The sequence below is a fragment of the Microchirus variegatus genome, assembly GCF_963457635.1.
Source record: "Microchirus variegatus genome assembly, chromosome: 16".
NCBI classification, from domain to species: Eukaryota; Metazoa; Chordata; class Actinopteri; order Pleuronectiformes; family Soleidae; genus Microchirus; species Microchirus variegatus.
Genome location: NC_139817.1, coordinates 18,546,630 through 18,606,261, shown reverse-complemented (window position 1 = coordinate 18,606,261; position 59,632 = coordinate 18,546,630). Strand labels below are relative to the sequence as shown.

Sequence of the window (59,632 nt, the reverse complement as noted above, 5' to 3'; positions counted from 1 at the left end):
CGGCTCACAGTGGAACACTCCTTGGAACATACAAAAGAGGGGGTGGAAATGAGGAAATAAGGGTAGACAAGGGTAGATAATGGTAGATAAGGGTAGATAATGGTAGATAATGGTAGACAAGGGTAGATAATGGTAGATAAGGGTAGACAATGGTAGATAATGGTAGACAAGGGTAGATAATGGTAGATAAGGGTAGATAATGGTAGATAAGGGTAGATAATGGTAAGTAATGGTAGATAAGGGTAGATAATGGTAGATAAGGGTAGACAATGGTAGATAATGGTAGACAAGGGTAGATAATGGTAGATAAGGGTAGATAATGGTAGATAAGGGTAGATAATGGTAAGTAATGGTAGATAAGGGTAGATAATGGTCAATAAGGATATACAGTATATGGGAAGCTAAGTGTAGATGATGGAAGATAATGGTTGTGAACACTGAGCTGAACATGTTTTTTCCATTTCTTCCTCTCAGGATACGACAGAGGGACGTGAGTGGATCCTATGCTCTGTGTTTACTGCATGAAGGACAAGTCATGCATTATCGCATCGACAAAGACAGCGGTGGAAAACTCTCTATCCCAGATGGAAAGAAGTTTGACACCCTGTGGCAGGTGAACACCGTGATTTTCATCTTTCCTTTTATATATGTATGTATATGAAATGTGTGTGACTCTCAGCACCAGTGTGAAATGGTGTGAAACTCCTAGCAGCAGTCTGATGCACTGATGACTGATGTTTGTGGTGATTTATAATTCTTTCATTTCTAGGATAAAGTTAGCTTTTTCAGTCCACTGCTATTATTGGTTCATTCTGTCATTCTGTATTATATACTTGTTCACACGCACAGTGTCACATACAGGCCCGGCATATGTACTACAGTGTCGTTTGCGTGTATGAAGTCATCTCTTGAAACAATGTTGACTGAAAACTTTTTAAGAAAAGTTTAGAGAAACTTCAGTTTCAGAAATTGAAACTGGGAGTACAAATTGTTAGCAATACCAGTCGATAACTATGACGATATATTTGGTGCCAAAGTCACGAGCACATTTAACTGCAGATTTGGTATGTGCACACTAAAGTCACAAATGTGTAACCGTAAATGTGCAGTTGTACATCTTTTTTTTTACACCTTGTTAAAGCGGAACTAGACCGGAAGTTCCAATTAACGCTGTTTTTTAGTGTGTATCTGCGTCATTACCTTGTTTACGAAGCCCTGAAGGTTCTAAACAAACAGTTCAGCCACTGCTGAGAACGCTGTGTTTTATTGTAATCTCGGGCTCTGCGAGATCTCTGAAAATCCCGTTATAGTTACGTAAACACCGGTTCTCCAGAACAGCAGATCGTCCTGCTCCGGGCACATCCGGTTGCGTACATTGAACCGCAGAAGAAGAATAACGTCCGTTGTGGAGGTGTTTCACGAGCGACAGTGTCTTCTGACTCTGGGTCTGACTCCGGGTCAAAGTCATAAAAGGAGCTATTTTTAAATATTGTTAAAACAATGTTTTGATAATTAGTAGCAGTGCATCCACCGTTCCAGAGGGGGGAGCTGTGCCTCTGAGAGCGGCTGGCCAATCACAACACAGTCTGTCTTCTCAGGCGAGATTTATGTCTGAAATAGCGCGGCTGACAAGTGCTTCAAAAAGTTAATATATGTAAGTAGACCTCCATAACTAACATACAGACAACAGGACCACTCTATGTGAGCTTTAACACAAAATAGGGGCTACGGGTTCACAAATCCTTGTTAAGGGTTAGGGTTAGGGTAAGCCCCTATTTTGTGTTAACAAGGTTTAAAAAAAAAACATGTACAACTTCAAATTTACAGTTACACTTTTGTGACTTTAGTGTGCGCATGTGAAATCTGCAGTCAAATGTGATTGTGACTTTTGCACCAAATATACCTTCATAGATAACTCTTATTCTACACGTTTGTGCACACAAACAGTGTCACGACATGTTCACGGATAACAATGGAACAGTTCTATGTGTATGGCTGATTTACTGTGAAACAAATATGACAGAAGTGATGTTAACTGTAAAAGCAGCAGCCATTTTATAATTCTATTTTGGGATTCCGCTGATCTATTCATTCTATTCTATTACATAAACCCAGACCCTGTCCTGCCTGGGTCCAGACCGCGGCCTATTACGCAGACATTCGCAACCAGTGACCTTAAACACATTTCCTCGAATTGGATGTGTATCAGCTCCAAACAGCCGTTCCAAAACCAGTGTATTTATTGTTACCATGTGAAGTTCCAAACTTGAGAGCCCTGGTTAAACTCTGACAAACAGCAGCAATGACATGATGACAATGTTCATAACAAGAATGTGGTCAGACTTCATTTTAGTGTTGACGTTGATCCATTAGTATTGGTGTGTGATGTATATGATGTATACTTTTCCTGTATCACAGCTGGTGGAGCACTACTCATATAAACCTGACGGCCTTCTGCGAGTGCTAACAGACCCTTGTCCAAGACCCGATGGAGAAACAGGTAAAGGCTACTGTATTGTCACAGCAATGCAAAGGATGCTGCATACAAATGTGTAGGACAATATTCTAATCTACATTTGCCGTATGCTGTACTCATACTCATACTCATACTCAAACTGACAGGGCGACCACTGCTCCCACCAGATCATCCTGGACGAGCCTCTGCCTTTGTAAGTTCTCTCTCTCCCTCAGTCTCGTCTCATTTCTGTCTCTGTCTCTGGTGTCATTTATGAATTTGCATATTCTCATGGTCTAGTGCACTGGTGCAAAAACAGGAAGTTGTGTTATATGTTTAGTAAAAAGAAATAGTTCAGTACAGTATGTACTGAAAGATGTCACATCAGCATCACACAGCAATGCAGGAAACAATACAATTTCACAAAAACACTGACTATTTATATGAGAAAGAAATTTCGTTTTGACCTATGAGTGAACTGTTTTGGGAGCGATATGAGCGTGTGCAGGTCAACCATGGTCAGAGGTGGAAAAAGTACTAAAATATTGTACTCAAGTAAAAGTACCAATACTTTGATGAAATATTACTCAAGTAGAAGTAAAAGTAGTCATCTGAAAATGTACTTTAAGTAAAAGTTACTTAGTTACTTTGCGTGGGGTGTGAGGGTAGTAGAAATATGAAAAGGGGTCAGAAATAAATGCTATACTAATACTAATAAACTATTTTGGACACAGGAAATTACGTCACTTTTTGCCACGCCCTCTATGTTCACGCGTCAGTGCTGGTGCTAATCACATCATCATTCGTCTGGTTCTGGTGTATATTTTCCCCCTGTAGGTCTTCATTGTGCTGAATTTTTATTTTTACTCAGTAACGGATAGGATTTATAAAGTAGCCAAACCAATGGATAAAAACTGTAACTGAAAATGCAAGTTTTCAGAATTTTTAAGGTTTATACCCACATTTATTAACAGTAGTATTAATTGTCCCTGTTTATATTTGTTGTTTTCTACAGTTTTCTTTTTTCTTTCTCTTTTATCCTGTGATTTTCACATTTATCCTATTAAATATTATTATTAAAAAAAAATAAAAAAATAATAAAAGGGTTAGGGTTAAAAAATACGACAATGGAATGTCAAATGAACAAATGTCTTGAATTTGTTTGAGGGAGAACATCCATGTGTCAGCCTGTTCTCCAGCATTAGTGCGATATCATGCTGGTGTGACTTAGTCAGTACTTCATACAACCACACTTCAAAACACCTAAAATATAATAAAATATAATAAAACGTGGATATAGTAGTTTTACAATTATACACTGAAAATACAAACAGCAGATTTTTTTTTACTTCATAACAGTTAGTCCAGCTTTAACATCAGCAGCTCGCGCACATGCACAAACTAGGCGTGTGTGTTTGTCTTCAGTAAAATAAAAAGGAACATGTCATGTCCTGAGTGAACGCTATGTCTCTGCTTCCTGTAGTTTACAGTTGAATTAGTCACTGAGTGTTCTCAGAGATAACGACACAAGCTATTCTCATTTCTACTGTAATTATCGACTGAACATCCTCAGATCGCATTATGATAACCTCTCTGACATTTTGGTTTCTAGCACAATGCGGCAGGTGGATTTCTCTCCAGACTCAAAACTGTTCCCATACCTGGGCGAAAAAAGGTGCACTAACATACCTCCTACCCCCTCATGAAGCTGTTGTTGTATCACAGCACTGTTTAACCGACCTCCACCTGACTTTGCTTCCATGTGGATTGCTGCTCACTAACTCAACTCAGTCTACCCTAACCTCCTGTTCTGTTTTGCTCCATCACATCCCCTCTCAGTCTGACAGATCCCTGATCAACAGATCATTTCTCCACCCACACAGGCACGCACGCACACACGCACCTCCTCAGTTTACACTTTTAGTGACGTAGTTAGTTGGCTTTTGCATGATGGTAGTCTACACTCTCAGAAATAAGGCTTCCAAAAGGGTCCTTCTACAAGGGCTGAGGTTCTACCTGGAACCATTTGCTTCTGAAAAACCCTTTCCCGAAGAAAGGGTTTTTCAAGGGTTCTTGATAACACTAATGGTTCCAGTAAGAACCATTTTCATCCAGAGAACCATTTTAAACCCCTTTCCTGAATAAAGGGTTTTAAAAGGGTTCTTGGTGGAACCTTTATAAAATGTTTTTGCTGACATAGTCAAACTATCTCTGAAACCAGTTACCAAGAGACTAAAACTGCAATTAGAGCTTTTATTTTGGTACATCCGGTTACCGGCAGTGTGAATTTGCATATTAGCTAAACAGTTTCAAACAAAACATTTATATTTATATTTAGCATTTAGATTTCTATAAGCATTTAGATTTTTATTTAGCATTTATATTTTAATTTATATTTAGCATTTAGATTTAAATTTATATTTAGCATTTAGATTTAACATTTAACATTTAACATTTAACATTTAGATTTAATATTTAATATTTAATATTTAACATTTAGATTTTGATTTTGTATTCAGATTAAACATTGAAATTATATTTTCACAAGAGGAGTAAATATCACAAAATTCACAAATATTGCCGTAAATCTGGTCAAAACTAACATTAAAAAATTCTCATGTTTTTTTGCTAAATGTGGCAAAAAGTTGCTGTTTATTTTAGCATGCGCAACTTTACAATCAGCGCCTCATAGTTTCCAACCGTTTATGATGTGTTTGCTCTTGAAATATGTCTTACACTGAAGGACACTGCTGAATGAAGCTGGACATACAAACACACTGGGTGGCCACCGATATGACTTCTGCATGAAACCTTTGACTTCACCTTATTCTGCCAAAGGTGGAGCTTCCGCCTCTCACACTTTCCACATTTCTTTCGAGTTTTCCTGCACCTTTTATAAATGCTTTGTATATTTCCCATTTGGCACGTTAATGGTCCATGCTCAAGCTTCAGAAGAGTTCTTGGATGTGGACATTTTTAAAGCAGGGGTGTGGGACATAATATTGTATGTTGTCACACTGTGGTCAGAGGAAGATTTGGACAGTAAACCATTGAATTGAATTGTTCCATACCCCTTCTTTAAATGCATGTGACTGATGTTAACCTTTTTATTTATTATTTTCCTCTAAAACCTTTGTATGGCTTATCATACAATATGCTGTTTTGTTGGCACTATGTATTAGAGTGATATGATGAATGAAAACATATTCCAACACTAATGAACTCACGTGAATATTAAACATTATCTCACTTATTTGAATCAAGCATTGGTTGATCACTCTAATACAGGATTCCTTGCTACTTGTGTATTTTATTGTTACTGGAAAACTATTTCTCTTGATACAGTTTTTATTTCAGCAGTGCACGTTATATAAATGTGCTGTATGTGCTTTCACTGTGACAGAGCCATGGATCTGGATCTCGACACAGCACCACAGACAATCTCAATACGTATGAAATCAGGACGGCCAATTATCAAGTCGACAGCAAAGGTAAGTTATTTACAATATAGAGGTGGAAGTACATCTTAAAGATAGATTTATTTATTACCATTTATACTGTGCATGTAACTTACTAAGTTTTCTGCAGAATGTGTCTCAGACCACCTTTATTTATGGTCTGTATTTATAAAGTCTGCCTTGATGACCACTCAAAGCGGCTTCACACTATAGTTTTGCCATTCACCCATTCACTCACACATTCATACAGTGCATCTATAGGCAGCTCATATTTATTACCCTCATTGGTAAGACTTTATAATAAGTCTATTATTAAGCATTAGTTAAGCATTAAAGCGGACCAAGACCGGAAGTTCCGATTAACGCTGCTTTTTAGTGTGTATCTGCGTCATTACCTTGTTTAAGAAGCCCTGAAGGTTCTAAACAGTTCAGCCACTGCTGAGAACGCTGTGTTTTATTGTAATCTCGGGCTCAGCGAGATCTCTGAAAAAACCCGGTCCGGTTACATAAACACCGGTTCTCCTGAACAGCAGATCCTCCTGGTCCGGGCACTAGTCCGGGCACATCCGGTTGCGTACATTGAACCACAGAAGAAGAATAACGTCCGTTGTGGAGGTGTTTCACGAGCGACAGTGTCTTCTGACTCTGGGTCTGACTCCGGGTCGAAGGTCGTAAAAGGGTCTGCGGGGGGGAGCTTTAATAAACATTTATCATTATCATTTATAATACATGAATACTGCTGTATCACCTCTGTGTGTCCAGCAGTCGCTCAGTACATGCCAACACTTCAGCACGAGTTAAACATTTATAACTGTACTTATTATAAAGTGTAACCCAATGGGGTTTAGTGTCAAGGACACATCAGCATGTAAAGAATCAGAGCCAGGAATTAAGCCCATAAACTGAGTTTGTACAACACAGAGAAGTAGTGAGACATCTCCATCTGTACTTTACGATAATATTGTGTATATATATATTATATACTGTATTTTCAGAGCTAATACTTGTTACTTGTGTTTGTGTGTTTACTTGTAAAGCATAATTGATCATTTTGACCAGTTTACACATACTGCCTCTGTTAGTTGTTGTATTATCTACCGCTGGTGATAATAATTTTAGTCTCTTGGTAACTGGTTTGACTATGTCAGCAATTACAAAACTGACTGGTTGCAAATTATTTAAATAAATCATTTGTTCCTAAATGGAAATGGGCATTTCTAGCAACAATGTCAAATTAATCATCCGTATAATATGTATTATTTATGGTGGCCCTGTGGTGCAAAACACAAACGCAAATCACAAAACACAAACGCTAATCAAAAAAACCAAACGCAAATCAAAAAACACAAACGCAAATCAAACACACAAAAACATTAACTCAAAACGGAAACACAAATCACACAACACAAACACAAAAGCAGAAAACACGAAAAACATTAACTCACAACGCATACACAAAAGCAGAAAACACGAAAACATTAACTCACAACGCAAACACAAAAGCAGAAAACACGAAAACATTAACTCACAACACAAACACAACAGCAGAAAACATTAACTCACTTTAGCGCACTTGGTAGAGCTGCCGTTCCATGTAGAAGTGCACACTACAGCTCAAGTTCGAATCCCACCCTGAGCAAAAAACACAAACACAAAAGTATTTAACACAACAACATTGTCTCACAACGGAAACGCAAACAAAAAAAAGGACAACACAACGGAAATGCATGTTAAAACGGAAACGCAACTCAAAGAACAACAATGAAAAACGTAGTTTCCCAGTGTTGTCGCTCATTGCACAGTCCGTGTTATTAACCTATGGATGTTAAATGTGTTAATGTTTTCGTGTTTTCTGCTTTTGTGTTTGTGTTGTGTGATTTGTGTTTCAGTTTTGAGTTAATGTTTTTGTGTTTTTGATTTGCGTTTGTGCTTTTGATTTGTGTTGTGTTTTGTGATTTGCGTTTGTGTTTTGCACCTCAGGGCCACCGTAATTATTCGTAGAATAGTCAAATACTGTATTCTAAAATCCAGCGCATGAGTGCTAGCGACAGTAACGCAGGGTTCACAGCGTGATGAGCTGACAGGAGCAACTAATGAGATACATTCAAAGACCCTGGGAAATGTAATAGCTTCTTTAGGAGCTACAGCATGTTGAGATTAAAGGAACAGTTTCAAAATGCATTGAAGAAACCTCATAAATGCAAACACATTTCTCCTTCAGAGGCGATGCCGATGGACACACAAGAATATCTGAGTCCGTACGATGACCCAGATGAACTGCGGAGCCCAACGGTGGATCGCAGTCACCTTTACCTCGAGGATGGAGAGCTGGGCTCAGGGAACTTTGGTACAGTCATGAAGGGCGTCTACAAGATGAGAAAGTAAATCACAGACATCAATTCAATTTTATTCAATTTTATTTGTATTGCGCCAAATCACAACATGCATTATCTCAATGTTCTTCACTACCACAGTTTTTTTTATTCTGGTCAATATCATTTATCCACATAAATCATAATACATGTGCAGTATCACTACAAACCAGGTTCCTCCCTGTGTATTAGGACAGAAAAACCCGTTGCAGTGAAAATCCTAAAGAATGATGATAACAACCTGGCAGTGCGTGAGGAGATGCTGCGAGAGGCCAACGTCATGCAGCAGCTGGACAATCCTTACATTGTCCGAATGATTGGCACCTGTGAAGCTGAGAACCTGATGCTGGTGATGGAGCTGGCTGAGCTTGGACCTCTCCATAAATTCCTGCAGAGAAACAAGTATGTGCTTTAAACTCTACATGCTGGTCTGGTTATTCTGGAGAACAAGAGGCGTGTCATTATTATACTTTCCAATCACTCGTCAAAATTCCTGAAATTTGTGTGGCCCTGTCCACACAGCGGCCCTGTTTTGTTTTTTGTTTTTTTGTTTATCATTTTCATAAAAACATTTGATCATCCACAGGCAAACTACCATTAAGAACATCACAGAGCTGGTGCACCAGGTGTCCATGGGAATGAAATACCTGGAAGAGCATAACTTTGTCCACAGGGACCTGGCTGCCAGGAACGTGCTGCTGGTCACGCAGCACTACGCCAAAATCAGTGACTTTGGCCTCTCCAAAGCTGTGGCTGAAGAGCAGAACTACTACAAGGTAAGTACTGACTGAAAGAAACAAGCTGAGATAACTACAGGTCTTGTGTGTTTAACAGACCAGGCTGAAGTCCAATACACTCTTTAACTCAACATTTTCAATCTGTTAAAGCATGAAGGCTGATAGAGGTCAGCATAAAATAAAAGGATAAGCATAAGGATATAAATAATCCACAAAAATACCCTAACCTTAACCCATTCAATCTCAAACGTTGCATTGTAAATTGTTATGTGGAGGGTTATTATCAATTCATAAGTAATTTTTTTCAAGGCAATATTTTTTTTTAAATTAATGAATTAATTACATAAGTAATAAATGTATCACCTTTTTTTCTATAGATATACAGAGCCCTGAATAATATAATAATAAAATAATAATAAATTTTTTGATGAAATCAATGATGATAATAAAGTGGACCTAGACCGGAAGTTCCAATTAACGCTGTTTTTAAGTGTGTATCTGTCATTACCTCGTTTACAAAGCCCTGAAGGTTCTAAACAAACAGTTCAGCCACTGCTGAGAACGATGTGTTTTATTTAGGGCTGTCAAAAGAAACATTTTTAATCAGATTATTCACAGGGTAGCTGTGGATTAATCACGATTAATCACGATTAATTACCATTCGTAAATATGCCAAAAAAAAATCAAATTTTCTCTTTATATTGTTGTAGGAACTGAGAGAATGTATGTGAAAATATAAATGTAAAGAACAATAAAATACTGTAAAAACCGTAAAAAAAAAAACACATTATAAGACAATATAAATAAATAGAAAAAATAAAATGCTGTAAATAACTTAAAAAAAAACTATACATTGCACTGTAAATAACTCACATTATAAACAAAATATAAAGTATAGAAGTTAAATAGTTTTCTTGTGGTACTAAACCCACAGCAGGAAACTCCTCATCAGCACCTTTGAAGCACTGCTTCTACTGGTTATCGTTAGCGTTAGCGTCAGCTAGCATACTGACGCTAATGTTAGCTGCTGTCTGTGTCCCCGTTAGTTAGACAGTGACTGTTAATGTTATGATTATATCATTATCTGCACCAGCAGCGCCACTTACAACTGTGTTACATTGAACCGCAGAAGAAGAATAACGTCGGTTGTGGAGGTGTTTCACGAGCGACAGTGTCTTCTGACTCTGGGTCTGACTCCGGGTCAAAGTCGTAAAAGGGACTGTGGTGGGGAGTCGTGAAGAAGCTCTTTTTAAACATTGTTAAAACAATGTTTTGATAATGAGGAGCAGTGCATCCACCGTTCCAGACGGGGGAGCTGTGCTTCTGAGAGCTGATGTGCTAATGTTGTCACTTCCGGGTATTGGCCAATCACAAGACAGTTGGGAAGGCTCTACGCTGGCTGGCCAATCACAACACACTCTGTCTTCTGGGTGTGAGTCTGAAACACCACAGCTGAGGAGAGTGCCAGTAAGGAGAGATTTCTATCGGCTCGTTTACAGCAACTAGGAGGTTTTTGACCATAAAAACAAGTTAATGTATGCAAGTAGACGTCCATAACTAACATATATGTGCAACAGGACCACTCTATGTGAGCTTTAAGGGTTTAGTGAGCTGCAAAAGATATTCTCACTGTTAGTGTGTGATCTCTATCATAGACTGGTGAGCTGTAGAGAGTCCTGACAGGGTTAAATCTATGGCATGTTTCTTTAGTTTTATCACTAGATACATCCATCAAAACAACTTTATGAAGTGAACTCTATGAAGGTATATTTGGTGCAAAAGTCACAAGCACATGTACCTGCAGATTTCACATGCGCAAACTAAAGTCATAAATGTGTAACCGTAAAGTTGAAGTTGTAAATTTTTTTTATACCTTGTTAACACAAATCCTTGTTACAGGTACACAAATCCTTATTACAGGTACACAAATCCTTGTTACAGGTACACAACTACAAGTCAATTGATACAAGTGCTCGAATCTGCTTCTACCAGTTTCAGATACTTTTTCTCATTGCTAGGTGGTATAAGTGGTGCAAAAGGATTTGTAACTTGTGCACGCCGAGCGAATCGATCGATTAGAAAACAAGGCTTAGAGTGGGCGGGCCTTAGGAAGCTCTCTGCTGAGTTTTGGCAACCGGCAGCACACAGACTGAACTGATATAGATACGGTTCATATGTATAAAACACATAAACAGTGGGAGAAATGGTGGGCGTGAGTCTATATATTTAATAAAATGGAATGTTCTTTTAATCTCATAAATCTGCGACTTTATTTTCTCATATATTTGACACTTTTAATGTCGTGAATCTGCCACTCCGAGCTGTCACTCAAAACTCAGCAGAGAGCTTCCTAAGGCCCGCCCACTCTAAGCCTTGTTTTCTTATCGATCGATTCGCTCAGCGTGCACAAGTTACAAATCCTTTTGCACCACTTATACCACCTAGCTATAAGAAAAAGTATCTGAAACTGGTAGAAGCAGATTCGAGCACTTGTATCAATTGACTTGTAGTTGTGTACCTGTAACAAGGATTTGTGTACCTGTAATAAGGATTTGTGTACCTGTAATAAGGATTTGTGTACCTGTAACAAGGATTTGTGTACCTGTAACAAGGATTTGTGTACCTGTAACAAGGATTTGTGTTAGGCCACGAAACTTGCACAGCAGCTTTGAGAAAACCCCCACACATCCTATATCAAAATGTGTGGATTGATCAGGAATGGTGTGAACCCTATGACTTTGTGTCTTGAGTAGGCTCAGAAAAGTCCCTCCCGGAGTGGCACAAATCTCAAAACGAATGGTTTGGTAGCATATTGGAAGTCATTTAAATGTTTGTATTGTATGTGTGTGTCTCCTTCAGGCCAAGGGTCATGGAAAGTGGCCAGTGAAATGGTACGCTCCCGAGTGCATCAATTACTTCAAATTCTCATCCAAAAGTGATGTGTGGAGCTTTGGTGTGCTCATGTGGGAAGCCTTCTCCTATGGCCAGAAGCCATACAAGGTATGAACAACTACTCACTCACTCATACACTGTTCCTTCCATCCGTCACTTCAAATGTGTTATTTTTAATGAAAATGTGTTGATCTCACACACACACACACACACACACACCAATTAATGATAGTGAATTTGTCCTCATCCTTGTCCTACAAGGTCAGATGGAGGGTTGATGAGAGCCGCTGCGTCTAACATTCAAACAAGTTTTTATGGGCTTTGTTGTGGGAGAGCGTGCTGATTACAGTCAGAAAAGCCCAAAATCCAAGGCTAAGCATTTCTCTGACATCATAAGCAAACATTCCAATCACCCTAGAATGTCATTTAACACTATAAACTCAATTGTAAACCCCCAAGTCTCTCCAGAGGTCAAGGCCTCTACCAATAGCTTGAAGTTTTTTTACTGAGAAAATCGACCACATCAGAATCCACACCTGTCTGAAAACTCCACCCCATTTCCCCACAGCTACTTTTGACAAATTCAGAGCAGTGTCCTGCACTGATCTATGGATCTACACCATAAAGCACATGAAACCATCAACAGCCCCACACGATCCTATCCCTTCACAGATCACCAAAGATGCCTTTGATGCTATTGGTCCCTTCATTAAATGTATTCTTAACTCCTGCCTTGTCACTGGCACCATTCCTATACGTTTCAAGCATGCGGTTGTCCAGCCTATGCTTAAGAAACATAATCTGGATGCAAAAAGTCCTAACAACTTCTGGCCTATCTCAAAACTGCCATTTCTCTCAAAAATTTTGGATAAGGTGATGTTGACACAGCTGCTTCCAATCTGGTTTCAAAGCCCATCACAGCACATGAGACAGCTCTGTTAAAGCGGAACTAGACCGGAAGTTCCTATTATCGCTGTTTTTTTTGGTGTGTATCTGCGTCATTACCTTGTTTATGAAGCCCTGACGGTTCGAAACAAACAGTTCAGCCATTGCTTAGAACGTTGTGTTTTATTGTAATCTCGGGGCTCAACGAGATTACTGAAAATCCCGTAATAGTTACGTAAGCAGCGGTTCTCCTAAACAACCGATCGTCCTGCTCCGGGTGGTAGTCCGGGCACATCCGGTTACGTACATTGAACCGCAGAAGAAGAATAACGTCCGTTGTGGAGGTGTTTCACGAGCAACAGTGTCTTCTGACTCTGGGTCTGACTCCGGTTTAAAGTCATAAAAGGGACTGCGGCGGGGAGTCGTGACGAAGCTATTTTTAAACACTGTTAAAACAATGTTTTGATAATGAGTAGCAGTGCATCCGCCGTTCCAGAGGGGGGCGCTGCGCTTCTGAGAAACGATGTGCTGGATAGTACTGGCCAATCACAAGACTCTGTCTTCTGGGGGTGAAAGTTCACTCTGAAATATCGCAGCAGAAAAACACTGTCAGAAAAGAGAACCGTCAGAACCAAGCAGAGCAAGCTGCATTTTAGCTTCTATGGTTCTCACCTGTGGAACAAGCTCCCTGAGGCGTGCACAAACTGTCGGCTTGTGTAAATCAGGGTTGAAAACATTATTGTTTACTGCAGCTTTCTAATATTACCATTTTTTTATGATTTTAATAATTTAAAAATAATGATTTCAAATTATATTAATTTCTGCGTGATTTGAAATTGTTATTATTATTATTTTCTAGAATTTATTTTTTAATTGATTCCCCTAGTTAACAGCATCAGGAAATTCAATAATTCATTCCATTTCTATGCAGATGACTCCCAACTGTACATTCCACTTCACACTCCAAGTCTGGCAACTCCATGCAGCCTCTTTTAGACTGTTTGGAAGAAATTAAAATCTGGATGGCTAACAACTCCCTTCAGTTAAACGATAACAAAACTGAAGTCATTTTCTCTGTCATTCCATCCCTGTCAACCTTGGTCCCTTTGCTCCCTATGTGAAATCCCATGCACGTAACCTGGGTGTCATTTTAGACTCTCATCTTAACCTGGTCAAGAAAATCTCATCTGTTGTAAAGACCAGTTTTTTATAAATTAAGAATAATCTCCAAACTCAAGTCTGCTCTATCATACAATGATCTGGAAAAAGTCATCCATGCCTTCATAACCTCCCGTCTAGACTATTGTAACTCATGGCTTCAGATGGTCCAAAATGCAGCAGCAAGGTTAACATATTACACCTGTCCTAGTCTCCTTGCACTGGCTTCCAGTCCAGTCAAGGATACAATTTAAAGCACTGCTATTGGTTTTTAAGGCTCTTCATGGCCTGGCCCCCAGCTACATAGCTGATACCATTCATCCCCATGTAGCCCCCAGATCCCTCAGATCCTCCAGCCAAGGTCTCCTTCATGTCCCAAGGTGACAGAGCCTTTTCTGTTGCTGGCCCTCAGCTGTGGAAACCAACTGCCACTTGACATCAGAAATTCCCCCTCAAAAACACTTTTCAAAACCAGGCTCAAAACGTACCTTTTTACATTGGCCTTCCCTGTGCTTTAATTGTCTTACCCTGTTATGTCTGTAATTAAGTGTTGTCTGTTATTTTCGCTTAAATCACTGTTCTGTATGTATATTTATTTACTTATCTATTCTATTTGATCCTATTTTGTTATTCTTTAGCGTATGCACTATGTACAGCACTTTGGTCAGTGAGAGCTGTGGTTCAATGTGCTCTAAAAATAAACTTTACTTACTTACTAAAAGACAGTTTTAACTAAATGTAATATTACTGTTCACAGGGAATGAAAGGAAATGATGTCATGCAGATGATTGAAAGTGGAACGCGTATGGATGCTCCACCGCACTGTCCACCAGAGATGTATGACCTCATGAGAGCCTGCTGGACCTACAAGTAAGTAAAGAGTTGTTGACAAATCATCACAGGCTGATATGTGACTGTGTTAAAGAAACACAAGCAGAAATCCACGGCGTGTTCTTTTGTTTGTGTTATAGAGCAGATGAGCGGCCTGGATTCACCACCGTTGAACCAAGACTACGAGAGTATTATTATGACATTGCACAGTGATTCTTCTTCACATGAATGATAATAAACTATGCAAAAATGTTGGTTGAAGAATAGGTCAAAATTTAATATGTACAAATAATTAGAGGCAATTTTGAAAGCATTTGTAAAATATTAAAGATCCAGTATGCAATGCTTGACCCCCCCAGACGTTGGAGTTGTCCATGTCATATAATGTATGTTTCATGTTACTCATGAGTCCAGAGGGAGAAGGGTCGTCTCCGAGTCGTTTCTCAGCCATTTCACAGCTCAATATTAATATTTTAATTAATATTATATTGTCTAATCTCTCTTTGTCTAAAACCTGATGCTTAGAACTACTGTCATTATTATGGTGAATGTGATGGAGGAATGTTCAAATGTCTCAAGTCAATAAACAACAGCCTGATAAAATCAATACTTCTGATCAGTCTTTTTTTAAATCCTCCTGATGTGTGCTGAATTTTACAAACAGAAAGAAAATGTTTGGGAAGCACAGAGAGAGAGATTTTTAAAAAATCAACTTTTATTTGGCAGTATTTTTAAACTGTACACAATGTACAAATTAGTGCCAAATTAAAATCACACAAACATCAAAACATGAAGATAAAATTACACGAGGTTATCTGCATAGACAATTTCTTTGGCTGAGACGGAACATGGAGTGTTTTTAAATCACCAGAGATCGTTAAAAGTCCAGGTCACCTGTTGTTTTATAAAAATTAAAATCAACTAAAAGTCTGGCTTTTATCAAAGTCATTCACACTGGAACTGATTCAAAACGAAGGTTTTCCTCCACCTTCCTCTTCCTGCCGACATAAACAGCCACCTTGGCCTGCCCTAAAACAAAGTTTAAAAGCTGGCTCTTTTGTGTTTGTGTTGGATAATCACAGCGAGAGCAGGAGACACAATAGAGTGGCCCACCTGGTTTATTTCTCCCTCTCTCCTCACACACACATGAAGGTGCCATGAACGTCTGCTCCCGTTACAACAAAGCTGCAAAACGCTGATGACACACGTGTGTTATGTCGAGAACAGATGTGAACCGACATACATGACAAGGACGACACATAGGCCCCCGTCCCAATTCCTCCCCTAACCCTACATTTTTCCCCTAACCCTACATTTTGCGTGTTCACATCTAGGGAGGAGCAAGGGGAAATGTGATTTTGCCCTTATAATCAACCCTCAAAATGTAGTGAGCTCTGATGCAGGCTTAAAAAGAAGTGGAAGATGGAATTTCCCATGATGCTTTGCGAATTCAGCGATCCGGCTGATATTTTTCAACAAAGATGGCGGCGGGACCGTACCTATGTTCCCCGGGTCCTATGTTCCCCGGGTCCTATGTTCCCCGGGTCCTATGTTCCCCGGGTCCTATGTTCCCCGGGTCCTATGTTCCCCGATTTGTATGTGACCGGGGAACATAGGACCCTTTCTCTAAACCTAACCCTAACCCTACCCATTTTCAAAAAAGGGTCCTATGTTCCCCTGTCACATACAAAGAGGGGAACATAGGACCTTTTTTGGAAAAACGGGGAACATAGGACCCGGGGAACATAGGTACGACCCCAGCCGATCGCTATTAGCTAGCTGCTTTCATAAATCATCACTTATTTTCTGAAATTAGTGTTCAAAGCTCAACGGTCCTTTGGATGTATATCAAACCAACATATTCCAACACAATTCGACATTGTAACGTGCTTATTTGCGAAAATATATTGCAACGAAAATGTTCCTCGGTAGATGTGGCCGCCATCGGGGTCGTACCTATGTTCCCCGGGTCCTATGTTCCCCGTTTTTCCAAAAAAGGTCCTATGTTCCCCACTTTGTATGTGACAGGGGAACATAGGACCCTTTTTTGAAAATGGGTAGGGTTAGGGTTAGGTTTAGAGAAAGGGTCCTATGTTCCCCGGTCACATACAAATCGGGGAACATAGGACCCAGGGAACATAGGACCCGGGGAACATAGGTACGGTCCCCGATCGGCTACCCCCCCGAGTGCCCCGAGAGAGCACGCCCGCCACGCAGAGCTGCATGACGGGCTAACGCTCTCGAAGCACCCGGCAAACAGCCGCCAGCCAGCTCTGCTACATCTGGGTAGTTTTGTCAGTGTTTTGGATGTGTGTACCGGCGTTCACTTGAACATGAATACCCTGGACTTGTCAGATTTCAAACACATTCACGATATAGCGTTTAAGAGGACCGAGAAAAACTGTCTCCGACGGAGAAAAACAATCCGCCGGCATTTTTCCTGAATGAAAAAAGTAGCACACTCTACCGGTAGAAATGTCAACATGTGACGTAGGTTAGCACGTTCATTACGTTCACTACGCTAATTTGCATGTAGTGATGTCCCAATACCACTTCCCTCAACGAGGGGAATTTGCGGTTGAGGGCACTCAAAACCAAGGGCAAATTTTAAGGGGGAGGTATTGGGACGGAGCCATAAATCTATTAGTTAGAGCAGTTGGTCTTATATTGTAAGCACGGCCATTCTCAAAGCCTCAAAGCCTGTCAGTGTGTTTCAAATCATCTGCCCTTGTGACCAAACATCATCATTGAAAGAAGAAGAAAGGACAGTGATGAGTGATGGTGTATTTGTCTTGTTGATTGACCTGTTTACATGTACTGTGATATCATCTGTTGTCATTGAACTTCAAGAACCCAAGCACCATCTTCTTCTAACATCCAGGCCACTGTCCTACTGTGTTTCTTGCCTGCCATTACATGCCAAGACAGTTATGAAAGCAAATGACTCCCTCTTGTGTTCATCTGCAGCCACACAACCAGCTGTTGTTTGAGGGGCCAGGAGAACAAATACAGAGTCCCTGACAGAATACAAAAACAGAGAGGATTTGGTTTTTGGATTGGTTTTTGCCTTTCAGCCGTAGCATCTTCCTGACAGTAGCGGTTTGTGAAGTGCCTGGGTAACAATGTTATGGTTCCTCCTGACTATAAATATCCTTCAGTGCAGTTCCAGAACATTTCTGAATTTACAAATTCTACCACCTGCTGTAGAGACGTGTGATCCCAAGTCTAGATTGTGCATCTGTGGAAGACATGGTGAAGTTCCTCGGCCGTCTCGAAGAAAATGTTTGTGAAATCCTGTGGTAACTCTGCACCTCAGCCTCTCCACTGTGAAGTGAAGGTTCTTTCACTTCACCGTGTAACTGAATTAGCACCAGCTGAGAGGAGACTCACAGCACTTTCGTTTTGTTCTCCCTAAGTGCGTCTCCTTTCACACCCAAGAGTGTAACAAAAGACTCTGGTGATACTACTTTTACAAACTAATGTTTGCAACACAACCAAAAAAAAAGTCTACACTGTAGTAACTTTGTGATGTCTTGGTTCTTCCGTCCTCCTTCTCCTCCAACAACTTTGTTTTGGCCGCTGTCTCGTCGATCTTGTCTGAATTTTGGACCATAACATTTCCTTTAGTCATTTTCTCCTCAGGTTCAACCTTCATCATCGCTTCACCTCGGCTTGGTCCTCGGTCACCTTTGCCAGAACTTGAAGAAATGGTTTCTTCTTTCATCGAGTCAGCTCTTCCTACACAGCATAGGAGAATCTTTTTAACCTCGGTTGTATTTTGTCTTGCTTCCTGCACCAACTGCCAATGACCTTTTATCTCTTGCATGTTGCGTGATGTCATGCAGACAGCTGTAAACACCACTAACAAACTGTAAGTTCTATTTATGGCTGTATGTGGAAGTCCACATTTATGTCATTTCAGTCAGATTTGCACTTGTGTGTTCTTTTGGATTGTCAACAAAGGCACAACATTGTCACCCTCTTAAAATAATGGCATAAAGTCATATTTAAGTTTTTTTTTGTTTTTCAGTTTTGAATTCATTTCAAAAGATTATGGATGACAACTGCTGTAAAACACCATAAACTAATAATCATTTGCAGTCTTGTGCCTTTTATGCTTTTGTACCTTGGTATTTCACAGTGAACCAGAAGCCTTCACTGACTGTCCTTCAAAGTGCCTCAGAGTTGAGGAAAGGCCATTGAACAGCTTAATTTCATGGAAATAACATCATTAAACCTATTGTGATGAACATATTGAAGCAACAGAACTTTTGTTATAATAGAAAATCTAATCTTTTTGGGGAAATGAAATAGCGATATTAGGTTTTACAACCTTCCTGCATCGATCAATATATCTTTTGATTTAGAAAACCTGTTTCTTGGCAAAGAACCAGTCCAAAAGTTACTTGTTGATCCTGCATTCTACATATTTTCTGATCTCCCATCATGATTTAGCTATTTTATATTATTTTATTAGATTATAACTTAATGACACACACTTGCTAACTTGTTCCATTTATTTAATTCCAGATTTAATTCCATGCTAGTACAAAGAGTTTTGTGACAGCTCATAGCAGATAAAGCACAGTTCCAAGTAATCAATGGCTGTGTTTCATTTAGCTTTCTCATAATACAAGGTGGCAAAAATCTAAGACGTTTCCATTCACAGAGGTGAGTTTAGGGCAGTAATGTGTGACTGGAGAGAAGTGAAGGATTACTTGTCGTATCACAAAAATACAGCCAAACTGAAATAGATGGTACTCTGGTCTTTATTTTTCACCTCATGTCTTCAAAGTGATTATGGAATTTCGTTTAACGCAACCACAAAAGCAAGGTCACCCAATATGGATCATGGCTAAAACAGTATACGCTGACCTGGAGGCCGCCGGGAGTGCTGTGAGAGTCGTGTTCTTTGACTTCTCCAGCGCTTTCAACACCATCCAACCGGCGCTGCTGCGGAGGAAGATGGAGGACGCAGGAGTGGGGACACAGCTAGCTGCATGGACCACCGACTACCTCACCAACAGGCCGCAGTATGTGAGGCTGCAGGACTGCAGGTCTGAGGTGGCCATCTGCAGCATCGGGGCGCCTCAGGGGACGGTCCTCTCACTGTTCCTCTTCTCCCTCTACACCTCGGACTACACCTACAACTCCAGCAGCTGTCACCTCCAGAAGTTCTCCGATGACTCAGCCATTGTTGGCTGTGTGTCTGGGGGGGACGAGCTGGAGTACAGGTCGGTCATCAAGGACTTTGTGGACTGGTGTGAGAGCAACTTCCTGTGCTTGAACACCGGAAAGACGAGGGAGATGGTGATCGACTTCCGGAAAAAAGGCCCCACCACACTCACCGGTGAGCAACCAGGGCTCGGACATTGAGCTGGTTGACAGCTTCAAGTACCTGGGTGTTCATCTCAATAACAAACTGAACTGGAACACTCACATCGACGCCCTGTACAAGAAGTCACCTCCACCTCCTGAGGAGACTGAGGTCCTTCGGTGTGTGCAGACCTCTACTACGGACTTTCTATGACTTGGTGGTGTCTGGGGAGCGGGCAGCACGGACAGGGACAGGAAGAAACTGAACAGGCTGGACAGGAGGGCCGGCTCTGTCCTGAGCCGCTCGCTGGTCTCGGTGGAGTAGGTGGGACAGAGGAGGACATTATCCAGACTGTTCTCCATCATGGATAACACACTCCACCCACTGCACCTGACTGTGGAGGGGCTCAGCAGCTCCTTCAGTGGTAGGCTCCGGCACCCTCAGTGTAAGATGGAGTGCTACCGAAAGTCCTTCATCCCCACTGCTGCTCGTTTTAAATGTCCACTCACTAACCTACTTACCTCTGCTTATGGTTGTAAATTTCAGTTTTTATATTCAGGATTTTTCTTCTGTACTGAGTGCACATCTCGGTTTAGTCCTTTTCTACACTATGGGCCTGATTTACTAAAGTTTTGCGCGTGCAAAAACGTGTGCAAACTGGATTGCACACGCAGATTTGCGTCGATGCTGATCTACTACCAAGGCGCAACGAGGAGTGCGTTCCTCAGACTGGCAAAATAGCACTCGCAACCCATTTAGCGTTCTTGCCTTAATGCATATGCAATATGGGGCGTTTACACGCTATTTTGCGTGTGATGGGAGGAGAAAATGTAAATATGTTATTTTAGCACGCACAAAGTGATTTATCAAACCTGAAACTGATCGCGCTGCTTATTTCTGCATCTATATTTAGCACGTTTGAAAGGCAGGTCTTAACTGGCACAGCGGTGCGCACACATGGCTGCGGTTATTTATAGTTATATTATATTTGTAAATCAGGAAATAACGCTTTTCCAGAGCATGTTCAACTACGCGTTCACAGATGACGCACATTCATTTCTTATTTGGTATATCTGAATAAATTAAATATAGATATCCAGAGGAGAAATGCGTGTTTGTACTGGTATGGGCTTACCTTGGTCTGCAGTTTGTGGTTCAAGGAGGGGTCGTAACTATGTTCCCCGGTTAAGATCGGAGGAACGGGGAACCCCACTTTACCTTAACGGGTCCAGCTCTAACCCAAGTCTACTCTCGGTGCACGGCGAAGTGCAGGTGGCACAGTGCGCAAACGTCACCAAAACATCACAGGCAGGTTACCCTAACTCTAACCCTTCCAGTTCCAGGCACATTTAAATGAAATAAATAATCACAACAATCACGATTTAATGTAACTATCTGAATCAGCTATAGATATGTCATCTATATCGATTGTCCCGTCGCCTCTGACATCAGATCAAAGGCTGTTGGCACGCGTAATGGAAACTCAGTCTGACTGAATGAACACAGATGAAACCAGGGACAGACTGGGACTAAAAAGGCGTTGTGATGATCCGCTTTATTTATTTATTTACTTATTGACAAGAAAGTCACACATCCATTAAAATTAGACCTATGTGTAATCTTGAGAGAAACAGCAGAGCGCTCCCTCGCAGCTGTCAGTGAGCTGCAGGTGAGTCAGGAGGAGAACGCAGCACCTTCTTTTTCTTTCTTTTTTGACGGCTACATCCATAGTCCATAGTTTTCTTTGTTTGACACGTCAGGTAATGATGGAGCTGTCCAAAATACCGACGCAGGATTAAAATAATAATAATATAAAAGGTCCTATGGACCCGGGGAACAAGGATATCATATCCCTCAATCCCAGTTATATGCTCATCGCAGAACGTCACCTGTACTTTCTGTTCAGTGGCTTCAAATTTCATTCTGCGCTTCCGTTGAGTCTGCTCTTTCTCCATGTGGACAACTCTTGACTAGCGCAAAATCCTCATTTAAATAGGGCGGTCTTAACCACTTCTGCGCCTGTAGTCAATTGCGGCCGCAATCTTAGTAGTTCACCCGCAAAACGTAATCTAGTAACAGGCGCAGTCTTTCTGCTCGCGCAAGCAATTTAGCGCTCTCTATTTGGAATCTTAGTAAATCAGGCCCTATAGTCGGGGAGCCAAAGTCTCAAAAGCTCAATAAAATGGGTTGGACCTGCCATGGTCTGCCATACTTTTTATTTGTGTTTTTTCTGTTAACTTTGATCCTAAGAAACAATAATTGGAGGGTCTGCCCTGCCGGAAATATCGCCAAAAAAAATTGTGGCCATTTCAGTGTATGCACCCTTTATTTTTTATCAGAAAAATGCGAAAAAAAAAATGTTTTCCTCAAATCCTCAGTGGGTTGGGTAGGCTGTCTATACATGCATTCCAGATACAGAGAACACATGTACTGACAACATCCATTGAAAAAATAACTCTTTAAACACATTTCTATATGATTTTGGCCAAAAGATTAGGCGTTTTTCTCACTTTTCTCAATATTTTCATCTTTACTTCATTGGTAGGTAACTATCACCCCAAGTTATGACATGAGTCAATATGCCATTCTTTTCACCACACAGTATACTCATTCCACAGAAAAAAATATAAAAATCCAACCTAAATCAATGGATCTGTGGTGATTGAATCTTAGTAATGTGAATGAGTTTGGAACAACCAACCCATGGTTACCAACAGACTTTGAAGCTGCTCATCATTGTCCGTTGTTAAGTCCAATGGGTAAATGCTGCAAAATGGAAGTCATTCAATTATAAATAGACATTAATATTTCTCGGGAATTGTAGGTGCAATTTTATTTGAAAAAAGAAAAAGAATGATTTCTAACATTGTATAACATTCATATGACATGAATTTGCTGCCTGATGCTGTTGTTACTCCAAATTGGAATGTACCGTTTCTTTAAGAGATCGGTAATTGCGCTCCTGGAAGTGATTGTCGCTGATGTTGATAATTTTATCTGAGGTAAGTTATATTTTGTCTTACTTTCAACTCACTATCTTTGTTAATGTCTACAGCTTAAGAGCTATAAAGCATTCCAACTGTATGTGATAAGATCTAATTTAAGTCCTTTTATTTACATATTTATGTTATTTGCATACATATTATCAATATCTGAGCTACCGAGCCTTATCTGTTAATTAGCAAGCTAATTACCTAATGCTATAACAGCTATATCACTAGTTAGGTAGCTTAAAGGAACACGCCACCTTATTTTGAGAAATTGCTTGTTTGTAGTGTATCCCTAGTTAGACAGGAAAATACATAGCATGACAGAGTAGGCTAATGTCATATTAATGGAAGTCTATGGTACCAAATAAAACATCATCAAATTTACTTATAAAGCACTTAATAATGTACCTACAATTGACCAAAATGTTAAATTGGTATTTAATTCCCTCAGAGGAGAATAGTGGAGAGAAGCGGAGTGGAGTGGATTAGAGAGGAGACAGTATAGAGTACAGGATGGAGCCTGCGTTCTCAACCAAGCAGCTGGAGAGAAAGCTGCTCAGTACCAACTATACGGCTTGCATAATATGTCAGAAAACAGACAGTTACGCTGGTTCTCTTCAGAAACTGACAAATGAAGGCTACCCTTCCCTCCTATATGCTGTAACCAACAGAAAGGATGATGTCTCATACAGACTAGACAATGAGCTGCAACCACAATATGACTTTCTGGGGAAGAATCCTTTGTGGCTCACAAGATGTCGTGCGAAGTACACAAATCGTAAAACTGTTGACCAGAAGAGGAAAAAAGTTGAAAAGTCAGAAGGCACTTCATTTGACGCAGGACTTAATCCTGAGCCAGACAACAGCAGGCCTACTAAAAGAACGAGGATGTCAGTGTCACAACCCATCAAACACAAGGTAGAGTGCTTCATTTGTGGAAGAGCACGCACAGGGGGAGTAGATCCCTCATTTTAATTGCAACTTATGACAGACAGAAAGCAGTATGGGCAAAGGCAACTGAACTTGACGATGAAGAGATGCTACTAAAGATTTGTGGTTCTGATGGAAACAAGAAACAAGTGTACTAAGTGTATTGCTGAGGACTTCAGGTACCACAAGGAATGCATGACCAACTACCTGACAAAGCGTCTTCATTCACAGGAAAAGACTAGTACTGCCACTACTCCATATGATGCTGCACTGAACCAACTCATATCTCGGATAGATGAGCCCCTTTTCAAAGACAATGGATGATAACAGATGCATCTCCAGAGTTAGGTGAGGATGGCCAGGTAAAAGTGAGTCCTAAGCAGTTCCACCCACACATTAATATACAAATGACTCTAAAACGCACTCTCTGACGCCTCCTTCCTGAAGCACACTGACAAATGCGGCAGCGAAGGAGGAAAATAAAATAAAAAGATGGAAATTTTATGTATAAAAAGATGTATGAATTTGAAAAAGATATATTAATATTTTTTTTTTGTTTGTTTATTTGGAATTAGATATAAACACGAATGAACTAAATGTGAGGGTCACCGCGGCTGCTCTCATATTAATGTTTAAGAAAAAACTGGCTGTGCATTGATAGTGGATCCTGTAGGTGTTGTTTTTCAGATGTAACATGTTTGTTTAGACAAGACTTATCCATGTGAGCTGAATTTATAGATCATTTCAACAATCTATAAATCTGTCAGTGTCACGCGTCATCATCCAGTTACGCACACGCATTACGCATAGAATAAGCAGATAGAGCTGATTGACTTACTGTATAATGATTCATTACTGTCACTGATTGCGTTGTGGACGCTGGGGAGGGAGGAAGAGGGAGGAAGAAGATGCCAGTGTGTCGGTGTCTCAGGTGTGCCGGAGTCTCCAGCGGCTGACGAGCGCGCACCTGCATCATACATCAGCTGGTTACACTGGCGCGTGTCCATGCGTTCACGTCAGCAGCTGTGTCTGTTTACATAAAGAAAATATTAATTTGTGTTAAATCAATTTCAGTTATTTGCTCAAAGACTTAGAGAAAAGTGTGACTCACTCACTCACACGCCAAGTACATTTTTATAAATGCCATCGTGTGCGTGAAAGCAAGCGTACGCCGTCTTTTTGTGCGTACGTACGGTTTATACATGAGGCCCCAGATGAGGCAGATGAGGGGCCACTACCACACATAATAGTCATAATTTAAAATTTCCTGCAAACTTTTTTTTTTTTTTACAAAAACGACGGTGGGCTGCCCGAGAGTTCCTATACCACCGGCCTTAGCAGGTTTTCTGGGGGAAACCCTGGCATCCTTTTGCATGTTCAGTGTGAGGGTGCTGGTGTTAACCCACAGAAGATTTTTTATTTTTAATCAAGACAATCTGAAGTAAATTATGAATTCAAGTCTCTATAGTTTCACAATGATAAAGAATTTAGTTACCGTGAGGAACTAAGAAGACAAAGTTGCATATGAGGACTTCTGGACATGTTTGTGTGTAAAACTACTTCACCAGCAGGTGACAGTACAGTTAAAGTGATGTTTTTTTTTCTGTCAGCAAATCTAAGAGTTCAGTCAGCACTTAGTTCACTGTGCTGTCAGTGTTGTTGAACCTTAACATAACCCCCGAAAATGCTCTTATAGTCACATTGAACCCATATGTACAATATATATACAGTTAGGCCCATAAATATTTGGACATCGGCACAGTTCACTTTATTTTGGCTCTATACACCACTACAATGGATTTGAAATGAAGCGAACAAGATGTGCTTTAACTGCACACTTTCAGCTTTAATTTGAGGGCATTTACATCCAAATCAAGTGAACGGTGTAGGAATTACAACACTTTCTATATGTGCCTCCCACTTTTTAGGGGACCAAAAGTAATTGGACAAACTAAACAATCATAAATCAAACTTTCATTGTTTAATACTTGGTTACAAATCCTTTGCAGTCAATTCCAGCCGGAAGTCTGGAAGGCATAGACATCAACACACACTGGGTTTCATCCCTGGTGATGCTCTGTCAGGCCTCTACTGACACGGTCTTCAGTTCCTGCTTGTTCTTAGGGCTTTTCCCCTTCATTTTGGTCTTCAACAAGTGAAATGCATGCTCAATCAGATTCAGGTCAGGTGATTGACTGATAACATTCCATATTTGCCTTAAAAAACTATTTGATGGCTTTTGCAGTATGCTTTGGGTCATTGTCCATCCGCACTATAAAGCGCCGTCCAATGAGTTCTGAAGCATTTGGCTGAATATGAGCAGATAATATTGCTGGAAACACTTCAGAATTCATCCTGCTGCTTTTGTCAGCAGTTACATAATCAATAAACACAAGGGAACCAGTTCCATTAGCAGCCATACATGCCCACACCATGACACTACCACCACCATGCTTCACTGATGAGGTGGTATGTTGTGGATCATGAGCAGTTCCTTTCCTTCTCCACACTCTTCTCTTCCCATCACTGTGGTACAAGTTGATCTTGGTCTCATCTGTCCATAGGATGTTCTTCCAGAATTATAACGGCTTTTTTAGGTGTTGTTTGGTAAATTCTAATCTTGTCTTCCTGTTTTTGAGACTCACCAATGGTTTGCATCTTATGGTGAACCCTCTGTATTCACTCTGGTTAAGTCTTCTTTTGATTGTTGACTTTGAAACACATACACCTACCTCCTGGAGAGTGTTTTTGAGCTGGACAACTGTTGTGAAGGGGTTTTTCTTCACCAGGGAAAGAATTCTTCTGTCGTCCACCACAGTGGTTTTCTGTGGTCTTCCAGGTCTTTTGGTGTTGCTGAGATCACTGGTGCATTCTTTCTTTTTAAGAATGTCCCAAACAGTTGATTTGGCCACACCTAATGTTTTTGCTATTTCTCTGATGGGTTTGTTTTGATTTTTCAGCCTAATGATGGCTTGTTTCACTGACAGTGACAGCTCCTTGGATCGCATATAGAAAGTTAACAGCAACAGATTCAAAATGCAAATGTCACTCCTGGAATCAACTCCAGAACTTTTACCTGTGTCATTGAAGATGAAATAATGAAGGAACAGCCCACAATTGTCCATGAAATAGCTTTTCAGTCAATTGTCCAATTACTTTTGGTCCCCTAAAAAGTGGGAGGCACATATAGAAAGTGTTGTAATTCCTACACCGTTCACTTGATTTGGATGTAAATGCCCTCAAATTAAAGCTGAAAGTGTGCAGTTAAAGCACATCTTGTTTGCTTCATTTGAAATCCATTGTAGTGGTGTATAGAGCCAAAATAAAGAGAACTGTGTCGATGTCCAAATATTTATCTGCCTAACTGTATATATATATATTGTATGTACATAATATGTACACATGTATATGTATGGCCACCAGTTACATGCTAATGTTACCCACTGTCACAGCCACAATTTAAAAATAAATAAATAAATAAAATAGTTCATTCACATGTATAGCTGTGTTGTTCCAAATTGTGGTTTGATGTTTCTGTGAGAGGAATCAAAGATGTAAGCAAACTATTTACTTTATTTTGTCTGCCTGTTTAAAATCTGGAGAAAGATATTTTAGTGATGTGATTGCGATTTAACCGTGTAACCACCAGCTACATTCTAATGTTACCATACTGTCACAACCACAATTAAGTTTTTGTTTTGGTTTTGTTTTTGTTGTATAGGAGTGTTGTTCCACTGAGGGAAAAGTGTGGTTCGATGTTTCTGTGAAATGAATCAAAGAGGTAAGCAAACTCTTCATTTTTATTTTGCTGGCCTGCATTGCTTGATGCAGCACAGGTAAACAATTTTTTTTTTAAGTTGTGTTACATTCACTCACTCATTCACTCACTCAGTGAGCTGTTATGTATCTATGGAGACAGGTGGTCACACTTATTCAAGGAACACATAAGGAATTACATAATGCTTTTGTCACTGAGGAGCAGTTGACATTTGAGTTTGTTTTATTATTTTGCAATCCCAAGTTTACGTCAAAATAATAAAAAAAAGAAGTTAATTGCAAAAGCAGTGGTTGAACTGTCTTTCTTGAAAGCTACTACATTACCAAGAAACCTAAAATCAGATTTTTTCATATTGTTGCTACTTGAAGAGTTGTGTGCATTATTACTATAATTAGCTAGACAACAAATAAAAGTAATTTATAATAATATGGTAAAGTCAGTTGGAACTTAATTTGTATGAGTTATCAACTAAAAAACATAACATTAGGCTAAACGAATCTTTGACTGAAAAAGAAAATCTAATTTGCCCAAAGTAATACAGTTTGTTGGTTCAATGTAATTTCAAAGTGAGTTGTCACAACTAAGAAAGACGAATGGAAACTGTTACGTTGATTTTTTTGGTTGAGTCTAAACATTTCTTTTTACAGTGCACAGTGTAAGGGCCAATTCCAATTCCTATCTTAACCCTCAATCTCAACCCTTAATCTCAACCCTTAATCTTAACTGGCCAGAATAACGCCAAAGCTGCGTCCAGTGTGTGAACTCCAAAAAAGAAGAAGAAGAACACATTTACGTCAGGATTATTTATTACGATCCTTTTGTCAGTCAAGTTATTAGGTTGTCAGTAAGTTATAAGATGATACTCATACAAATACCACAACCAAACGATCGCTTGTCCGCACCGGCCCGGCTATTGACAAAAGATCGTAAAATAAAAATAAATAAAAAGGAACATGGCTTTGTGGATCTTTGACGTTATTAAACCTCTTAGATAAAGGGTAACGTGGACCCTTTGACATCTTTGGCAGCAAGGATAGGTAGATATGTACTGGAAAATATCTAGCATAGATTGTCGTTCACAACCTGGAACTTCAAGGGAATATTTCTATGTGCTGTTGATCCAGGGCTTGAATTATGTGGATGGAAATGTAACCTGGATGTACGGCAAGTGGAAATAAATGTGCAAACCCTTTACATGACTCTTTCTTGCCTTGGTAGCGAACGACTTTGGGTTTTCTTTGGAATTAAGTTTATGTTTTACTAAAATGACAGTAGTGAGTGTGAGATATACATGTTTCCACTGCTCTATCAATGAGGACAACATGGCTATGGTTGTAGCTGTTTACTGATGTCTGAATGCAGTCACATCGAAGGCCTGCAGCAGTTGAGAGACAGTTACAAAATAGAAATGGCACCTGTGCGCTGCCAACGAGGAAAAGCCACATTTCTCAGACTGGGTCGACCTGTGGTTCCTAAGAAAAACTCAACAAAAAAATCTTGTGACGGAATCCGTTACTTGTGAACCTTAAACATTTCCCATGAGTAGTGGCTTGGGGCCTGCAAGCATTGGGGAACCGATCTGTCTTTACGCAACCATGACTTGTGGTGGGCTTCCCCTCGGCTTAGTGCTGGACATCTGCCGGAAGGGGCCAGCCACAGTGGGGATGTGCAGCCTGGTGTCAGGCTCCATGCAGCAACAGGATCGAGCCACAGGGCAGGTCTGCACGCAAACTGCTGGCCAGGGTCTCAACCGTCTGCTAAGAGGCTCGCAGACGCACGCACGCACGCACACACACACGCACCCACCATAACCATGACCCCCCCCCCCCACATCACCATCATCCCTGCTGCAGCTGAACATGAAGTCCCCAGCACTAAGTCTGTGCTGTCACACACTACACATGTCACCACAGTCCATAATCAATAAAAAGAATCAAACAAATACCCCCCCCACCCCACCCCCCACGGTCATAAATTATGTATATTCAATCTAAAGCCCAGAATATATGTGCACTGCAGCCATCAGAGATGTGAGCATTTATGATGCACAGCTGCACTCACTGAGTCACTCAGTCATGTGCTCTGATGTTGCTGGAGCAAATGTGTTGTTCTCCACAGCCAACAGGTCACCTGAGTGGACCTTAGGCCAACATCATCAAAGCAACAAAAGCGCTTTATTAAAGGTTCTTCATCGCTGTGTCAGGCAGATTCCTGCAGACCTTTCTGAGGATTCTGCAGGTTTACAACTACACGTCATCATTCCTGGGACACTTGTGGGTCTGCCTTCATCCACGTATGTACTGTATATATTGTGTTGTAATGTAACAAACTGTACTTAGGTACAACATTCACATACCTGTACTTTTCTAGCAACTTTGACATTTGCCCAATCTTTGTTACTACCAAATAAAATCATAGACAGAGCTTTTCTAATCTTTTCTAGTGTCTTGCTCAAGGACACACTGAGCTACCATTGCTCAGTAGTAAGTCCTCACTTTTTTAATACTTATACTTCCTAAAGCCTGAATCAGAAAATAACTAAGTGTAATATACTTTTACTCAAGTAATTTAAGGTACTTTATAAAAGACTGCACATACACACACACACACACGTGTATATATACGTGTGACCCCTTAATGTTGTGAATAAAATTGTTACTGAAGAATAAAATCTTTAAATTAAATAATAAAAAATAGAATGAAACATGTCATTATACTTAACTATATTGTAGATGCCTTCATGCAAATATTTTTTTTCACAAAACACACTCAAAACAAGAAATAAAAAAAAAAAAATTAGTTAATGCTAATGAAATGTATTCAGATGAATGGATTTTTTTTATTCTGTGGTACAATGTAATAAACAGATCTTTCACAGTTCATGAAAAAACAACTTACCCACCCACCTTTAAAACTAAAGATCAGCTCCACTGAGACTGACACTCATTCATTAGCAAATGGACTAAAACACACGTTATAGAGAAAACAAAGGCAACTCGGAGGAAAAGAGCAGAAGTAATCATTTGGTGTTTCAGGATCACTGGACTCTGAGCAGTGAAGAAACAAAGGATCATACATGAGGCATTCGCTCAAAGTGTGTGCTTATATACAGTCATTCCACCTACATCATGGACATGTAGATTTTCTGGAAGCACTGATCACACACAGCACATGCAGCCCTTGCACAAAACAGTAAATGTGAGTTAAGGGACGAACACATAATCAGCAACGATGCACAGCCTGCCTCCTAAAACTGACGTTTCCACACAAATCCAATGTAGTTTCAGACTCGTTCAGATTTGTGAGGACATTCTGGTGCTTGTGTGGGGAGGAAAGAGCATGATCTTTTTCCAACCCTAACCAGGTGTTTCTATGACTAAGCCCAAATAATTTCCTAATGAAACATGATTAAAAATGCAGTTTAGTTGTGTGGGAACAGGAGACCAGATTAAAGTCTTCCAACTCTACTATGAAAACATGTAGCTTACCATGTCCTCTGAGTATTCAAACAACATGAAAATGTACAACTTCATAATAATTCAGGTAAATATTTATTTTCCATATCACCACCAAGGTGAACCAAAGGCACTGAGCCTGTGTTGTCAAAGACGTCACAAAAACCTTCATGTTCATACTTTATTCGCTGTACAACACATTATTCATAGCGCCCTAATGACACGAGCAGATTTGTTAAAAATGGGACTCTTCTGATCATAATTAATGCAGGTTTTGTTGTCTTCATTGTGGATGACGGTGTCTTTGGCTCCATTCAGACCTGGTATTACATCTGTCCAGGAGTGGACAGTTGAAGAGGACAGATACTCATTTGCAAACGTAAAAGAATGCAACTTAAGATTGGATCACAAGATGCATTCAGGATGGATTGGGTGTGTTCTAGAGCTGCAACTAACGATTATTTTCGCAATCGATTAATCTGTCGATTATTTTTCTCGATGAATCGGTTGGTCCATAAAATGTTAAAATGTCAAAAAACTTTGATCAGTGTTCGTCAAACCTGGAAATTACCAGGTGTAATTTGAATGAAAAATTCAAAATGATTCAGTTTTAATGATTTCTTTGTTTTGTGGAGCAAAGAAACCAAGAAAATATTCGCATTTAAAAAGCTAAAACAATCAGAAATCGTTTTAATAATGAAAAAAGCTTCAAACCGATTATCAAAAAAGTTGCCGATTAATTTAGTCATCGATTAATAATCGATTCATCGATTAATCATTTCAGCTCTAGTGTGTTCACACCTGTTATTAGTGTGGCAATGATGTGATTGGATTAATCAGGACAGCTTTTAATACCAAGTCTAGAAGAGCTCTTTGTACCTGCCACAGATTCTCTGCACATGTTCATTAAATGTAATTAATATGCAAATGTCATGCAGGTGTAACGTGAACAGATGTAACGTTGTTCAAAATGGAAAAGCATCTCTCATGTGCAGCATTCACACAACTGTAATGACAATGTCAATATATCCTGGATTAGTTCACTAGATGAGGAGGGTGCAGTTAATAACGTCCACTGAATCAGCTTCATGTTTTCAGTTGCACAGCTTCTAAGTATTGTGGGTGGTGGATTCGCTTGCTTTCTCCAAATACTCCAGTGAGAGTTGAAACAACAGCCAGGATCGAGCATAATGTACCGCACTCCTCATCCTCCAGGCTGGATTTGAGACCGCACAGTTCATGTGTCGACGTGTGCAGTTTCAACCATGAATATGTTGGAAGCAGTGGAAGAGTAGAACTGAAGGCAGAACTCAGGAGCAGCTCGTCAGTGTGGCCTCACTCGCCCCTAAACTGAGGACGCCTCTTTTCCTTGAACGCAGACAAACCCTCCACTCGATCTTTAGTTGGTATCACCTGAAACACAATACATGTATGAATGCTGAATCTCTCAACTAAAAGACAATGTCACCTTTTAACCATCAATATTGCGTGGTTAGATTGAGATTTCTATCGGCTCGTTTACAGCAACTAAGAGGTTTTTGACCATAAAAACAAATTAATGTATGTAAGTAGATCTCCATAACTCGCGTGTACATGTGAGTGTGCAATAGGACCAGCTTTAAAAGCCATGTACAGATCTGTGCTGCATCCCTGGTAAATTGCTGTGGGACTAATACACAACTCCTGATACAGACATCTTGGGGGTATGTGTTTATAAGTCGCATATCGACGCTTTAAAAAATTTTTTTCCATCTTCTTATGTGTTGTTAAGTCAAAGTTGTGACTAATTTTATGTCACATTTTTAGTAGTGATATAAAGTAGTAATAACTATACAAAAGTCACAAAATAGTAGTATATTATAACTATAATAATAGTTTTCTTTTCTTTTTGTTCATAAAATTGTGCCAGATTTCACAAATTTAATCTGATTTTAAGCACTTGGTCATGTGTGTTTATGTAGTTGGTGAAAATGAAAAAAATGTTTCATCAGATTGCCTAGGTTGTGCTGAAAAAAAACGATATAAGATTCTATTACATGGCACATTCTTATAGCTTCTGTATATACTGTACATTTTATTAGGGGCCGACTGTGTATAGGGACGATTTGGGCGACGCCGTACCAAATAGGAGGAGAAAGAGATTTTTTTTTTTCCTAAGCAATTCCAAAGATCCTTAGTACCAATATTCCTTTCAGCCGTCTCTGCCAGAAAAAGTAGTTTTTAATCAGTGTTCAAGACATTATCTGTCATTGTCCAATCAGAATCGTAAGATTCAAGTCATGTTTTATGGTTCTGCGGCTTTCTGCCTCTTTTGAGGAGATTTGATTGACGAGAGAATCGCCCAAAAATGATCCCATCCTCTCATGTTAAAAGGTTTTTTTTTTGTTTTTTTTTCGAAAAACATACCCTCCAATGCATTCAAGGATTTATGCGCATGCACTAATGTGTTTGTATCACAGGTAAAATGAGCAAAGAGAGGAGGGGATAACTTCAAGTCACGTCTCCCGATAAGTTGTTCGCCTCTCTGGTGGCGGCGCTCTAAGCGAAGCTCACTGTTTTAAAAAAATACACGGAGGATTGTGCTCGTTTATCAGGTCCCAGCACGAACGGATAAGTACACGTAGTTTGACCAGTGCCACGGAGTTAACGCTTTCATACGTGTTAGCTGTTTATGGCTCGTAGCAGCGGACAGCAGTCATTTGAGGCGACGTTTGTTAGCTTGTTTGCTAACATTGTCGATGTTTGTATCGCTCAGGGTATTCACGCTAATCAGACAATCGGACTGTTTTGTGTAAGAAAGTATTCTAAGATGCGTTTAGGAACACATCTAAATAATGATTTTGACTGCACTATCTCGTCATGTTTGTTGTATGTATCTGGTAAAGGTTTTGAAAGCTCTCGATCCTTGGTCAGTTAAATACTTGACTTAATATGCTGCCCCTGTGTTTATGTGGTTGCTGGACTCATCTTGTGTACTTTTTTGCTATTTTACATCATGCAACATTAGATTCATGTAAATAATGTTTGTTTATGAAGTTGACATCTAGTGGACACAAAAAGGACTGTTAATCATCACAACTAAATGATACTGCCTTTCTTAATGCACCTATTGAATGGGTCATCATGATCATAAATTTTTTCCCAGTTTCCCCAGTAACTTGTGATCAAAATTAGCCGCAGGGTTTTTTCTCAACCTGGGAACAAGGGCACTGCGCCCCCATGTAATCAGCATCGATTGAACCCCAATCACAATATCAATTCAAATATGTAATTATTACAAGTATACTGTTCTTGCCAATAAAGATGTTACATTTAGGCGGCGGCCGAAAGACTTTTATCACCGAAACAAAACCACTGAAACAATGTTATGACGCATGCAAAAACTGCTGCCAGCACGCGACTATCTATACCTGCTTACAGTCTGTCCAAGAACAGTTTGGAACACCAATAAAACTGTTCCAACAAGATGTGAGTACACAGCAACTATTAAATGCTGGAAAGTCTTTCTCAAAACCGAAACATACTGCGATTATGAACTCCCCACGACATTCACTTCACACCGCACTAAGATCTACTTGGATCCCCTGCACTTCATGGCGACTGTACTCGATCCTCCTCATAAAAATCATTATTTGGATGTTGGGATAAAGCTAGAGAAAGGACCCAGGCTGCGTTGGATACAGAGAGCCCGCTTGGAGATGGAGGAGCGCACATCGCAGGAGCGGTGAAGGGCGCAGGGGCAGTGCATAGAAAATGATGAGGGGCACCTCTATAATATACTATAATTGTACTGCCTTGACTTTAGTGAGGCTCATACACATAGTCCCAGTCATAACAACAAAATTGGATTTAAAAAAAAAAAAAACTGTTGTGTTTCCTGATTTTTGGTTTTGGCCAACAATTTTAATTTCAGTGCATTTAGTGCATGATTCAACTACGGCACGTGGGGGAAAACTCCGTCGGGACCACTCAAATCTGCTTTACAACTCACAGTTTCATACGTTTCTCTATCACTCATCTTTCATACCCACTCAAACGCTGCCGGCACAGCCGTCAGGAGCAATGTGGGGTTAAGTGTCTTGCCCAAGGACACATCGGCTTGTAGAATAGCATAGCCAGGAATCGAACCCATAACCTTCGAGTTGAAAGACGACTCATATGATCAAAAACCAGTGAGATCAATCTCCAGTGGTATATAAAAGTTTGGGCACCCCTGTACATTTTCATGATTTTCCTATAAATCATTGGTTGTTTGGATAAGAAATTTCAGTTAAATATATCATATTGGAGAAAAACACAGTGATATTTGAGAAGTGAAATAAAGTTTATATGATTTACAGAAAGTGTGCAAGAATTATTTAAACAAAATTAGGCATGTGCATAAGTTTAGGCACCCTTGTCATTTTATTGATTTCAATACCTTTAGCAATAATTATTGTAACTCAAAATTGGTTTGGTAACCTCAGTGACCCTTGACCTCCATACATAGGTGAATCCAATCATGAGAAAGTAGGTATTTAAGGAGGTCAATTGTAAGTGTTTCTCCTCTTTGCATCTTCTCTTAAGAGTGGCAACATGGGAGCCTCAAAACAACTCTCAAATGACCTGAAAACAGTAGAGACACTTACAAATCTCTAAAGACAGGACGTATTCTAGTGATATCTAACGTCTTTTCACTGACTTTAGTTACTTTTAATTGACAGTAGTTGGTAATGATATAATAATACACTGTCTTCAATATTACAAGTTTATGTTAAAATGGCAGTACTTATCTCATCAGTGTAGTAGCAGGGAGCTCTCGGCACCACTCCAGTTTGCCAAAACTATAGTTATAATTGGAATATGATGTGATGATCTATTATACCTTCCACTATCTTAATCATGATTATTTAATTATGTAGTCATCAATAACAGCATGCATGGCAGTGGCGAGAATCATACAAGAGAAGGTGGAGGACTATCAGGAATGTCTGTGAAGAGTTCAAATTGAAAATGTGACTGTTAATTCTCATTTCATGTGAGCGTCTTTTCAGCTCTGCAGGACTCTCACTGCAAACCTCTCCTGCGCCGTGCGCTTCTCCATCTCCGACTGGATCATTTCTCTACACGCAATTTTACCCCTACAACTCTGCAATTAAGGGAATAACAGATGCATCAGATGAGCCGATCTCTTTAGTTAACTGCTTAAATAGAGAGAATGTTCTCTGCTGTGAAGTGAATGTTGCGGGGATTTCATAAGTTTCACTTTTGCGCAAAGAGACTTTCCAGCATTTACTAGTTGCTATTCCACAGTTTACTCGCTGTGTTTCGGCCACCGAATTATCGGTGCATTCCTAAATATAACATCTTTATTGACAATAACAATATAACCGTAATAATGGCGTATTTGATAGTGTGACTTGAGTTTCAATCGGCACCTGGACAAGGGGACGCCCGCCGGTTACAACTTACAACTTTTTTACTCCGCAGCGAGTAAAAAAGTGTGCCATAGTAAGAGGAGAAAATAATCTATATTTTTATTTTTGAAATAGTCTGGAACAAAAAACTTGAATTAATCAATAAAATCGATATATCGCCCAGGCCTAAATGAACCCCAATCTTGTTAACCTCTTCTTCACGGTTGCCCCGGGATCGGGGGCAGCGTCAGACACAGCGACAAAAGCTTCATGAAACCATATCTAACTTTAACAAACACAGACATGCTGCATACCCACAGAAAGGTCAGGAACTCAGCTAAAAGCTCATATAAACCATTCTTATGTTTCACGAAACACAGTTAAAACACCGATGGATCAAACAGCAGGAGCGGAAAAAAAGCGCCACAGCGCACACATTGAAAAGCGGCACTGGAGCGTCAGCGTGATTATGTAAACAAAAAAAACACGTGTTGACTGGACAGCGGAGAATCTACAGATTCCAGTGGTACCATTTTTATCACTCTACGACCAAGATTCACGGATCCAGCCCCAAAATAAGAGCAAAACAACAACTGACTTTCAAGAAATACAAGCAGAAATGTCGTCTTACCTTTGCTGTTTATCAAAACAAATTATTTCCACCGGAACAAAACCACTTCTAATGAAGAACTACACTTTCCAGCATGCTTTGGGAACAAATCCCGGTCTGACTGATCATTACAGAGCGACATCAGATCGTTCTGATTAGAGAGAGGCGAATGTCCGCACAAATGCGTCATATGCATTTATGTGCTTTTGACTCACTAATGAAGTGATTCACAGGCATTTGGAGACCGGGGTCTGATTCTACCGGTTTAGAGGTTTAAAACGAGCTGTCAATCATCCTAATTGACCAAGGTAAGCCAGAGCTATGGACGCACAGGGAGCATCGATTTACAGCTAGTTATCATACTTTTTTTTTTTTTTTTCAAAACAAGTACTTTTTATATCTGTAGTGACATATGAATAAAATTAAATTGTTTTTTAATAATTTGGTACCTAGAAATCTCAAATGGCACAGATGATGCCAAGCTGTGCCAAAAGTGAGAACGCCCAGAAATCTCTTTAATAAAACCTCTGTAATATCACTCTGCTTCATTTCAGCAGCATCAGACTTTGCACAGCTCATGTCCACATGTTGTTACATGACCTCCATGTGTTTTTAAACTCCTACTGCATATTTTAAAGGTGATATTTGCTTTAAAATGCAATATTTTTTTAGGTGAGAGAAAAAAATCCTTCAGTTATGCTGTGTTCCATGTACATTTACTCTGACACAGTGGCAACAGTGAAACTTACACCTCTGGTGGAATCTCACAAGTATTATCTTCATTTTGATACCAAGATAATCCACATAAAGCTTGTAACTGCAGAGGTTTACTCTATTTAGTTTGGGCATGTCATTTCCGAGCAGGGACTCCAAAAAGAGGGTCAGGGAAGAAGTGGTTAAAAAGCAACTAAGTAAATGAAATTTTAAACAAGCTACTTTTCTACTTTTACTTAAGTCAATTTTTAGACCAGTACTTTTACTTGTTTTTGAGTAAAATATTTTATCAAAGTAGGGGTACTTTTACTTGAGTAGAATATTTTAGTACTCTTTCCACCTAACACTTGTGCTGTGCGCAGTTTTGTGCTGGTGTAAGACTTTGAACCAACTCTTGTGAAAAAATATTTTGATGTCCACTCTTGTCTCACGACCAGGCAACCTTTTGGTTCCTGAGGTTGTTTCTCATCTAAGCTCCGATTCTGTCATCACAACTTTGACCTACATAACCTGTGAGGACGTCAAGAGCTGGATAATACTGGTCTGTAGGCCGGCTCCAGCCCCAGGGCTGTATGTTGCCCATGTGAGCACTAAACCCGCAATAATGAAGAGGGTGTCGAACTGCAGTAACTGCAGTATTAGTTTTATTTTTTTTCCAGGTAAAAATTAAGGTTCTCACCTGGGCGTAGCACGCTTCTTCAATGGCCAGACCTGTAGATAAATCCACCTGAAAGAGAAATCATCTCTTTATCAAGTGTTTCTCATAATAAAAGGTCTGGGAAATGTACTGCATATATTCTATAGACTTACCTCGATTCCCTGGTTGATGGCAAGCTTTGCCATCCTCACTGCAATTGGACCCTGTGAGCGTCAAACATGTTACATGCTTTCATAAATTACTGGGTGTTCTTGGAAGATTGTTTGAATGAGTAGAACATTATCATACATTTACTGCAGGCCTGAGCAAAGGCTTGTGCTTTATTCCTGACCTCAAATCTAAATCATTCAATACACCTTCTTCTCTCTGTGAGCAGCTTTTTACCTGAGGGTTGATCTCACGTGCCAGCTCCAGAGCCTGTAGGTAAGCAGCATCTCCACACTTATTCTGCTCTACTGATTGACTGACCAGACCCAGACGGCACGCTTCTGTTCCGTCCACCACCTTGGCAGCAAAGATGAGCTCCTTAGCACGAGAGACACCTATCAGCCTGGGGAGACGCTGTGTGCCACCTGCATGAGACATGAGAATCCTAAATGGAACACAGCCTCGACATTCGTAATGTAAGTAAAGAAAGTAAGTAAATGTTATTTATGTAGCACCTTCACAGATATCACAAAGTGCTTCACAATAAAAAAATATAATAAAACAATAAAAAACACCAAAGTACAGAACATAATACAATACAGAAAAATGTTTAAAAACCATGCACTCTTTTAAAAGGCAGCTGAAGACCTGGCTTTTTAAACAAGCTTTTATTTGAAAGTTACGCATTCCAAAGTCTACTAATAGACTTCCTACTAATTGGAAGGGACGATCTCCTCTAGTTTTGTACCTTGTTTGGGGAACCACTGAGGCTGAGAGAGATATTCTAAAATGAACTGGTAACCATTAAAGGGATGTTAAAATAGGGGAGATAAGTGCTCTTTTGCCGAGTTGCGTAAAAAGTCTAGCTGCAGAATTCTGGACAGCCTGCAGACGATCAAGCTCCTTCTTATTAAAGCTCCCATAATGTGATCCTATGGCACATACAGTGGTATGCAAAAGTTTGGGCACCCCTGTAAATTTTCATGATTTTCCTTTATAAATCATTGGTTGTTTGGATGGGAAATTTCAGTTAAATATATCATATAGGAGACAAACACAGTGATATTTGAGAAGTGAAATAAAGTTTATATGATTTCCAGAAAGTGAATAAGAATTATTTAAACAAAATTAGGCACATATTTTTAGGCATCCTTGTCATTTTATTGATTTCAATACCTTTAGCACTAATTATTGGAACTCAAAATTGGTTTGGTAACCTCAGTGACCCTTGACCTCCATACACAGGTGAATCCAATCATGAGAAAGGGTATTTAAGGAGGCCAATTGTAAGTGTTTCTTGTATCTTCTCTGAAGAGTGGCAACATGGGAGCCTCAAAACAACTCTCAAATGACCTGAAAACAATGATTGTTCAGGAGGATACAGAAAGCTATCTTAGAGATTTAAGCTCTCAGTTTCAACTGTGAGGAACATTGTGAGGAATTTGAAGACCACAGGCACAGTTCTAGTTATGGCCTGAAGTGGCAGACCAAGAAGAATCTCAGATAAGCAGAGGAGAAGGATGGTGAGAACAGTCAGTCAACCCACAGACCAGCTCCAAAGACCTACAACACAATCTTGCTGCAGATGGTGTCACTGTGCATCGTTCAACTATTCAGTGCACTTTACAAAAGGAGATGCTGTATGGAAGAGTAATGCAGAAAAAGCCTTTTCTCTGCACCCGCCACAAACAGAGTTGAGGTATGCTAAAGCACATTTGGACAAGCCAGGTTCATTTAGGAATAAAGTGCTATAGACTGATGAAACTAAAATATAATTAGTTATTTGAGCAAAACAAGGGGCGTTATGCATGGCGGAAAACAATTTGTGGTGTGATTTAAAGCGGACTGTCCATGCTCGGAAACCATCAAACCTTTACAAGAGATGTTTTGTAAAGAAGAATGGTCCAAATACCTTCCGCCAGAATCCAGACTCTAATTGAAAGCTATAGGAAGCGTTTAGAGGCTGTTATTTCTGCAAAAGGAGGACGCACAAAATGTTTCTTTTGTGGTGCTTAAACTTATGCACATGCCTATTTTTTTGCACTTTCTGTAAATCATTTAAACTTTATTTCACTCCACAAATATCACTGTGTTTGTCTCCTATATGATATATTTCCCTGACATTTCTTATTCAAATTACCAATGATTTATAAAGGAAAATCATCAACATTTACAGGGGTGCCAAAACTTTTGCATACCACTGTATATGTTAATTATGGAGGTCTACTTACATACATTAACTTGTTTTTTTGGTCAAAAACCTCCTAGTTGTTGCAAACGAGCTGATCAAAATCTCTCTTCACTGAAGCTCTCGTCAGCCGCGCTGTTTCAGACCAAAATCTTACCCCAGAAAACAAACCGTGCTGTGATTGGCCAGCCAGCGAGAGCTTTCTCAACTATCTTGTGATTGGCCAGGTACCTGGAAGTGACATTATTAGCACGTCAGCTCTCAGAAGCGCAGCTCCCCCTCTGGAACGGTGCATGCACTGCTACTCATTATCAAAACATTGTTTTTAATAATGTTTAAACAATGGCTTTGTTACAACTCCCCGCCATAGTCCATTTTACGCCCTTTGACCCGGAGTCAGAAGACACAGTGAAACACCTCCACAACGGACATTCTTCTTCTGCAGTTCAATGTACGCAACCGGATGTGCAGGGACTAGTGCCCGGAGCAGGAGGATGTGCTGTTCAGGAGAAGTGATCCTTAAGTAACGATACCAGGCTTTTTCAGACCTTTTGCAGAGCCTGAGAATACAATTAAACCTAGCGTTCTCAGCAGTGGTTGAACTTTTTGTTTTTCGAAACTTTATTGGAACTTCTGGTCTATGGGAGCTTTAAGACAAGTAAAAAGACTATTACAGTAGTTGAGGTGAGATGAGATGAGATAAAAGCATGTAGGATCATTTCTAATTCAGCCTTTGAGTTTGGAAATGTTACGTAGGTGGAAATAGTGAGATACTGTCGAAGGTAAGGTATAAAGGTGAGGCAAGGTTAAGTAATGTATGATGTAATGAATAAGATTAGAGTAAGCTAACACCTAAAGGAGCAGCAGTCATTTCTGTAACATTTGGGTTAAACAGTTTTGTAATGTATAAGTGTTTAAAAATTAATCTGTCCTTTGTAAATAAATAGTTTACTATTTTACTAAAAATGTTTGTACTGAATCTGTTTGAGAAAGATTGGGTAAGAACAGACATTCAATGCAGGCATGAAAATCTTGTTTACTGTATTTCCTCTTATTTTAAACTTCAGATAAATTACTCTTCGATCATGGTCCATTTATTGTTTCTCACAGAACAAGAGGTGATGAAATTAGCATTGTGATTTTGATGGTAGATACTAGGGATGCACCGATTGCCATTTTTGGGGCCGATTCCGATTTCCGATTTTTCAAGAAGTTTGACCTGCCAATACCGATTTTAGCCGATTCCGATTTCAATTTTTAAAACCCCTTTACAGCATACAGAAAGATATATATTTTTGCATATTTTCTTTAATAGAACATTTTAACATAGAAATACAATCAGTTCACATCCAATATCCAACTAAAAATACAAAAACGAATCACTACCTGTATGTGTAGTTTATTTAAGTTTAAACATATTTCACAACATATTACCTACACACAAATAAGTAAATTAACTAATGACCAAGAGCGCACATCTCTCTCTCTCTCTACGCACACAGGTTTAAATGACAAACAAACAAATGCTGATCAAAAGTTTTGTGTTTAACAGTTTTGCCTCTAACAGTATCTGGTGAGCACGCGAAATGATCACGTGAGCACGCGAAAGTATCTGATGAGCACGCACGCGAAAAGTTTCTCTTTTTTTTTTCTCCATGTCCATTTAGGGGCTCCGTACAAACTAAATTGATCGTGTCAAGTTTTTGTTTATGTTTATTTTCTGTTAATTGAACATTTTTGAAACATGTTACAGTGTAATTGGAAAACATGTTTTCTTCCTAAAGATTTTTGTAATTTCAGTTTTACATATATGATCTACATACATAATATACTTTGCATGCTTTGTTATTATTTATAACCACACAAAATGTAAATTATTTTATTTGTAATTTTGTATTTCAATGTTTTAATTCATTGCTTTCCAAATGGCACTGAGGAAAAGGCCCACACAGGCCCACATGTGACAGGGAAGATAGCCAATACTGCAGGGTGGCACCAGGGTGGTGACACAGTATTGCGCAACATATGGGAGATGGGAGATCCCCCGATTATTAATGGGTATTTTGCACACTGAATACAACAGAATGTGACTTGTTGAAATCAAAGATTTTCAAAAACAGAGTCTGCAGTCAAGTGACTCACATTTTGACTTTTGGTTGGGTTGACTTCATTTAACCCTAACCCTGACCATTTGTTTTAACCAGTTTCATTATTAAATAAAAAAGCAGCCTTACCTGCTCCAGGAATAATTGCAAGTTTAGTTTCCACTAGTCCCATTTTCGCAGTATTGGCTGGAAAGACAAAACAGTACAATCAGTATTATTGATTTTCACACTACTGTACAATTGAAGACATCAGTTCACTTTTTTTTGAGACTAAATCATTAAAAAAAAATAAGAACAAACAAGCAAGACCAAACAAACCTAAGTGTGTCCAATACTTCCAATACATAAACATTATTTTCCAATAACATTTCACTTAAATATAGAGAAATGTCCACTCTTGCGAATTTACATTAAACGATTGCATGTAATAATGTTGTAATATGTCCTTCCCCCCATGCTCCACCCCTGGACCAAGGCTCGGTCAGACCACGATCTGGCAAATGGATCTGGAAATTACCTGGTTTGTGGTCCACAAAACAAAATAATTATGTTTTAATGATTTCTTTGTTATATGGAACAAAGAAATCATGTTTAAGAAGCTAAAGCAATCAGAAATCTTGTTTTAATAATGAAAAAAAGCTTCAAATTAATTAATCGGTTGTCAAAATAGTTGATTAATTTAGCAATCGATTAATCGAGTAAGTGTTTCAGTTCTTAATAATAAAATGTACTGTACAGCAGCTTTGAGTGAACACCATATAAACAAATACAGACCATTTAGACATGCTCTGACATATTCCCCTGTTCACAGTACAAATACATGCGTCTGCCAACTGTGACTTACCAGCAATTCTCATGTCACAGGCAAGGGCCATTTCCAAGCCTCCTCCTAAAGCAGCTCCATCGATCGCAGCTATGGTTGGTACAGGCAGGTTACCTGGAACAAAAAAGTAGGCAAACAGACAAATGTTGTCAGACACTGTAAGACCCTCTTTCTTGCTTCGGGCATTGGTTGTGTTAGTGAAACCCTCATATATAGAGAGTTCTTCAGCGGTCCAAATGTTTGTACCCAAACCCAAAAGGACATGGAAATGTTTTGATCTCACCTGACTCTGACCCATGGGTTCTTCTGGCATGAACCCAGCCAGACTCGATCTACTATAAAGTGATGCACTAACACATCCAATTGATTTATTTCACATGGTGTCCAAACCAAACTGTGTGTATAGCACCAACAAGTCAACATAGCAACATACCCCTTCCTCGATTTCTCATCCTTCACCACTTAAGGCCAGATTGTACTTCTCCGACTGCGTATGCGTTATCTGACGGATACGCGCTGCAATTTCCCGCCCGATCAGTAGGGGTCGCTGCGCAAGGTTGTTGTGCTTCTGGCTAAAGTGAGCAATGGCGTCGAGAGAGAAAGAGAGAGAAAGACTGTTGTTGTTGAAACAGTGGCCGTTTCTCAATTTTCTGTGTCACGTAACGCAGTTTTAAGATAATTTGAGGGCGAGAAATTGGCCATTTAGAGTCTAAACATGTGCTGTGTGTATTAAGATATGACGTATTTATAGTTTGGCAGCGGCGTAATCGGCGGGGATCAGCCCCGCGTCTGTGGACACTCAGTGCCACTGTGAGCCGGCACAGAGCAGCCTGCTCGGCCTGTCCTGAGGACCAATCGCAGCTCTTGCCGTCTCCGTTGTCCCTTGATGGAGTGACGGACACTTAAAAAATATTTCGTGCAGTCGGAGACGACGCAGAGGCTCTTCGACAGGCTCTGCGTCGACGCAGAGTCTCTGCGTAACCTACGCAGAGCACTTTACGCAGGAGTATAAATTGGGCTTTACCCGATGTAGCCCATAAATCCACATGTAGCACATCTCTAACTGATTTTTAATCTCTTACAGTTCTGCTGACACCAGTGAACGACATGAGGTCAGGACAGGAAAGAGGACTCCCTCATCCCCAAGTATCTGGCCACAACAGCCTTCACTACTGGCTGTGACAAACCCAGTTGCTCTCTGTTGCGTTTCCTGTCTCACATTCATCTGTGTTTTGGGTTACAAGAAGATTGGGTTTTCAAATGTTGACCCAAAACCAGATCATCTCAGGTCCACTTAGTTATTTCATATAATGTTGAACAGTATTGGGACTTAATAGAAATCAACCTGATCAAAGCCTGTTTATGCTTGTATGTATTGGGTCTCAGATCCTGATTGGGGTGTAATTGCATTATTATTATTATTTTTTAATATACGTACAAAGTTTGGTGATACAGTTAAACAAATGATTTGCTGTTATCACTAGCAGTCGTATTGTTGTCATTATTATGATGCTATAATTAAACTTGATATCAGTATAATTTTTTGAACAACAATATCTGCTGCTGCTTGTATAAAGGACATTGTGGTTCTATAAACATGTCATAACTGATTCAGAAATGTCCTATCTGAACTTAGAACTTGACATAATTGTTGTGCTCTTGGTCTGTCTCTACCGCACCTACTTCTTTCACTTTCTGTCCCCCATTTTTTCCTTTCACCCCACTTCACTGGTTCGAGGCAGATGCTGCACGTTTGAGTCTGGTTCTGTCAAGAGATTTCTTCCTTTTAAAAGGGAGTTTTTTCTCTCCACTGATGCCTAGTGTTTGTTCACTGTGTGAATTGTTGTTGTTTCTTTTCTCTATAAGAGGGGTCTCAAACTGCCGGCCCAGGAGCCACATGCGGCCCCCCAATCGATTACATGCGACCCCTCACTTAATGTCATGCTATAATGAAAACATGGCCCAAGACCTTACCGTCTTTTAAACAAAGTGTGTAGCTGAGGCACAGCTGCCAGCGAGGTGATAGAATATAATATATGTTTGCTAGCAATGTTGGTTATAACAGTAATAATAAGACATTTGGTCGTAATTATCCCATTATTAAATGTATCATATACAACATTCAATTGAATATATAAACTTTTTAGGGCCTAAGCCACGAATGGCAGTGGCCAAAACGGCTCCTGGTACAAATTTTAATTACAGTTGTTACAATTATTTATGCACTTTAAAATAAATGTCTGTTTTTGATATTAATACATTGATTTTGCATCATAAATAGTATTATTAAGCATAGGTGTGGTATCATGATGCAATATCGTGAACAGTTTTTTTCCCCACTTTTTGTTCTCTAAGCCAGCCCCCTCTTGACCACAATAGATGCGCTTTGGCCCCCAGGTCATTTGAGTTTGAGACCCCTGCTCTATAATATTGTTAAGGTTTCTGTCTTACTATGTACAGATACTTGAAATAATGTATCTTGTGTTTTGGCAAGTTATTGTTTAATTTATATAATTGTAATCATTCATATTGGTTTCCTTATATCATGTGAGGCAGTATATTGCGCCACACTGAGTGAAAGATGGTGCTCCCCACACATTATGATTGCACTTTTTTGCTCGAGAACAGTGTGCATTTACATTGTGCATTTACATTTGTCATATTTTTCATAAGTTTCTACTGTGTGACTGAGAGATCTGCACAAATTTTCCAACACACTTGCACAACTGGCAGATAACATATTTGAACTGAAAAAAAATATTGACCCTATTTTAAATGACTGATAACAACATCAATGCCAGCAGAAATATTCATCTTTACCAATTTCTGTGATAAGCGTTCTGGCTTTGGACACAAATGGTCCAACTTCACTCTGGTGCATCTTAGCTCTCTCCTTCAGGTCTGCACCTGCACTCAGAGAGAGGGAGAGAGAACAGCATTGAGAAGTAAAAATCTAAATTCTATGATATTTTTAACATAACACATGGAAATATGAATTGGATAAATATACCTGCACAGAAGATCCCAGGAACCAAACTACAAAAAATGACACTGCGAACTTTGTTATTCTTCTTAACGTCCTCCACAACCTCAAACATCTGAAAGACAAAATATGAGGTTTTGCTTTTTTTCTCTCCATAAAAAGCACACTTCAGGCAATGTTTTATGATTGAAATGTAAATGTACATTTATTTTTATTGTGGAATTTCCTGGCATGGCTGTGACTCACTAACAGAACAACAATGAGTACATTATAAAATGAAACAAATGAATTCAAACAGGAAATAAAAATGTTGGTCCTTGCTGGCTCAGGTACATGTGTTATATGTGTATTGGTAATGGTGCAGGAATCAGACCAGCTACATGTACTGGCCACTCTACTTTCATGCCAAGTCATCACAGTACAGCATAAATGCGGCTTCTGCAAAGCCATGCATAAATATGTTTGCAAATCAGATTTTTGTCAGTAATCTGATTGGATGAATCAAGTTAAACTGGCAGAAACATCATCACCGAGTGATCTGTGCGCATGTTAGGTTTCTAAAAGCACTCAAGTGGCTCACCACCAAACTGCCAGCACTGGAAAGTGTGTGAGACATGGACACTTCCCTTACTGAAAACATGGATGTCAGTGTGGACAAAAGGACAAGGACCAAGAAAAGGCAAAAAAATCCAACAATATCTTTAAGGTGAAGTAGGTAGTTTATAGTGCCATCTAGAGGAGAGGCTGAAATTTACAACAAAGAACTGCTCCTCTGCTCACCCCCTCCCTTCCCTGAGCGCTACGGTATCCGCAGCTGGTCAATTTTTCGGCCATCGTTGTCTTTCTCCGTGTCAGCAGATGAGGTTCGTGAGGCGAGGGAGAGGGCGAGCTACCGCGGCCGTAGCAGACGAAGTGGAGAGAGTGGAGGCGGGACTTTCGCTACAAGTAAAGAGGCGCTTGATTTGTTCTCTCGCGTTTGTCCTTACAGGCTCCGGTAGAAACATGGCGTCTCGCTGCTAACAGTGGCTATGCAACCGCGGCCCGCGACCATGTTATTTTACATGACTTTTTGAAACACTACGAAAATAAAACAAAAACTATTATACAGCGACTAGACAATGCAGGAGCACATAATATGTATAAAAAAGTGGATTTTGGCTTATATAAACCCATAAATACTACACATTGTCCCTTTAAGATAATGTTTGCAGTTTAATCTCACCAGTAGACAGTCTTTTCTGGGTAGAAACTGAAGTTTGTAAACCACTCACTCTCTCACACCAAATTCTACAGAGAAAATCTGCATTTACAGCTTACGTGGATGAAGCTGCTCACTTTATACAGTAAGTTTTTGTCTAAACCTGTTTGCGTGTGTGTGTGTGTGTGCGCAGTTCTGTGTAATGCAGTTTCTTGCACTCATAGGCCTCTTTGATTGAATTCTCCCATGGGACTGTGAGCTCTATGGTGTTGACAGATTTCAGTGAAGGGGACCAGAGTACCAAGGTCGGTGGCTGCAATCTCTGGTGGAAAGATTAGTTGCTGGCCAATATCAACTAGTGTCTTTGAATCCCGGGCCATGGCTAGCTGTCCAGCTTCTTGTTTGGTAAGGGGCTGGTTGGGCTCTCTCTGTCCCTCTCGGATGAATATTGGTGCTGTGTGACGGAAGTGGTTGCTCTCAAGGGCAAGGAATTGGTGGTATTCATCTTGCTCTCAAGAGCCAAACTCTTGAGGAGCAGCAGCCTTGTATGAGGCTGGTCTTACAACCAGTCAAGATGTGATCGATAGTCGCTGGAGTTGGGCAGAGGGCACGGGTTGGGTCCTCGCCATACCATAAGTGGATGTTTTTTGGAGATGGGAGCACATCATAGGTAGCTCTGATGATGAAGCTGATCTTGCTTGCCTCTATTTCCCAGAGCTGCCTCCAGCTGAGTGTTCTCCTCTCCATGTCTTCCCACCAAATCCATTGACCCTGCTTGACAAGAGAGACAGCCTTTGCGCTTCTTTCAGCCTCCTCCTGACGGCACACCTCCTCCACCACCATTTTCCTCTCTGAAGTTGAAGCCTTACACCAAGTTGGTTTACTTGCCGCATGGCCAAAGCCTCCTCTTCCCAGCTGGACATGCCCCACGATGTCATTGTGCTTCAGGGCTGACATGGCATGCTGTACTGCTTTGGAAGGTGTCCATTTCCGTCTTGTTAAGAGGGGTGGTTCAGCATTGCTGATGGTCTGGTCTCTGGAGTCTCACTTTAGATCACTTGTACTCTTCTGTGAGGCTTGTAATAGGAGGTTCAAGGACCCCTTTGCAGTAGAGGCTGATGGTAGTCAGACAGCGTGGGACCCAAGCCATTTATTCACGTATGAAGTCACTATTCGCTCCATCTTTTCCACAGCTGTTACTGGGACCTTGTAGATACTGAATGGCCACATTACTGTTGGGAGAGTTCGAAATTGCAGGCAGCAGAGCTTGAACTTCCCTGGCAGTACGGTCTTATTTATGTTTTCCAGACTGTTGGTGATGTTCTGCCTTATTTGCTGCACTTGATCTTTGTCCCTGAGGCTTGCGTTGTACCACCTGCCAGGCTCTTGACGGGTTGCTCAGAGACCGTTGGTATTGGATCGTCACCAATCCAGAACTTCATGTTTTTTAAGCTCTCCCTTGACTATTTAGATGCTCCGTTACTTGTCTGGGTTGATTTTCTTCCGGGCCCACTTTATGTTGTCCTGCAGTTTTCCAAGTAGCCACCTGGTATATGCTGCAGTAGTGGTCAGAGTTGTCATGTCATCCAGGCTTTTCGTCAGCAGGGTGTCCTTTGACTTTTAGGCAGGACGCTCTAAAGACAATTTTTTCCTCCCCTGTTTCCCCCAGTAGCTTCACTCAATGTGATGAAAATTAGCCACAGGGTTTTTTCTAAAGCTGGGAACAAGGGCGCTGCGCCACCATATAATTGGTGAGCCAAGTGCCAATTGAACCCGAAGTCACGTTATCAAATACGTCATTGATAAGGTTATATTATTCTTGCCAATCAAGATGTTATATTAAGGGATGCACCGAAAATTTGGTGAAACAAAACTACCGAAACGATGTTGTAACTAGGGATGGGGCCGATCCGATCCAGTATCGGGTTCCGATACAGACATAATTGACTGATCGGAAATTTCCGATACAACTGTAGAAATGTCCGATCCGATATGTCTGTGCTTTAATGTCTGCTGAAATGTCTCCACAAGTGATTCCCTGACTGCTCTGATACCTGGCAAAATGTGGAATGGATTTCCAAAACTGAGGCGTGTCTTCTCGCCCCCTTTGAGCAGTTAACTAAAGAAATCAGCTCATCTGATATTCTCTTAATTGCAGCCCTAAAGCATCTTAACAGTCTGTCGACACGTTTTACGAAGATCTACTCGGATCTCTTGCACTTCATCGCAACTGTGATGTAGACAGAGAAAAAATCCTAGCTAAAAGCCTGTGTATCGATGTACTTATTCCTTTCCAGGTAGGCGGACAGCCTAAAAAAAGAAAAAGATTTTCTCCTCAACGTTGACGCTGGACAAAATTGTCTGCTGTATCCTTCTCCTTGGGAATTTGCAAACCTCCAGCCCTTTGCCACGCCATAGGTATTGTTCCGTGCTCTTGAATGCCAACAATGTCAACTCCTGCATCCTTAAGGCCCATGAAAAACTCTTCCCTTCCTGGAGGAGTGTGCTCACATTGTATGTCAATATTACAAGTGATTTGAAGGTAGGTAGAGAGACAGTCTGTAATGGTGTTCCAGGTTCCCACTGGCCCGTCATAGAGTCTAGGAGGGGCGTCTGTCTGGCTACCTTAGATCAAGGAGAAGGAGTGCAGGTGCTATTAGCCACCAACAGCTCCCCTGGGAACCATCCCACCATGGTTGAACCTGCCAGGAGCAGAGGGAACCTAGCAAGGTTCCGTGCTCCCGATGATATCGCAACTCAGTGTCATTGCTGTAGCTGTTGCCCGGAGAATACCACTCAGAGGCTAGCACCCTGACAAATTGGAATATCATGTGGGATACCTATCTGTCCATGCCTTTTCGTGTCATGGTGGACCTTATTCAGATCTGCTTCCAGTTCCTGCTTTGGAGTTTTCAGGGTTCCGCTTTTTTTAATCGAAGAGGTCTTTGAAGAACTTGAAGGAATTTTATAGATATAGTGTTCTTGTGTGATCCTTCCACTTGCAATGTTTCCTCAAGTTCTCTGCTCTTCGCAAGGTTGCCAACCGGCATTTGATGTCCTCCTTAGAGCTTAGATCAGGCCCAAAAAATCAAGCCCGACCGGACTCAAGCCCGTGCACATTGTGTCCAAACCTGGCCGAGCCTGACACATTGACTATGTAATTATGAGCCCAAGCAAGATTTAAACCCAACAATTTTTTAATACGTGAGCCGTACACGTACCTCCATGTCCTCCCAACAGTGGGAGCTTGTTGTACCTGCTGCCACAGTCTAATTTACAACAATAACAGAGCCGATGAGCTCCGCTTCCATGAACGCATATGTTGCTAATGACGTTACGCTTCCTGGTTTTTAAATGATGCATTCACGGCCGCAGGTTTTTACACCTTCACACAATACGACGTGCTATAACATACCACACAAACAGGATGATGGAGAAAAAACACAAATGCTTGATCAAGGGCCCGGGTCGGGCTCGGGCAGAGAATCTAAACTCTAGTCCTCCTGGAGTACCATGAAACCATCTCTAACTGCATCAGAGGCCTTCTTCCACTGCTTTCTCAGCTGCCTTCTCTCTCTGACCAGTCTTTTGATCTCTTGCTGCCACCTGGATTTGGTTGATGCTGATGCTCTGCAAACTTTGGTCTTTGTCTGGTCGCTGTGCTGTCGCTCGACTGATTTGACTGGTTGCTTCGTAAGAAGTACTGGTTAATGTGAGGCCCTTGTCTCTGCTATCTCAAGCACCCTCTCTTTCCTTAGTGGAAATCCCCTGAGTGATGTGATTTTTGCCCAGCCACAGGAGCACATCTGAAGTGAGTGTCATGCTGCTGCTGCAGTTGTCTCATGTGCCGTGTTCTTGCTCACGAGCAAGCATCACTATGAGTAGTGATGTCCATTCCTGGGTCTGTACCTGTGTTGTCAAAGTCCAGCCATCTTGAGCCCCCGCTCTCGCAGATTCTAGGAATATGTTACTTTGTTTACTTTCTGTAGCACTTGGTGGGTGTCTCCAATGAACAGCTTTGGAGACTGCCAACATGGGTAGCTATTTCCTCCAGTCGGCTGTCTCTCCACGCTGTCACACAGACTTTCCTATGTCCTCCTAGACGAGTCCAGATGCTCAGATTCATGGGACGTGATGCCAAGAGATGGTAGCAACACATACACCACAATACATAATACAGACTAGGGATGGAACTTTTTTGTCGACAAATCGATCGACAATCGACACGTGCGCACCTCGACAAAAAATTACGAGTAAAAAAAGTCTAAGTGTCACAAACCACAGGTAAAGTTAAAGTTCACAGGTAAAGTTCACAACCACGGAGGTTAAAGAAGCTGTGCACGAAAAGGTGATCCTGCTGTTCAGCCTCCCTGCGCTCTGACATGAGGGCGCGCGGCTGCTCGCGTCACCGGCTCGTTCTCTCAGTGGCTGTGGTTGTGTGTGTGCCTGCTAGTGATGCGCGGGCCGACCCGTAACCCACGGGTCTCGCGGGTTACCCGCGGGTCGGGTTGGGTCGGGTCAAGAAATGTTCACTTTATTGGCGGGGCGGGTGGGGCGGGTCATGAAGGATTAAATGTCTGGTAAATCCACCTGCGACCTGACGTCACAAAAGCGCCAAGCAGCGGCCACAACAAACCAGTATCAAAAGAAGCGGGGAAGATGGAAGAAGTGAGGGAAAGATTACGGTCGGGAGAATACAAAGTTAAAAGAAAAGAAGGACAAGCTGCTAAATCTCATGTTTGGGACAATTTCTGTGAGGTAATTAGTGCAGTAGACGACAGCAGCATTGGTTACATGAAGTGCAATTCTTGTGATACGCTATCCAAGCATGAGAGCCACAAGACGGGTACGTCCAGCATGACACGACATGATTGTGGGGGGTCTAAAAAGAAGGACGCGTCTCAGAGTAGTGTAACCGGCTTCCTAAACTCAACTCAACTTTATTTATAGAGCGCTTTAGGCAGCTAAAGCTGGTACAAAGTGCTTAACAGTACAATAAATAAAACATGGCACAAAACATAGGAGACAAAATAAAAAGTAACAAAATTCCAACGCAAGTCATTATCATATTATTTTATGATTTATTTATTGTTTATTTTTTATACGTAGGCTATATATATATATTTTATTAAGATTTTAATTTGTCGTTTCCAGTGCCGCTGTGTTCAAGCACATTTGTCAGACAGAATAAAAGCCTTGTTCAATGACATATTTAATGTGTATTTAATAGCAGCGGGGCGGGGTGGGGCGGGTTGTGAAAACAGATGCGATTGTGCATGCGGGATGGTGCGGGTCAAATGATTAAATAAATGCGGGACCCGCGGGTTGGAAAAAAACCCGACCCGCGCATCACTAGTGCCTGCTGTGTGAACGAGGTTGCGCTTAAGTTTAGGACAGGGGTGGGGGACGTAACACAATCGCTACACAAATGAAGACGGCATCTCACCCAGTCAGGATCACTGTACTTCACTCTGGTGGACACCTAACGAGCGCAGGTTCAAAAACCTTAGCCATCTGGCGAGTGGCGACACACGCGTTCCAGCGGAGGGTCTGCTTTTTTTTCCTTTTTTTTGCCCCTCATTTTTATTATCGCTGTTCTGATGGTCAATAATGGACATTACAGCCATGTTTTGGGCATAAAGTAGTAAGTAGTACAGTGTAGAATAGTTTACACCCCCGCATTGCTGCTGTTGATGCTGCTGTAAAAAAAAAAAAAAAAAAGTAGACAAATGCGTGATGACGTCAGTGTGAGTGACGGTGAAAGGAGCGCAGGTGTGTGTGATATAAAGCGGGGGAAACAAGATAGATCTGAGCAAGTTAGCTGACAAACTTGAGTATAACTGTACCGGAAGAAGTGTTTGGGTTATGGTTGTTCTGATAAACACTCAGCATAAGAAGGCAAGAGGTGGCCATACATATGTTTTCCTGTGTGGAGTAAATTGGGTCATTGAACCTGAACCTTATTTGTCAGTAACTCTTACATACACACAATTATCAGTGTAAATAATAATACATACCAGCTTCACCAGATTTTTGCTAATGGCATTTTTGGCTTTTGGTCGATTTATCCCAACAACGACGATACCTAAAAGACAGTGTGATAAACATTTATAGACATCAAATAACACAATCTCACACTTGTAAAACACAGGCATTGTCTACCAGAATCACATCAGAAACAATGAAATATGTTATATTCTGATGGTCACATTTGCCGATATAACAGTGGCAGTAATTCAGGTTGATGTTGTTTTTATTAATTTGATGACAACATGACTGCTGGTTTTAAGTTAGTAAGGTAATCTCTGCTGATGTTATTATCAGATAAACATCGAGTAGGGTATACTAGTATTGACTGCACTAATCAAACACTAAAAACAGGGTATCGGCGGGGTCTTAAAAAGTCTTAAATCCAATAATTTGAATTTAGTTTAGTTTCAGCCTGTTACTCCTTCAGTAACAGACTGAAACATCCTAAATGTCTGAAGAAGGATCAGCGATTATCGGCGCCGATATTCGGCATTTTGACGAAAATCGGCATCAGCCTTTTTTTAATCCTACGGCCGATGATGTATCAATTTAAAACCGAGTTATTTTGGCTCCACTACAGCCGCTTCTCTCTGCCTGCAGTCCCCACTGTGTCTCCAGCATTGTCCCGCCCACACCACCATCTGATTAGTTACACACAGAGCCACGGTAACAGCCAATCAGCAGCTGTGAAAGCTCTGCATGCACAGTGCTCACAGTGCTTACACGGAGGGAGAGGACAAAAAAGTGAAGCTGCGCAGAGCAGGTATGTTTCAAAGGTAAGTTAAGGCAGCAGACCTTGTAAAGAAACTTGTAATAAAAATCACAATCCTCTAAAACTCAACGCTGCTAGTAACGTTACTGTGAGAGCAAAAGTTAAACATAAGTGGCGGCTCTGCTCTTGCTATTGTACTATTTTTTTTCAGCTACACTAAATTTAATTGTGAGTAATGTGGCAGCTTAGTTTTGAATGATAGGGTCCCTGCTATCACATGTTGTTAAAATATAACATTTACATGATAAAATCAACTAAAGGCTTCCCAAATGCTGTAATAAACTAAGCATGATGAGTTGAGCATATGTGGCCCCGCTTTTAACTCTTTCAATCCGACACTGCTTAATTGAGACACATTTCTGTGCAAATTTTATTTAACTTTGTTTTATTTACTTTATAAAACTTCAGGAATCTATTTATTTATTTATTATAATAATCAGTATCGGCCCTGAAAAAAACATATCGGTCGATCTCTAATATGAAGGAGCGTTATCGCAGGTCGTTCCTCCCTGCAGCTGTTAGACTGTACAACAAGCACTGCTCTCAGTAGACCACACATGATCAGACTCCTCATCCCATGTGTACAGGGGCAACATACATATATAATATCCCATGTTCAATCTTTGTTTATACTGTAAATATCAAGCCCATACTGCATATATTCTGGAAACTGTCTATAATGTACATTCTATTTTTTTTTTTCTTATTGTTAATATCTTGCTCTAGTGTACTTTCTTGAAAATGCATTTTTCATTATTTATTCTTTATCTTTAGTGTCTTTGCTGTTGTGACGGTGTGACAGTTTCCACACTGCAGACTTATAAAGGACTATCTTATCTTAAAAAGTACACAGCACCTAAAGCGACAAAGGGACATGGTGAGATTGTTTTTGGGGGGCATAATTTTGCATTATCTCGAAATAAGTTTTGCATTACCTCACAATGTTTAATGTTTATTATTTATGACCTAGACTGGTAATGAGTTGTGCTTTGAAACCAGAGTCCTGAGTTTAAAACTCTGTGACAATCTGATCTGGTCTATTATATTATTCGACTCCACATGTGACAGAAAGGCAGTCTTTTACATTTGTTTCCACTCCTGCGTGTCTTGGATTTGGTTACATTGCCATTTAAAAATGATATTCCTGACAAGTAGAGATGCAACTAAAGATTATAAACGATTAATCTGTCAATTATTTTCTTGATTAATCGATGAATCGTTTGGTTCAGAAAATGACAGGAAAATGTTAAAAAACGTTGATCAGTGTTTGTCAAACCTGGAAATTAAGATGTTCTCGAATGTCTTGTTTTTGTCCACAAACCAAAAAGATTCAGTTTTAATGATTTCTTTGTTATGTGGAGCAAAGAAACCAAGAAAATACTCACATTTAAGAAGCTAAAACAATCAGAAATCTTGTTTTAATAATGAAAAAAGTTTCAAACCGATTATCGATTATCAAAATAGTTGGCGATTAATTTAGTAATCGATTAATAACTAGTTCATCGATTAATTGTTTCAGCTCTACTGACAATGACAATGTAATTATTATAAAATAGTTTTGCAATAGATTTACAACGTTTACCGTTGGCCATTGTCCCCTGGAAATCTTCACATTATCAAATCTCGCCGTGATAAAAAAAAGTGTTTGGGCACCCCTGTAATAGAACATGGCATATAGACTAGTTGAGCCTGTAATCGAACCTTTGAACTTCCATTGATAGAACACCCCTCTACCACTGAGTTTATAAGATTCAAACACAAAAAATTATTATAACAATAATATGGTTATATAATAAGCTATGTTAAACTACAGTGAGATGACTGTGGTGGTGATGAAGATAATGATAGCCTATCATGTTATAACTAAACAAATATGTTTGCAGCATGCTCGGAATGACAACCTTTTTTGCAGTTTTAACTAAGACCTGTCGGTGCTAGTAGCACAGAGCAAAAGCAACGTGTAGTGACCATCAAGAGGAAAGCAAGCAATATACACATGAATCACACATCAATTACAATGAATGTGGCACTGAGTCAATAATCTCAGCAAGCAGCTCATCAAGCCAAAGTTCTGTGTCTCTCCTATTCTATTCTTGATGCAAATGAGTGTAACTATGGAGACCACAAACAGTGTGGTTATGCCACAGATAGCTGCCACTGCTACAATTTGGGTCAGCCCTTGCTGAAACCGTGTCTACTACCAAGCACGGTTTTAATGTCTCTATATGTGAGGCCCATCTAAAAAACAACTCAATCCTTCTTTCCCACGGGTGCGTGTTCTCCATTGTTGTGTTGTTGGATTGTGTGAGCCGAACTGACCTGTAAGTTAAGGTCACTGCATGATTTTTTTAATATTGCATTACCTCGCAAACTCAAAAGTTATTGTGAGGTAAGGCATCAAGTATTATGAGGGAATGTAAAAAGAATTAAGAAGAAATGCAAAAAAGTATTGCGAGGGAACACAAAAAAGTTACAAAATGTCCCACCATGACCCTACCTGGTCTCCGTACATTAGCGCTACAATGCGGCGCCAAAGCTGGACTGCAGAGGTTCTGATCCATGGATGTATTATATGAACTGGATAGAGCTCCGCCCCTTTGGCTCCGTTCATTCCTATGAAGCTGCTCACCCAGCGCATATATGCCAAAAAAGTTTTTGACTTCCACGTTTATTTCCGGGTTATGGGGCCCATAGAGCATGTGCAGTAGTGTCACTACCATGTTACCTGTCGACTATTGTCGGCTATGTGAACGAGCCGTCCACGCTATCGACTTACTTGACGCGTACATGAACAGCGAAAGGCATGATGGGAGAATGCAAATGAATACCGACGTCACATTAACACGTTTCGTTTCGACTTTAGCTTATGTGTTTTTGTCTGATTTCCCTTATATAATTGTAAAATTATTATTAGGAACAATAACGTGTTAAAGTAGGTTTATAACTCCCAATTCTTTCACTCAACCTGTTTATATTCAACTATAATTTGCGTGTTCATCACATTTAACAGTAACTTTATGACCAGATAGTGACGATAAGACAAACATCCTCCCCGGGAATCAGTGGTGAAGTGACCGCAGGGGGGAGCTGGGGAGATGATGGATCCATCCATCCATCCATCATCTACCACTGGGGTCACTGGGGGTGCTGTGCCTATCTCAGCTGACATTGGGCGATAGGCGGGGTACACCCTGGACAGTTCGCCAGTCTATCGTAGGGCCACATATAGAGACAAACAACCATTCACTCTCACTCTCACACCTATGGTCAATTTAGAGTGACCAATTCACCTAATCCCCATATTGCATGTTTTTGGACTGTGGGAGGAAGCCGGAGAACCCGGAGGAAACCCACGCACACACGGGGAGAACATGCAAACTCCATGCAGAAAGACCCTTGTTCCGAAGTTGTTCCAAACGGGGCTCGAACACAGGAACCTGGGTCTTCTTGCTGCAAAGGCAAGAGTGCTAACCACTACACCAACCGTGGGCCCCTCATTATCAAAACATTGATTTAACAGTGTTTAAAAATAGCTTCTTCACGACTCCCCGCCGCAGTCCCTTTTATGCCTTTGACCCGGAGTCAGACCCAGAGTCAGAAGACACTGTCGCTCGTGAAACACCTCCACAACGGACGTTATTCTTCTTCTGTGGTTCAATGTACGCAACCGGATGTGCCCGGACTAGTGCCCGGAGCAGGAAGATCTGCTGTTCAGGAGAACCGCTGTTTAGGTAACCGGACCGGGTTTTTTCAGAGATCTCACTGAGCCCGAGATTACAATAAAACACAGCGTTCTCTTCTCGGCAGAGGCTGAACTGTTTGTTTAGAACCTTCAGTGCTTCTTAAACAAGGTAATGACGCATATACACACTAAAAAACAGCGTTAATCGGAACTTCCGGTCTAACATTGTCTTCAAAGGCAGAGGGGGCGGTGCTCTATCCAGTTCATATTGTACATCCATGTTATGATCATGTACAGAGTGACGTCAACGCGTATCATGTAGTATCATGGCGTTCAGCAGTAATTTCACCGTAAATGAACGACTGCTAACATGACTGAGTCTACAACAATCATACATGCATATGTGCACGTGAACTAACCGTCGTCTACTCCGTCCAGGTACTTGACTCGCAGGTCGTCCTTCGTGTCGGAAGAGTAGTGTCGCGCCGCTGCTGCGGGGACGTAGAGCCGCGGACATGGCGACGCTGCTCCAGGGACAACAGGCCGCCTGAAGAAGGAGAGAGCTGCCGCTGACCTGCACACGGTGCCTCGCTCTGTCGCCGGCACAGTGAATGCTTGTGACAGGGTTCTGCGCACTAACAAGGCCGCCATGATGCCGAGCTGTAGTGCTGCCTGTGTGACTTTCAACTTTCAACCCAGTCACGTGCTGTCGTCACGTGATCTGCTGTCAGTGCAGAAGACATAAGATCATACATGTGAATAAATGGCCAGTGATTCGTGTAAGAAATGCACTTACGGACCATAATCAGTTGTAACTCCATTTGTATGAAGGTATATTTGGTGGAGAAAAAGAAAAAGTATCTGAAACTCGTAGAAGCAGATTCGAGCACTTCAACTGACTTGTAGTTGTGTACCTGTAACAAGGATTTGTGTACCTGTAATAAGGATTTGTGTACCTGTAACAAGTATTTGTGTACCTGTAGCCCTATTTCGTGTTAACAAGGTATATAAAAAAAAAATATTTACAACTTCATTTTTACGGTTTACAAATGCACAAATATTGTGCAT

The 59,632-nt window shown here is 40.5% G+C and overlaps 2 protein-coding genes across 2 annotated transcripts in view; one reads left to right on the top strand and one right to left on the bottom strand.

Annotated features, from left to right (window-relative positions):
• syk (spleen tyrosine kinase) overlaps positions 1-15,001 on the top strand; it is a gene marked incomplete at both ends in the record, with an annotated part of 22,156 nt that extends 7,155 nt beyond the window's left edge. Inside the window, 8 exons of the mRNA XM_083903209.1 lie at positions 475-613; positions 2,419-2,517; positions 8,083-8,294; positions 8,478-8,687; positions 8,872-9,061; positions 11,882-12,022; positions 14,715-14,827; positions 14,929-15,001. Coding sequence (XP_083759335.1) covers positions 475-613; positions 2,419-2,517; positions 8,083-8,294; positions 8,478-8,687; positions 8,872-9,061; positions 11,882-12,022; positions 14,715-14,827; positions 14,929-15,001 — 1,177 coding nt within the window. The remainder of the gene's footprint in view (positions 1-474; positions 614-2,418; positions 2,518-8,082; positions 8,295-8,477; positions 8,688-8,871; positions 9,062-11,881; positions 12,023-14,714; positions 14,828-14,928) is intronic.
• Positions 15,002-30,673: 15,672 nt separating this feature from the next.
• auh (AU RNA binding protein/enoyl-CoA hydratase) lies at positions 30,674-59,251 on the bottom strand. The gene is made up of 10 exons (XM_083902776.1): positions 58,984-59,251; positions 54,098-54,165; positions 46,910-46,997; positions 46,720-46,806; positions 43,921-44,013; positions 43,206-43,262; positions 39,021-39,208; positions 38,789-38,839; positions 38,658-38,705; positions 30,674-32,671 (listed from the first exon to the last, which is right to left on the bottom strand). Exons 1-10 carry the CDS (start codon positions 59,213-59,215, stop codon positions 32,594-32,596), a joined length of 990 nt encoding a protein of 329 aa, XP_083758902.1. The 5' UTR covers positions 59,216-59,251; the 3' UTR covers positions 30,674-32,593.
• Positions 59,252-59,632: the final 381 nt, after the last annotated feature.

Excerpts from the sequence above, each read along its gene's own strand:
- auh (XM_083902776.1), bottom strand. The coding sequence starts at position 59,215 with ATGGCGGCCTTGTTAGTGCGCAGAACCCTGTCACAAGCATTCACTGTG. Across the intron at positions 38,706-38,788 it reads CCATCAACCAGGGAATCGAG|GTGGATTTATCTACAGGTCT; the intron begins GTAAGTCTATAG and ends TTTCTCTTTCAG. Across the intron at positions 32,672-38,657 it reads AAGAAGCGTGCTACGCCCAG|GTGATACCAACTAAAGATCG; the intron begins GTGAGAACCTTA and ends ATTGTGTTTCAG.